Genomic DNA, 72,089 nt, shown 5'->3' with positions numbered 1-72,089 from the left:
GGTACTTAGAGCTTCGCTCTTTACTGTGGAGTACCGCAAGGCTCGGGGTTAGGCCCCTTTCTATGGAACGTGATGTATTTTGGGGTGCTAAGAATAAACCAACCAGAAGCCGTGAAATCAATCGCATACGCCGATGATCTATAGTGATCTTATAGTAGCAGTGGCTAAACATCTAGATAACCTCCGGAGCAAATGCAATGAATGCGTCAATAGTCTGCGGCAATGGTTCTCTTCAAGGAGTTCAGTACTGGCACAAGACAGAAATCCTTCTAATAAGTACTAGTAAAGGGGAGGAAAGAATATCTCTCACCAGGGGCGAGTGTGAGATTCAATCACAGCCACAACTAAAGTATCTGGGAGTAATAATAGACTCAAAGCTTACATTTAAGGAGCACCTGGCATTAAGAGTGATGGCAAATAAAGCCCATGTGCGTTCCAGCCGGCGATTTTTACTCGCAAAGGTAATGAGATCGGTTGTATTATATGCGGTCACAATATAGATCCAGGCGTTTAACATTAAAGCATATGCCAAACAAATAAACACAGTGCACCAGTTGTTAGAACTAAGATGGATCAGTACTTTCCGAACTATATATAGCGAGGCTATTGTAGTAATAGCCAGGATGATGCCCATTGACATCCAGGGTAATGAATTCGCGCGAGTATACAAGCTATCAGAGTATACAAGCTATCAGAGTCGTCTATAGGAGACAAAAGAGCAGAGAGAGTCAAAAGCTTATCAATATGGCAGCAGTGGTGGCAAACCTCACTCAAAAGACGGTACGGTTTTTTTTCTCCTACTTAAACACAAAAAAAATATAATTGTCGCACATCACCGTCGCAGTATACACAGTTAATACTGCTGAACGCATGGCTGAGCTCAGGCCACCAAGGGCTACAGCTTGGCAAACTGTAGACGGCCTACGATCTTAGGTTAGCTGTGAATATCCAATAAGCAGCCCCTGACCAAGAGCGACAGGAGAGGAGGGTTCGGCTTAAAAGACCAGAAACATCCAACGAATCTCCGGTGACGAGGCGAATAGATGCCGCCTCGGTATAAGCATCCACAGCCCCTAAGGGGCCGCCTCGAGGGAATACCTACCCATGAGAGGAAGGCGACAGAGCGACGCGGGACGCCACATCAAAAAAAAACAAAATCCCCAATGTATGCACGTGCACAACTGCATGGAAAAACCACCCCGGGCTCGCGCCCATCAGGATCGAGACCAGTAAGATCCTGATTAAGGCATACTGGAAAAAACTGATAGGACAAAATTGTTTTTCGGGCTGGTGAGAGTGATATTCTACCACTTCAGTAAGCAAGGGTGACACCTTGCTGAAATGGCTGGTAGGCTAATATCACAATCGCCTCCGTCTCGTTAAAACCCTGGCAGGTCTTCAAGTACGTTCAAAGCACGTCACCATTAAATTGGTCGTACAGGTTCAGTTGAGAGAACTCCTGATTAGGGTCCGGCTGGCTCTGAACACAATCTCTCATGAGGACTTGTGTCAACCCTCGCGTGACCTACCATAAGTGTAGACAACCACGGGCCCTTTGTCAGGGCGACTGTACAACGTGCGGCGATAGCGGCTTAAAGCGGAGACCCAATTGAACATGAACACTCAAAAGCAAAATCAAAACAATAAAAACGACAACAGCGAAAGGAAATCACAACAAGAAGAACAAAACAACAGAAACGACGAATACAACAACGCTTTTCGTAGAAGCAGCAGGGTTCGAAAAAATATCTGTTAAAATGACTTTTGACATCACACGGTTTCACAAAGTGCAGATTTCACAAACCGTTACCCAAACATTCTGCAAATATTCTTGATAAAATTTAAAATATTTAATAATATTTTGATACTTTTGAGAGTATTTTGAACATAACTATGTCAATTTAATAATTAGGAATTTTAATGATCGAAAAATATTTAAATATGTAATAAAAACCTTCTTAATTTATAAATTTAAAAACACACTATAGCAGATATGAGGCATTTGGACGTTTTAGTAGTAGAATATTAGTAGGCAACCCGTACCAAGTGCCCAATTAGTAGTAAAATTGGGGGGCAAACCGTGCCAAATGTCAATTTTTTTAAATATTATTTCAGGTTGAGTGGCATTTTGATTATAGTTGGACAATTCGGCATATGAATGTATATAATAAGGATTGTATGATATTTTATCAAGTAAAAATTAGTAAAATTTCATACATAAAAGGTGCACCTTCATACCAGAGAACGTATATCAGAGAGAAGGTTCATGGTGTGCCGATTGTCAAAATGTTCCTCTTGACGGAGGGTTACTCACCAACATTAGTGCATTTCACCACAAACAAATTATAAGCTGATTTCACCAGAATTTTACCCCTGCGGAGAGCAAAATAGCAGAATTGAGCATTTTAAATGTTAAATGAGAAAAATAATGCTAATAAATGACCAATATATGTAAGAGACAGCCAATGAAGGGAAAAGCTAATATAATATATATATATTATATATATGTATTACCATATATGCAAGTGCTTTTTTCTAACTTTTTCTAATATATGTTTTAGTGGGGAAATCCCGCCAAAACGAACCACAGAAGTTAATACATGTGTATTTACAATATATGCAGGTGGTTTTTGATTGGAAAAATACTTGTATATTATATATGTTTTAGTGGAGAAATTGCGCCGACACGCAAGTAGTTAGATTTTTTTCTAATTGTAGTTAATATATGTTTTAGTGGGGAAATTACGCCAAAATGAATGAAAAGGAGGAAGGGTCAACGGAATTTTAGTTTTAAAAGATTTTCGACGCGAGTAGATCAATTCGTTCCGTTTTCCGTTGTGGGTTTACTATTTTTATTAATTATATAAATTGAAAATGTCAGTGAGAAGAAAGTGTCGCGATCGCGAGTGTATTGAAGAATCGGAAAGATTGTTTTCGTTTCCCAAAAAATGAGGAGGACCTCCAAAAGTCGGTGGAAAACCTCAAAATCCCACCACCGCTGGATTTACCCGCCCACAATGCATTCGTTTGCATTAAACACTTCGAGCGAAGTGCAGTGCGCGTGAGAAAATTAAAGGCACATGCTGTGCCCACCCTCAACCTTGGTAAGTTCTTCTTCTTTCAATAATATAAAATTATATAGAGTAGTTTATATAAATATACACTTGTTTAACTTTATTAGGATTAGAAAAACTATATATGTATATTACATCCATACAGTTGTATGTGTATGTAGGCATGTATGTATATTGAGAGTATATATTAACATATGTACATATATAAACATTAGTATATTTGCTGATACTTCTAATATAAGTATATACAGTGATGTGCGATGATGGTAAAACAAAAATATTTATTATTGGTGTTACATTAATATTTAGTGAAGTATCCATGGTTTTTTAAAACTGCTGTATATAGGGTTATATACATAAATGAAAATGGGTGAAATTTGAAACGAGTATGGTATACTTTGCGAGTATAAAATGTTCAGTTACATCCGAACTTAACTCTTCCTTACTTGTTAGTTTTACTGATATATTTTAGTTCGAGTCAGCTAAAATTATATAAAATAAATGCAATAATAATATGTTATAATATTTATATTTTAATGTATTTATATACGTTTATACATAAAACATGAACAGGTGTTGAATATAAATTTTTTATGTAATTAGGTTACGTCGAAGCACCTAGGCATTTGTGGACGGGTCCACTGCCCCGAAGAAGATGCTGCATTAACAGCTGCGTTTCTAGGCAGGCGACGCTGTTTGAGTTCCCTAAAAAGGACGATGTTCGTCAAAGTTGGGCAGAGGCTTGCAACATAGTCGTGTCGCCTTCCGATACCCTATTTATTTGTCGTAACCATTTTGACCCAGAGTACGTCTCTAGATTCAAACTTTTGCCTGGGGCTATTCCATGTTTCAGATTAGAGTCAGAACTAAATCGTAGCTCTTCTAGTAATGACTCTGATTGGGTGTGCCCGCCCGTCACTAACACTTATGAACGTCGTAAAGTAGCTGTAGGAGATAGGGAGGACGACATAACCTTGAGGGAATTCGAAGAATATTCCATTTTAGAAGAAGAAAGATTAGGATTAGGGACACAAAATAACGACGTAGGCTCTGCATTAGACAGCCGCGAACGATTTGCTCGATCCGCACGGTTTTATCAAAGTAATGCGCTCAAACTTAATAAAAAGATCGAAGAGTTAGAGGGAGTTATAAAACAGCTAGAAACAGAGTATAAAGAACTTAAAGATCGTGCAATAGTTGCGGATGGAACTTCCAGCTCTGATGCTGTAACATTCGCTAGGATGATCGTCACAAAATGCACTTTCTGTAGTGACAATGAAAAGACATTGGCACAAAATATTAACTATATGTCCACCAAATCTTACAGTTTCATGCGTGACGATTTAGGTTTCGCTTTACCAAGCAAGAGCTCTCTTTTGAGATGCCGCCCCATTAGGTATGTTGTCCCTGGCGTCGATACCAATGTCATGGGAAATTTAGGCAAAATTGCAAAAAATATGTCCGTTCTAGAACGGAATTGCGTTCTGTTATTTGATGAAATCATCATAAAGTCCGATCTAACTTATAATCGAGTTAGAGATATCATTGATGGGTTTGTAGATTACGGGGAAGGCCATCGCGAAATGAAAATAGGTAGTAAATGTTGTTTTTTTATGGTAAAAGGGTTGAGTTCAAGTTGGAAATATGTGTTTTCTTACTATATTTCCAAACGTGGATTTCAAAGTCAAAATTTATTTGAAATTTTGAATAAAAATATCGCAGCACTGAAGTCGATTGGCCTTAACGTAAAGGCTTTAGTCTGCGATAAGGGGGGACCAAACTCTTCAATTTTCAATTTAATGCAAATTAGTGAAGAAAACCCCTTTTACATGCACGAAGGTTGTAAAGTGTATTGCTTATATGATTATTGCCACCTATTTAAGTCTGTCCGCAATACGTTAATGAAATATGACATTTCAAGTCCCGATGGAATAGTCAGTTTCAATATTATTAAAAAACTATACTCTATCGATCAGAGCAATACACATTTTAAGATTTGTCCAAAACTAACAGAGTCCCACATATATCCCAGCGCCTTTGAAAAAATGTCTGTAAAACGTGCAACTCAAGTTCTGAGTTCGGTCGCGGCTGGCATAGAAATGGCCTATAGCCAAAATCTATTCGGCTCTGACGAATATTTAAAAAAATGTGTCAAGCCTACGTAGTTATTTGTGAAGAGAATGAACGATCTCTTCGATGATTTAGACTGCAAAAATTTTGCATCAAAAAATCCATTAAAATATCCGCTTTTAAGAAATGATTCCGGGAAGGTCCAACGCCTCTATGATCATATACAGTTTTTAAAGTCAATTAAATTTCCTAATAGTAATCGCGTCAAATGTATTGACGGTTTTGTTAAAACTATTAGAGCAATGATAATGTTGTCCAATGAGCTATTTAGGGATCAAAAGGAATTAAAATATATATTCCTTGGGAAATTAAATCAGGATGCGTTGGAAAATTTTTTTTATAGAGTCCGAGCCAGTCTGGGTATGAATACCCATCCCACTGCCCATGAAATTCAATATATAGTAGGACGATTAATATCGATGAAAATTTTAAGGCAGAACTTCGAAAATAAGGGGGCTAATTATGAGGATGATGACGATGTAAATTTAGATTGGAACCTAGGTCCCGAAGATCGTCATCTAGATGTGCAGGAAAGCGATCAGGAATATGAGCAACTCGGTTTGGAAAATTTTGTTGTTCCAGACGAAAATTTCGTTGAAGAGGACGACGAAGCTGACGTCCAAGTCAAGCGGTATTACACAGGCTATGGTATTTACCAGAAAATTTTGTGTAAAATTCATTGCAATAAATGTACTGAGGCAATGACAAAGACACAGAGCGATTTAACGCTCTATTCGGAGGCCCTAATCAGAGCAAAAAACTATAAGGATGACGGCGCTTTAAGGCTGGTCAATCCTAGTGATAGGGTCTTCGAAGTGTGTCGACTGCAAATGATGTGGTACGTCAAGCTCTTCAACGAATATGCTCATTATTCTAATGTTCGTTGTCTGATGTTGTCTGCTATACAACAAAAAACCGAAAAGGTTTTTCCTGAATGGTTTAATAAGTCCGATGGGTGATATGCTCATAAAACCAAATTTTTAGAATATTTAGTGACCGTTCTTCTGTTTAAAAATTTAAAATGGTTGGTGAAAGTCGAAATAAATAGGGAACGACATCGGAAGCGCGATGATAAAATAAAAAAACTTAAATAAGTTGCAAGTCAGGGCCTGTTCATTAACGAACATCCTATTTTCGGGTGAGTAATGAATTAACCAAATGAAAAGAATATTTACGTTTTTTCAATGTTTTGCTATTTATTCTATTTACAGGTTCTTTTTTATTTTCAGCTCCTTTATATTTTCAGCTTTTTTCAGTTTTATTTTATATTTCCAGGTTTTTTTTCATTTTTCCTTTTATTACTGTTGCAACTGAGCCATTGTATAAATCTACAAGTAACAAATCCTAAGATTTTCACTAATACACATGCAAAAATATCCCACTTGGTACGGGTTGCCTCGAAAATTCTACTACTAAAATCACACTTGGTACGGGTTGCCTCGAAAATTCTACTACTAAAATCACACTTGGTACGGGTTGCCAACCAATATTCTGCTACTAAAGTCACACTTTGTACGGGTTGCCAAACAATATTCTATTACTAAAACGTCCAAATGACAGAAATCTGCTATAGTGTGTTGCCGTGTTATGTTCTAAAATTTATAACTTTAAGAATGTTTTTATTCCATATTCAAATATTTTTTGGTTGTTTTAATTCCTAAAGATTAAATTTACATATTATTATTTAAATTAATATTTATTGTACTGAAATATTATTAAATGTTTCCAATTTTATCAAATATATTATTGTGTAACGGTTTGTAAATTCTATGAATTTCGTGCAACTGTGTGATGTCAAAAATCATTTCAACGGACATTTTTTTAAGCATAAGAAGCTTTGAAATAAATTAAGTTTCACTCATAATAAATTAAGTTTCACTCATAATAAATTAAGTTTTCAATTAATTTTTTAAATATTGCAGTTTAGTGTTTTTAGTTATTCAAGGAGACAGCCGGAGTAAGTATAACAACATTAATATATTAGAATTGTTAATATTTGTGTAATGATTTTAAGGATGCTTAGAAGAAAGTCTGTTGCTGGTTGCGATTTGGAGGTACCGCTGTATCCCTTCCCATCAGAAGGGGAAGTGTCCAAGTGAGTTTTATACATAAAAATAAGTAAATATAAGTCTATAATATTATAGTATATAAATAGGTTTAATAAATAGTTATATCAAATAGTGCAAATAAAAAGTGAATAGGGTCGTCCTAAACCGTTATTTTATAAAAAACAAAAAAAGTTTTAAAATCGTGTTAAATTTTATAACATTAATTTTGAAGTATTTGTTTATAGTTAAATAAAATGAGTAGTTTAATGCAAAGTGTGCTATACTGTGTGTTATACTTGTATTTTAGGTAGTTGCAATAATGTTAAATAATAAAACTGACAAAAAATTACGCGGAAAACGTTCACCTTAAGTTTGTATTGGTTATTAGTTCTAAAGATATTAATATTTTGTTTTAGTTTAGTTACGTTAACTTACATGTTTATGTTTTTGTGAGTGAAAATTCTTTGTCGGTTTCGTTAATGTAGGTTTTTTTTTTGTTTAATTTTAAATAGGCGCCGCGAATGGATCAAGCTGTTGGACGTAATGAATCCAACGGCAAAATATTTGTTTGCGTGCCAAAGACATTTCTCCTTAAAGATGAGGAAGGGACGGCTTCTATCCAAATTGGCTGTACCAGATATAAATTTAAGAATATTATCACCTGCAGTGAAAATAGACAGGGCAATAGGTTGTTGTAGACAAGTAGGTAGTATAATTGACCAAAACGAACAAGACATTAAATTAGGTAGTGAAAGATTAAAGCCGATTCATCTTAGCTCTTCCCCAGTTAGAACTGTCTCGACTTCAAACACTAATATGTTTGAAGTTGAGACCTTGGGTAAATCCCTTCAACCCCTATATAATGAAGATCACGCATGTTCTTCCTCTTTAGGTAACTCTCAAATAGCTAAAACATGGGCTCATAGTAGGCAAACGCAAACAGAGCGATATTTGACAGAAGGGACACCTAGGAAAAGAATGTATCGGCAGGAGCTAGACGAAAAATCGCAGGAAATAGAATTTTTACGCAATAAGGTGAGAGCTTTAGAAAGTAAAATAGAAATTCTAGAGTCTAAAAAAAATGTGTCTATAGTTGGGCAGGAAGAAAATAGACAAATAACAGAGCTTTGCGACAAACTTCCTCCACATCTTGCGATATGTGTGAGAAATTGTCTAAAATAATTGTAGAATAATTGTTATTAAAAGTTGTGTAGAATAATTGTTATGAAAAGTAGATTGTTTTAGAAGTGTATATATTATATGGGTGAATATAGGCCTCCTGGGGAACCGAACACCCAAAAAAGATTGTTAACGCGCCTATATTGCAACCTCAGAGGTGGTGAGGAAAAGCAGTAAATATATAATAATCTTTTGTTTCGAAAATATTATTGAAAGTTTTCATTATTATTTCCATTACAAATACATGTTCATAAACAAATTGTTAAACTACATCCTTTTATTTAAAAGTCTGTGTCAAAAAAAGGCATATTCGATCAGCTGATCACGGCTGTTTCACACACATAGGAAAACAGCTGATTGTTTGGCTACTTGTAGGCTTATACAATGAACTGATCCTAGCTTTTTTAAACATTACTTTAGAAGGAATACTCATTTTAGATTGAATTCAATTCAATTTCGTGCATATGCCAATGTGCCAAAAAAAAACTTACATAACTTTGACCAACAGAACCATACACACTTTTACAAACATACATCGCATATGACAAGTGCAAAATCAACCCTTATTCATATACAACGTGGCATGCGTAAATGGAAACAAAGTCAACAAGTCATGTGCATGTATACGGGCAGATGTGTGTACAAAAAATTCGAATATTTACATACGCACATTCTTTGACAAATACAGTCAATCCCGGTTAAGTGCCAAAACCAAAGATGCAGATTTTTTGTGCTTTGTAGTACATAAGCGATTGTGGTACTTAAGAGACTGGTACCAAAAAAATAATTTCTATGTATTTAAAAAAAATTACCGTTTTCCTTAAAAAATTAAGAAAAAAAAACGTGAGATGCAGCAAGACACAGGCAGATAAGAGGGATTGGAGGAGTGATACTTAACCGGGGCTTACTGTATACATAAATCAGAGGAATATTGAATATTTTCTTTAAAAAGTTTCTTGAATTGTAAATCGACAAATATACTATGTTGTCACTTTTATTCTAAAACATTTTAATACTCATATTTGGGGGGTTGTCACTTTTCCCTTCTAGAGGGAATATCAGAAATTTGTTCAATTTATGATTTTTAGCTTTTGCCATCGTCGTGAAAAGACGCTTGTTGGCAAAAGCATGCTCGGGGGGATGTGAGGGTATCTGTTTTTATGAATTAAGCGAGGTTGCTTGTTAAAAGTACGCCTGCGTTCATGAATGAAAATGTTGTTGTTGTGCAATTTACTATAAATTTGGGCTTCGCCTATTTGGCTGACATATTGACTTGTGACGATTGTTGTTTTTGTGAAACAATGTTTTTAGTTTTTGCGGGTGACATATTTACATGTGTACGCATATACATATGTATGTATGTTGGTTTGTGTATGCATTATTTGTTCGGCAATTTTATGTCTACATACTTACATATATGCGTGTACATATAAATCAATGCGCGCACATATGTATATTGTGTTGATATATGATAAAATTATGATTTCAATTTCTGAATCCGCACATTCAAATGCGCTTGTGCAGATATAAATATGACTATATATAAGATTAATATGATAAAAGATGTACATATGTACATATACATACATATATTCTAATAAATTTAATCTGTATTAGGAAAGTATATTATGTAAAAACTAAATAAAATTATTAAATGCCCAAATTGACTATAAATATTATTTTGAAATTACATAATTTAATGAGAGTCTTATCAGTTTTGCAAGCATTCATAAAAATTAGCAAAATGATATTCATATGAATAAATATGATTGCATATAAACGTATAAGAATCAGAGAACTTAGAACAACGAGAAGGTGCAGGTTCGACATCGAACAATTTGTAGGAATTTATCAAGGAGTTCACCACACATGCACGAGAAACAAATAACATTTCTCGCTTTTATAACAGCGGTGAATCAGTAAACATACGCTCTCTTAACATAACCAACCGACGAATATTGAAGAGAATATAATATGTATATATGCAAAACTGGGAATATTGATACGCCATTTGAAATTTGAAATATATTTCCTTTTATTGAACTATTATTTATTATTATTTTTAAATTATTTTATGTTAAATCATTTTTACTTTATTGTGAATTATTAATAATAATTTAAACATATTTTGATATATTTCTTAAAATAATTCATGTACTTGATAGCATTATAGAGTCACAAAAGTACAGAATTGTGTTTTGCCGTCGGCATTTCACATTCATGCTTCGATTTTTCGTTTCAAATGCATGTGTAAAAGTAATTATGTACGTAAATATGTACTTCTTTTTCGTTTTGGCCCATTTTACATATTTATTAAAGCAAGTGTCAATAATTGCGCCAAATCAAAGAAATACACATTTACATATCACATATGTACATACCAGAGAGAACTTGTAACAATTTTCTTCTTGTATGTTCTATGTAAATATGTGTTGAACGTATCTAGCTTTCTTTGTTCTGCATAGGTGAAATTGTCAAATGTCGATAATTGCGCCAAAATCAAATACATTATGTATTCATTTACATATGTTTTAAGCTTATATAAAATTGAGAAGTGTCAATAATTCCGCCAAAATCCATAAAGTTTGTGGTTTTGTGCCGTTCGGTTCGATTTTTTTATTTACTCGTCCGTTGGTTAATTGTAATAAGTGCTATTTAAGAAAAATGCCTAAAATTAGGAAGTGTCGTGTTCGCGGTTGTGAAAGTACCAGCGGTGGGGTACTTCGGCTATTTGGTTTCCCAAATGAAAGGGAGCTGGCTGAAAAGTGGAAGGAGAATTTAAAAATTTCTCCCTCTGACCACTTTCCAACCACCTTCTCATTCATTTGTGAGAAACATTTCGAAAAAGAGGCAATTGGCCAAAAAAAATTAAAGAAGTGTGCGGTACCAACATTGAAGCTGGGTAAGTTCAAATGCTTATACTTACATATAATATTAATTGTGTGTGTTTTGTTGTTTATTTATGGGTGCCCATATAAGTGTGCGCAGAGAACATTAAAGAACAATAAGGTGAAAATTCTTGTATGTTCTCTAGTTTATGTGTGTTTTTTTTCCATGCTTGTGGGGGTTCATGTAATTTTGTGTGCATGTTTCGTGCTTTGCTTGTGGGTGCCCATTTAATTGTGATTAGCACCCATAAGGGATGAAAAAAAATTTAATAAATAAATTTGAAAATTCTCACAAATTTTTATTACTGTATTATTTTATATAGTTATGTGTGTATATAGCAATAATAATATTTTTATGTAATTAATTAATCTTTTTTAGATGAGGCCCCTACCCATTTATTTCAACCGGCACCTGTGTCAAAAAGTTGCTGTGTTCGCAACTGTGCCGGTTGGGAGAGCAGGAAGCTCTTCCGTTTTCCTCAAACGGAAGTTGCTCGAAATAATTGGGCAAGGGCCTGTAATCTACAGTTGCCAATCGCAAAAAATTTATATATATGTTACAAAAAATTGTTCAAGACATGAAAAGTGAAGAACGCATATGCCAATTAGTTTTCGACGAAGTATCAATTAGAAAAGATCTCAGATATAATAAAGTTCGAGATTTAATTGATGGCTTCGTCGATAATGGAGAAGGTCACCGAGAAAGCGTGATCGGCAATAAGTGCTGCTTTTTTATGTTAAAGGCTTAGTCGGAAAATGGAAATATGTACTTTCCTATTATGTGGCAAAAGATAGCGTGAAAAGTACGCAATTGATGAAATTGCTCAAGAGCAATATAAATATCTCGGAGAAAATCGGGCTAAACATCAAGACAATAGTTTGTGATCAAGGTTCTCAAAATCTAAAATTGAGACAACTATTGGGCGCAACGCTAGAACAGCCGTATTGTTTTCATAATGAAAAAAAATTATTTTTTATGTTCGATTATTGGCATTTAATTAAATGCATACGCAATACGGTAGTAAAATATGACATAGAAACACGTGATGGCATAACAACTTTTGAAGTTGTTAGAAAAATCGACCAAGCGAATGGTAATTTTAAAATGTGCCCAAAATTAACTTTTTCGCATGTGTACCCCGGGACTTTTGATAAAATATCTGTCTCAAAAGCTACCCAACTGCTCAGTAATTCGGTCGCGGCAGCAATCGGAATGGCGATTAAAGAAAATATGTTGGGCTCCGATGAGCATATTAATAAATGCGCCAAAGCAACCCAACTGCTTTTTAAAATAAATATAGTTTAAAAAAACTAAAAACACACGCTTTTAAAGAATATCGAACGAAAAAGTTGAAAATAATTTTCAAAATTAACTTAAAAAAATAGTATATAAAAAATACTAGTATAATTGAGGAAAAGGCTTAAGGCGCTTTTTGCCATAATTTTCGTATATCGAACGCCCCACGCTTTTTCCTTAATTATACTAGTATTTTTTATATACTATTTTTTTTTAAGTTTAAAAGCGTGTGTCTTTAGTTTTTTTAAACTATATTTATTTTCAACTTTTTAGTTCGATATTCTTTAAAAGCGTTTTTTACTCTTTACTTTTTAGTTCGATATAACTATATTTATTGTATATTAAGTGATAGTTGTTCGATAGCCATCGCAACACTTATCTTACTTTCAATAAATATTGAAAACAAAGTATTTTGGATTACAATTTTTATTTTCATGTAATGATTCTCTCAACCAACTTTTTTAAACTATTTAATAGCTTTCATCGCGGGCTAACCAAACTAAACCCAACACGACTACAAAGTATGCGCAAAATATTTGCATACTTTTAGGCATATTTTGGCATCTCAAAGGAAACAAATCAATTGAACGGATAGAACAAAAATAATAATATTTTAGATAAAAATTTTTAACGGCAGACCAAAATATGGAATTTAATAATTTTTGTTGTCCGTTCAGTTGATTTATTCCTTTTAAGATGCCAAAATATGCCTAAAAGTATGCAAATATTTTGCGCATACTTTGTAGTCGTGTTGGCTTTAGTTTGATAACAGACAGACACACATCGAAATGAAGCTAATAAAAGAGTGTTAAAAAGTATGCAAACATTTTGCGCATACTTTGTAATCGTGTTGAGTTTAGTTTTTTAGTTACAAACAGACATACAAGTGAAACTAATATAAGGTGTTAAAAATGAATGACCTTTTCGATGAATTGGATTGTAAAACACTACAATCCAAATCCGTTAAGGCGGCCAATACAGAGAAATTGTATTGTTAAAATTAATCGGTTGAAAGATCACATTGATTTTATTAAAGCCATGAAAAAGCCAAATAATCAAATATCATGCTTCGATTCCTGCGTATTAACAATTAATGCAATGATTGCTTTGAGCGGCGATATATTTAATGAACATTTAAATATATCATTTATACTCTTAGGGAAGATGAACCAGGATGCCTTAGAAAACTTTTTTTATAAACTACGGGCAAACTTGGGATGCAATAATCATCCATCCGCACATGAAATGCAATATATTGTTGCAAGGCTACTATCTATGCACATATTGCGCCGAAAATTTTCATAAACTGGCAGCAATTGTGAAGAAGACGACGATATTAACCTTGACTGGAATATTGACCAAGAAGACGACCTGGGAGATAATTTAAAGCCAGCTGAGCAACTTGCCGTGGAACAAATAGATATTCCAGATGAGCACTTTGCGAATACTGAGAAAACAGCTGAGATACAGGTACGTCGGTACTATACTGGATATGCCATATACCAGAAGGTCTTGTGTAGATTGAAGTGCCAAAAATGTGTGAGTGTAATGAAGAAGAGTGATAACTCTCTAGAAGACTCATCGGAAGCCCTAATACGATTTAAAAATTATAAAAGTCCCGATGATCTAAGGCTGGTCAATCCCGAGGATAGACTATTTCAAATAAGCCGCCTTCAAATGAGCTATTACAAAGAGCTCTTCTTGAAGAATTCATGCAGAGTGGGTATAAAAACATTTATAATAACCCAGATTACTGCAAAAACACAGAAAGAATACCAAGAGTGGTATAATGAAGCGGGTGATTGCCTAGGGCACAGGCATCAATTTTTAGAATTGTTGATAACAGTTTTGTTATACAAAACTTCAAAGTGGCTGGCTCAGCAAACGGAAGAGCTTTTTAGAAAAGAAAACAAGGAGCGATATTTTAAAAATAAAGAAAAAGTAAAAAAATGGTAACGTAGACTGCAGGCCAGTTTTGCCATATAAACGATTTTTATGATGGAAAATTGATAAATTATTATTTTTTTGCACAAATCCTACATTGATAAAATGTGAAAGATTATGCAAGAAATGATTTTCATAATTTTCTAATTTCAGTTGTTACAGAATTAATAATTTATGTATGTACATATGTACATCAATATATAATATACCTGTAATAATATATTATCAATTATCAATAAAAACATGTGAGCGCACTGCTCTATATGTAAGTATGTATGTACAAATATTCATGAACGCTGGCGCACTATCAATAAGCTACTTAAGTCGTTTCATTCATAAAAGCAAACGACTTACACATCTCCCCGAGCATGCGTTTGCCCACAAGCGTCTTTTCGCGACGATGGCAAAAGCTAGAAATCATAAATTGAACATCTTTCTGATGTTCCCTCTATAAGGGAAAAGTGACAACAAAGCTTTTGTCGATTTAAAAAATTTCACAATTCTAAAATATTTTTCCGTGGCTCGCAAAAATCTTTGTCAATATGTATGCATGTTCATAGGTATAAAAACATACATACCTACAATGATTTGTGGGCAAAGCTGTTAGAGCGGCAAGGGAAGCGATGACAATCGGCGAGGTTATTTTTCGGCACATCTCGGATTTTCTACCAACAACACAATGTTGTGACGCTTTGTCGTCGCGTCAGTCCTTCGACAGATTGACTCTTTGACATAAAAGCAAAGAACGTGAGCTTCGATCATTGGTTGACCGTGTCAACGGAGATTTCACATGAAGTAATGAGTGTTCATATCTACATACATATGTATGTTGTTTGTAGACAAATTTACAATTCTGTACTTTTATGACTCCATAATGGTGTCAAGCACTTGAATTATTTTAAGAAATATGTCAAAATATGTTTAAATTATTATTAATAACTCACAAGAAAGTAAAAAAGAATTAACATAAAATAATTTAAAAATAATAATAAATAATAGTTCAATAAAAAAGATTATGTTTCAAATAGCATATCAATATTCCCAGTTTGGCATACATATACATATATTTTCTTCAATATTCGCCATTTGGTTATGTTAAGAGAGTGTATGTTTACAGATTCACCGCTGTTATAAAAGCGAGAAATGTTATTTGTTTCTCGTGCATGTGAGGTGAACTCATTGATAAATTCCTACAAATTGTTCGCTGTCGAACCTGCACCTTCTCGTTGTTTTAAGTTCTCTGATTGAACCTTCTCTATGATATACGTTCTCTGTTCATACGCACTAACCTATTCACTGAATATGAAAAAATTGTATTAAGTCAACTAGTGATTGCAGACTGATTTCACTGTCGCTTTATAGTTCAAATAGTCACCGACGCAAAATTGTAGAGCGAATCAGCTGATATGACCTATCTTATGAGCGCGCGATGTAAATGAACACTCACCACCGTTTCTATAAACCGTATGGTAGGATACCCGCGAAAATTGGATTTTTTCCCGTAGAAACGAGTGAGCTCATTGCTCTCTTGCACCGCAGGGTTGACAGTCTTGATATTTTGTAGTAATTAAAAAATAACGGGCACATATTTGAAATATTCTTAAAATAACTCAAAATCACTGTCGAATACATTTATTTATAAACCGGTAGACTATTTTTATACTCTCGCAAACATGTTGCTAGCATGAAATTCCATTCCGCAAAAAAAAATGCTCCTAGAACTATGCAGCTAAAAGCATCAACTAACAATGCTATTATTTGAATAAAAAATTTATATATTTAAATAATAAGTATGATTTAAAATACTACAAAACATGTTTCAACGAACATTAAACTAAAAAGTGAAAAATAAATATACATATGTATGTAGTTTAAAAAAAACTAAAAACCAGTTTTTAAAGCCCTTATTTTTCACTTTTTAGTTTAAAGTGATTTAAAAGCGCGGTTTTTAGTTTTTTGAAACTAAGTATATTTATTAAAATTTCGAAGGGAATGCTAAACATATTGGTGACAAGTTTGATTGATTTAGCTTAAGTGATTTGGGACGTAAAAGTATTAAAAACAATATACATACATACATACACACCGTTTTGGCATGCAGTGGGTTAACTTTTTGGTCACATCTGATGATATTTGCTGCCGTTCTGTCATTATCACTTCTTTCAGTTGAGTTTTTGAATGTATTTCATGTTTTCGAATTATATGTTCCAAGTATTTCCATAAATGTTCGATTGCATTAACATCAGCACCTCCACAAAGTGTTTCCAAAAGGTGAGGTACATTATGTATCAGCCAAATTTTGACAATATGTGCAGTATGTTTAGGATCGTTGTCGTTTTGGAAGTAGAAATCTTCCTTTATCTTTCATCGATTATAACAGGGTTTCCGACACCAGCACTGGACATACACCACGATACTAAAACACCACCTCCTCCGTGTTTGACTGTTTTTATGGTATTGCTCGGATTGAGTTCATGGTTAGGCTTTCTCCATACTCTGATACGTCCATCTGAACCAAATATATTAAATTTTGACTCATCCGAAAATATGACTTTGTCCCAAAAAGCTAAATCTTTGTTTTCGTATTGCTTAGTAAATGTGAGTCTCTTCTCTTTATTGACATCACTAACAAAGGGTTTCTTTCTGGGCGTTCTGGTGTTATAACCACTACAGTGGATTGCTCTGCGGAATCTGATGATACTGATATATTTTTAGCTATTTCCAAACTAGTGGCTATTTTTGGAGCACTTTCAAATGGATTTTTTTTTGATTATGCCTTTGATAAAACGTTCATCACGGTCCGAAAGCAATTTTAGTCTGCCAGACCTCTGTAAATTTTCTATTCTTTTCTCACACTTATAACGATTTACTACATTATTTTGTATAGTTGATTTGCTTCTTCCCACAATTTTTCCGATTTCCGATAAAGATTTACCATCTTTGAAGTTAGAAATTACAATTTTTCATTCTTCTAAACTGAATTCTCTTCTCTTCATAAATAATTTAAAATTATTACTTTTTACAATGCCTAAAATTTTTAGTTGTCACTTTGCTTAAACTAAACTGAATAACAGAAAATTTATAATCGAACAGAATAGCACTCCCTACATAAAAGTTTCGTTAACTTCATAAGAAAAGTGAGCGAGTGGCGCCGTATCTAGACTTTTGCGATGCTATTTATCATATTTAAAATGAACTTTTAGTAATTTTATTGTTGCGTCAACGAAAACTATGTGCCAACAATTAATCCAGGTTATTTTCGTAATTTTTTAGTAATATTATCAAAAAGAGTAGAATCAACCAACCGTACCTTTACTTATGTTGCACACTGTATATAAAAATCAAGTTTGTTAAAATACTTTGGAAATTTTTTTTTTTTTTCAAAACGTCTGCCACGTGGTAATAATGGTCTTTTTCGGAAATACAGTAAATACTGGCAATACCTCGCGGTTTGTACTGCTGATTTTGCGCTGACTGATGGCTTTACATGAAACTGCTGAAAACTATGCATTTGAAAATTTGCACTTTCAAACATAACAAGAAACAAGTAAGGAAGGGCTAAGTTCGGATGTAACCGAACATTTTATACTCTCGCAAAGTCAAATGGTATACTCGTTTGAGATTTTTTTGTGGATTGGCTGATATTTTCGGTAGAAGGTCAACTATAAGCACTGGGGTCCACATATTTAGTACTTAGGGGCTTGAACAGTTTTGGTTCGATTAAGACAAATTTTAGTCACAAGGTGGCATACTTTAAACGTATTATTCACGCAAAGTTTTACCCCGATATAATCATTGTTGCTTGATATGCATAGTGGAAAGTAAAAGAAGCAGATGGAATTTAAAATGGTGTTATATGCTGGCGTGTTTAGTGCTTGATTTATCGCGCTTTTAGTAGTTTTTAACCGTACCGTTATATGGGGAGTGGGCGGAGTTGCCACTTGATTTCAACTATTTTCACACCGTCAATAGAAGTGCTAAAATTTGCTTCTAGTGAATTTTGTTATTATAGCATTAGCGGTTTAGAAGATAGGCACATTAAACCTATTAGAGGCGGGACCACGCCTACTTTTTAAAAAAAGTTTTAACTGCAGATGCCCCTCCTTAATGTGATCCTGTGTACCAAATAACAGTCTTGTATCTTATTGCGGAGCTTAGTTATGGCAATTTATTTGTTTTTGATTAATGGCGTTTTGTGGCTCTACCAAGTTTCATAAAGATATCTCAATTTTTACTCAAGTTACAGCTTGCACGGACGGACGGACAGACAGTCACCCGGATTTCAACTCGTCTCTTCATCTTGATCATTTATATATACATAACCCTATATCTAACTCGATTAGTTTTAGGTGATACAAACAACCGTTAGGTGAACAAAACTATTATACTCTGTAGCAACAGGTTGCGAGAGTATAAAAACGTTAACTTCGGTTGCACCGAAGCTATAATATCCTTCACAAATACAATGGGTTCCTTAGAAGAACTTGATTCGCGTTCTGCTTGTATGACAGCAATATGCTATAATGATTCGATCTGAACAATTTCTTCGGAGATTTCATTATTGCTTTACATTTATGTAAGTATATATTTTATAGGGTCTCCGACGTTTCCTTCTGGGTGTTACAAACTTCGTGGCAAACTTAATATACTCCGTTCAGGGTATAAAAATGTGCGAGATAACAAAAATTATCCATTTCTATTAGAGTGGTACAAAAAGAAAATGAATCGTGCAAAAAAGAGAAATTTATCAATCGCGAATAGTTTAAATTTAAACGGTTTATTTTAACTGGTTCATAGGTTATGTGGTAGGTAAGCCGTTAGTTTCCACTGCCTTTTGCGTAATAAATACAACAATTCAAATTCATTTTATTATTATTTTTTTTTTTTGAAATTTACATATTTCTACATTATAGTTCTATTTTTCCAATTTGTATACTCTCGTACAATGTCGCTACAGAGTATAATAGTTTTGTTCATCTAGCGGTTGTTTGTATAACCTAAAACTAATCGAGTTAGATATTATGTATATGTAAATGATTAGGATGAAGAGACATGTTGAAACCCAGTCTGTTTGTGGGCGTGGCACTGCCCACTTTTAGGTGAAACCCCATATCTTGGGATCTGTTTAACCGATTTCAACCAAATTCGGTACATAACATGTTATAGTGCGAAAATAAGCTAAATCGGATTACAACAATATATGTATTTATATAAAGAAATCTCAAACGAGTATAAAATGTTTGGTTATATTCGAACTTAGCCCTTCCTTACTTGTTAGCAATTATTTTTAATATATTTTATATATAGCATTAATGTGTACTATATACTTACATATACCATATACATTACTAACTAAAGTTTCTTTCTTACCATAAGTTTTTAAAAAATTTTAGTAGTTATTTTAGAATAGCTTTTAAATATAAGCATTTAAGTATATACATTTACATATTATATATACAGTGTTCTAATACAGTCTTCGCACAACACCGAATAAAAAGTTTATTTATAAAAATCAGTTAAATCATTTAAAATTTTTTTAATAAACATTCGTTTTTTACACATTAAGACGGTCTGGCATCGATGCCACAAGCTTTTGGGTATATCTTACATCAATTTTTATCCACTCCTCTTGATGCGTTTCTCGAGTAAGTTCCAAATATGCCCAATTGGATTAGGATCAGAACTCTGTGGTGGTGTCTGCAGCCAACGCGGGACATTGTACGCGAAGTACATCCTTGTATTATGATCTGATATGAATCTAGTGTAGAAAGTGAATCGGAACTATGGACATAGTGCCTACAATGCGATATCAGAGATAAAGATATGCCCAACTCATCTCTCACTGGAAATGGGAGCGCAATTGCTAAACGTCAAAACCTCCTGAACTACCAGTATTAATTTTCAATTGAAAATTGAAAAAAATATTTATTACATATTTAACGGATACATGTATAATAACATTTAATCCTAATAAGTGTTGGGTATTTTAATTAAAATTCCCAAAAATTATTGTTTTGTCCTATCTGGTTACAATGGAAAATGGAAAGAGTCCCTCTCACACTGGAAAGAGTTGGGCATCACATTATCCCTGGGTATATGGTTTGGGCACAGTAAAAATCAGAGATAAAGAGATGCCCAACTCGTCTCTCACTGGAAATGAGAGCGCAATTGATAAACGTCAAAACCTACTGAACTCAAGCAACTGTCAAAGTTCAGTAGGTCTGACGTTTAGCAATTGGAAAAAGAGGGACGGCCAGATTAAAATCCTACAGAAAAATATGTAAACAGAGAGATTTGTGCTGCTGTTGAAGATTACTAACAAAAATTGGAAAACAATGAAAATGAAAGAAAACGCGAAATTGAAATGCGATATGTGATGATATCTTTTATGATGTCACACAAAAACACTATTATAGAGAGTTTCATTTAATTAATTTATTATATGAATTTCAATTATATATCTTACAGATTGACCGATATTTTCAGTAAAAAGTCAACTATAGGCATTGGGATCCACATATTCAGTACCTAGGGGCTTGAACAGACAATTTTTGGTTACAAGGTGGCATACTTTAAACGCATTGTTCACGTAAAGGCTTACCCCGACACAAACATTGTTGCTTGATTTGCATAGTGGAAAGTGAAAGAATCAGATGGAATTTAATATAGTGTTATATGAGAAATAGGCGTGGTTGTATTCCGATTCCGCCCATTTTCGCACTTTAACATAAAAATATGAGAAGAATGTACTTCGAGTAGAGAACGTAAATGAATAGAGAAGGAGCAAATGTTAAATGAAATCTTTTTGAGTACTAATTTGTAGTTCCAGATGAGGGAACATCGAAAAATATAACTTCGAAAAAGAAAAATACACCACACAATATGCGAAATGCTATAAATAGACACAACGAATATTCCTATATGAAAAATCGTTGCGCCTAACTATTTAGATTTATGTTTTCAATTTCTATGATATGACAAATTTATAATTATGAAAAGCCTTCTGAATTAAAAAGGATGATTACTGGCAAAAACCCCAGAATTCATAATAAAATAACCTTTGATATGCAATTTTTCCAACTTTTGTATGTGCGTTGCGTGAGTGATTACTTATTGAGCAAAGGATAACAATAAAATGGTGGCTAAGCGGCCGCGTTTCCACTTTTATGGTGGCTGAGGTCGTAAGCGGGAATGGGTTATGAACAATCCGAATACGAACTTATACGTTCGAATCCTAAAACTCATGCAACTGAAATTTTATTTAACTTTTTATTTTATTAATTGGAATCTAAGCATATCATAATTCAATTTCTTTAATATCATATTTTACTTCCTGATATAATTAAAATATATCAGGAAAATATGTTCATATGTTAAGGTTTATTGAATATTGAATATTTCCTTATTATGCGTATTTACACAAATGTGATAATCACACATACATTCTTAAATACATGTACGCTGATGCTTGCTTCTTCTTGCCCCGCACAAGCAATGACTTTTGTCAACACTTTTTGCTTTTTGCGAGTTGAACGATCGCAGGCAAGGAGGGATTGGGGCGCACTGCCACATAATTATTTCATATATGTATATATTTTATTTATCGAATTTATTTTAAAAACGATTATAGGTATGAATTTATGTGTATTTATATATACCTATATATAATTTATATTATATTACGAAAATAATTCATAAATGCATCAGTATTTTTCAATACAAATTAAGCAACATAATAATATATTAAGAGTCCTCAGTTAAAACGCCTCTGTGTATGGTGGCAAGCCAACGAAATAACGGCGAGTTCGCGCAGACATTGTGCGACAAACATACATACATACATATATGAGCTCGCATACATGTTGACACCAAATTGTGTGAATTGTCGCGGAGTTGACAAAATTTGTTTGAATCCACAATTTTACGACAATGTCGGTCGGCTATGTTGTCTGGCTTGTCCTTTTTGCAGTGATTTGCTATTGAAAGTTGACTTATGCTCTTTTGAAATATTGCGATTACCAATTGGGCTGCAAGTTTCATAGCGTCGTATTTAGATAAAATGGGCTAAATCGAAAAACTATGAAACAATGATAATAAGTAAACATATAAAAGTACTATATGCAGTGTGCTTAGAATATATAGAAATAGTTAATGATTTCATATGAATGGCAATTTTATATACATTTTTTAATTTAATGCCCTACATAGTGCATAATATGCAAAAATATAAATATTATTTAAACTCGCTAATAGGTCATGTTGCCAATTCTCCTTTCTGAAGGGAACATCACACAAATTCTTCAATTTCTGATTTTTAGCAAATGTTGTGAGGAAGCAGCTTGTGGGCAACATACAAATGCGAGGGGGATGGTAGAATTTTCAGTGGTGGCTGTCAAATTGTAAAATTGAATTTTTCTCGTTTTACTCAATTTCATTCATTCATTCATTTTATAAACTTAGCGTAGGAATTCTATATGAAAACCAAATGTGGCTTACCAGGCGCACAGAAAAAATAGCGCGGCGCAGAGTTATGAACGAGCGCACTTTGCTTTGAAGCAGACGCACGTTCCTTATGAATGAATTTGTTGTCGTTGTAATATGAAATACTTAGAAAATAAGCCGCGAGTTCGCTTGAATATTATTGGCCGATGATGGTGCGTCTACGTTTTTTTGTCACTTGCGCGAATGTTTGATTTTTGCGAAAGACATATTAAGGGACATACATATGTACATATGTGTACATATATGCAAATATATTTGGACATGCGAATGAACGAAGGCAATTTCAAGAATATTCACATATAGACATATCAACATTGAAGCAAGTAAACAACAATAGCTGTTTGAGTTCACAGATTAGACATGAAAGTTTGAATATTATCTGTGGTGCTGCTTGTATAGCAGACTTGTTTATTGCAACGTGAAATATTTTGCCTAAGTTCAAATCCAATCATATATTTTTATTTTTATAACCCTTTTTTATGAATTGATATTTGAATTCTATTTTAATATTATTTCCCTGATTATTAAATTTTCCTGTCAGAAGTCAATTTCTTTCGTTTTTATTATTTCAATTTTTGTTTATGCGCATATCAAAGAACATCTGTGCATATGTATGTATATACATTTTGCTTATAGAGTGGTGTAGTTCGTTGCGTAAATTGACAGCTGTGGTGACATTTTATTTTCGAACTTGCGCGTTTTCGATGTTCCTTCTTAGCAATTAACATTTTAGTACTGCTAACATTTGCTCCTTCTCTACTCATCAACATTCTCTGTCTACGTTCTCTGATACGACTTGATTTAGTGGAAAGTACTCAAAGCAGAGAATGTTAATGAATAGAGAAGAGGGCAAAATATTTCTCGTTGTAATAAACAAGTCTGCTATATAAGCAGCACCACAGACAACATTCAAACCAAATTGTCTAATCTGTGACAAGGATGACATGATGCGAGACTCTCTCATTTTCGCTGATTTTTCTGTTATTCTCTTTCCCTGATTATTAAAATCAGGGAATTTCGAACAGCTGATGTCAAAAAAGGCGGGATGCCAGAAACAAACCAGCTAAAAATAGCTAATAAAAGCAGTGCGAAACAAAATTTCAAGGAACGACACAAATACATTTGAATAACGTGCAACTAAATTGTATTTGTTAATTTAATTTAAAACGTTCATTATAAAACCATGATCTTTTATTATGACTTGTTTTGTTTCTTTGTTGTAATTTTTTTTTATTTATATGCAATTTTTTTTATGTTATATGATTTTTAAAAAATTTTATAATATAAATATACGTATATAGGGATGTATATGCGTTATAAAGGCCTACTCGGGGACGGAGCACCTAAAAATAATATTGAAATACAAAATACCCAAAAGTTTTTTTTATAATACCCAATCCATTTTCTTTCGACAGTGGCATGGTTGGCAAATGTTATAAAAAATGTGGGTTTTGACAGCTCTCTCTCGATTCAAAGAGTCTCGCATCATTTCATCCTTGTCTGTGAACTCAAACAGCTATTGTTGTTTACTTGCTTCAATGTTTATATGTCTATATGTGACTATTAGTGAAATTGCCATCCTTTATTCGCATGTCCAAATATATTTGCATATATGTACACATATGTACATATGTATGTCCCTCAATATGTCTTTCGCATGTCCAAATATATTTGCATATATGTACACATATGTACATATGTATGTCCCTCAATATGTCTTTCGCAAAAAATCAAACATTCGCGTAAGTGACAAAAAAACGTAGACGCACCATCATCGGCCAATAATATTTAAGCGAACCCGCGGCATATTTTCTAAGTATTTCATATTAAAACGACAACAAATTCATTCATAAGGAACGTGCGTCTGCTTCAAAGCAAAGTGCGTTCGTTCATAACTCTGCGCCGCGCTATTTTTTCTGTGCGCCTGGTAAACCACATTTGGTTTTCAAATAGAATTCCTACGCTAAGTTTATAAAATGAATGAATGAATGAAATTAAGTAAAACGAGAAAAATTCAATTTTACAATTTGACAGCCACCACTGAAAATCCTACCATCCCCCTCGCATTTGTATGTTGCCCACAAGCTGCTTCCTCACAACATTTGCTAAAAATCAGAAATTGAAGAATTTGTGTGATGTTCCCTTCAGAAAGGAGAATTGGCAACATGACCTATTCGAGTTTAAATAATATTTATATTTTTGCATATTATGCACTATGTAGGGCATTAAATTAAAAAATTTATATAAAATTGCCATTCATATGAAATCATTAACTATTTCTATATATTCTAAGCACACTGCATATAGTACTTTTATATGTTTACTTATTATCATTGTTTCATAGTTTTTCGATTTAGCCCATTTTATCTAAATACGACGTTATGAAACTTGCAGCCCAATTGGTAATCGCAATATTTCAAAAGAGCATAAGTCAACTTTCAATAGCAAATCACTGCAAAAAGGACAAGCCAGACAACATAGCCGACCGACATTGTCGTAAATTTGTGGATTCAAACAAATTTTGTCAACTCCGCGACAATTCACACAATTTGGTGTCAACATGTATGCGAGCTCATATATGTATGTATGTATGTTTGTCGCACAATGTCTGCGCGAACTCGCCGTTATTTCGTTGGCTTGCCACCATACACAGAGGCGTTTTAACTGAGGACTCTTAATATATTATTATGTTGCTTAATTTGTATTGAAAAATACTGATGCATTTATGAATTATTTTCGTAATATAATATATATTATATATATATATAAATACACATATATTCATACCTATAATCGTTTTTAAACTAAATTCGATAAATAAAATATATATCTGAAATAATTATGTGGCGGTGCGCCCCAATCCCTCCTTGCCTGCGATCGTTCAACTCGCAAAAAGCAAAAAGCGTAGACAAAAGTCATTGCTTGTGCGGGGCAAGAAGAAGCAAGCATCAGCGTACGTGTATTTAAAAATGTATGTGTGATTATCACATTTGTGTAAATACGCATAATAAGGAAATATTCAATATTCAATAAACCTAAACATATGAACATATTATATTTTCCTGATATATTTTAATTATCTCAGGAAGTAAAATATCCTATTAAAGAAATTGAATTATGATATGCTTAGACTCCAATTAATAAAATAAAAAAATTTAATAAAATTCGTTTTAGGATTCGAACGTATAGGCACATATTCGGATTGTGCTTAACCCCTTCCCGCTTACGACCTCAGCCACCCCAAAAGTGGAAATGTGGCCGCTTAGCCACCGTTTTATTGTTATCCTTTTTTTAATAAGCAAATGCTCACATAACGCACATACATAAGTTGGAAAAATAGCCTATTAAATGTTTATTTTATTATGAATTCTGGGGTTTTTACCGGTAATACAGATTTTTAATTCAGAAGGCTTTTCATAATTATAAATTTGTCATATCATAGAAATTGAAAACATAAATCTAAATAGGTATGCGCAACGATTTTTCATATAGGAATATTCGTTGTGTCTATTTATAGCATTTCGCATATTGTGTGGTGTATTTTTCTTTTTCGAAGTTATACTTTTCGATGTTCCCTCTTGTGGAATTACAAATTAGTACTCAAAAAGTTTTCATTTAACATTTGCTCCTTCTCTACTCAGCAACATTCTCTGCTTTTATGAATGAAACGACTTAGCTTATTGCATGTGCGCCAGCGTTCATGAATGAAAATGTTTTTGTTGTGTGGATTTGTCAATTTGGCTGCCATACTGATTTTTTACGCTGCTCATGCTATTTGAGAGAATTGTTGTTTTTGTATTTTTCCCATTGGCTCACATACTTACATTTGTACGCATATATGTACATACATATATGTCTATATGTGGATTTGCGTATGCATTACTTATTTTGCAATTTCATACGCATATTTGTACATACATACTTACATATAGAGCAGTGCGCGCACATGTATTTATTGATAAGTGATAATATATTATTATATTATATAATATAACATATTGATGTACATATGTACATACATAAATTATTAATTATGTAACAATTGAAATTAGAAAATTATGAAAATAGTAAAATATAATTTTTTGCATATTCTTTCACATTTTATCAATGTAGTATTTGTGTAAAAAAATTATATTTAATCAATTTTTATCATAAAAATCGTTTATATGACAAAAAATAATCATGCCTACAGTGAATCAATTAAGGTTAGGTATAAAAATATTTTCTCCAATAAACCTCTAATTTCTTTATTTAAATTATTAAAAAGTAAATTTTTTTGTTTGGTAATTCAAGTAGCGAATATATTTTAATGCGTTTATTTCAAAATCAGTAACTTTTTTTATTAACACAAAAAATATAATAACAAAAACATCCAATCCATTAATTTCACGTCAAAAAAGTTTTGGTACAAAAACGAAAGTGATTTAAGAAATAATTGATACAGAAAACATATGATATTTTTAATACTTTGTTGGTCCCCCTTTAGCTTTTATTATTTATTTCTTGCTTGCAAACGCCGATGCATGCTTTTTACTAGCACATTAGTGTCAGACTTTGTAATTTTGACCCATTCAGTCTCTATAGCGGCTTTTAACGTGTCCTTGGACGAAATATTGTGTTTTCGAATCCTTTTTTCTAACAAATCCCATATGTGCTCTATGGGATTAATGTCGGGTGATTGTGGTGGTGTTTGGAGTTGCTTGCAGTTATATAAAAGCCATTCGCGGACTAGGCGTGTGTTTTCGGTCGTTATCTTGCTGAAAAAGAAATCGGGTGCTGTCGATACCCAGTTTTTGCACGCTTGGACGCAAATTTTCCTTCAAAATGTTCAGATATATATATTTTCCATTTTATCTGTAATAAACTTCAAATTACCACGCCAGATGCAGCCATACATCCCCAAACCATGATGTTTCCCCCACCATGTTTGACTGTAGGTATCAAGTTATTTTCTTGCATCTCTGCATTGGCACGCCTCCACACTTTTATTTCTCCGTCCGACCCAAAAATTTTGAATTTTGATTCGTCGGTGAATACAACATTCTCCCAAAACGAATCTGCCTTATCAAGATACTCTTTAGCAAATTTTAATCGTTTTTTCTTATTTGCTTTTGATATGAATGGTTTATATCGCGCAGTTCGGCCATAATAACCAGCTTTGTGCAGCGCATTCCTCACAGTTTGAGGATTTAAATTTTTTTTTAAATTCGACGTTTATATTATTCGTAATCTTTACTGCTGAAATACGCGGATTTCGTTTAACTGCAACGATGGCATTATGTTCTTCGTAGGGCGTCAAAGCTTTAGGTCTGCCCGATCTGAGTTTTATATTTAGATCTCCGTTATTTGTATATGATTTTATAATGTTATAAACACTTGAATGACGTTTCCCTACTATGTTGCCAATTTCACTTAAAGTTTTATTTTCCAAATATAATTTTAATATTAATTTCCTTACTTCGAGCGAAATTTGTAAGCCGCGGCCCATTTTTTTTTATTGCAGCTACTACACTAAGCTTTTACACTAAGCTTTAACACTTCTACGTTTTTACATTTGATTATGTGTATTTCTCTCTCCGGCTTACACAAATTATTAAAAAAAAATTAATCAAACGCAAAAAAATCAACAAACATAATACGCTGAATGAGCTGTACCTAAACTTTTTTGAGTATTTTTGGCTGCTTTTTTAAGTCACAGCGTCTAAGTGGTGCCACAAGATAGATTACGCCACAAAATCACTCAGTAACGATCAGCGAATGCTGTTCTAAGAAGGTACATAACGGTTTTTTTTTAACTTTTGTTGAAATAAGTTGTTTGAACGATTTTTGGTACGAATTGTTACTGTACCTAAACTTAATTGATTCACTGTATGTCAAGTGGCATTTGTATATTTTGTTCAAAGTATTTAATTTTTCTTTATGTTGGTAAATATGTACGTATTTTGTCAGAGAACGTTGTTATAAATTCTTATTTCTGTTAAATAACAGCAAATATTACAGAAAATGAACTCCTTGATCTCAATTTTTCAGCTCTGTTTGCCGTCCAATCGAGCATCATACAAAATTCAATTTGCACCTTCTCGTTCTTCTAAGTTCTCTGATTCAACCAGATCAAGAACGACACCAAACTGTCAATTAACTTGGAGTTTTTTCGCACCAGAATCGAAAGTTTTGTTTAATTACCGCACCACTCACCATAACCATAACGACCATAAAATGGCAAAAGCACACGAAAAGTTGCAATTGGAGAACGATTTTGATTATAAAATTGAATAAACGTTATTCTTGCGTATATCTTTCCATGATGAAATTGTAAACATTACACAATGCAATGACAAAAAATACAGATCATGACATATTAAAAATGGTCGAAACAACACTTTGAAATCACATCGTCCCTAATGGAAATCCCGATTATGTATGTATGTGTGTATGTACAAATGGTTGTTTGCATGTTTGAATGTTTGTAACTCTTTTTTTTTTAAATGACACTGTGACAAAAGAATCAACAAATTTCAAGGGACAATATTACAAGTTTTTTCGGTCAATATTTCTGTCAGTTTATATACAATACGACCTTTTTTTCACTTAATTGTTTGAAGTGCTCCAAAAGCGTGTTTTTTTTAACTATATTTATAAATTTACAGTTACACAAGTGACGAGCTGCGTTTGCAAAGTTCGGTTTCCTAAATATATAAAGTTTTAATAAAGGGGCGTTCGCGTCAATTGGAAGTCCGAAACTTATTTCTATTTGAGATCGGTGAATCAATGTGTAAAATTTTGTAAAAAAATTTTTTTTTAATAATTATGCCACCAATTTTAAACGCCATGTGAAAACTGAGCACAGTGACTTTTTTTGGGAGACTTTATCAAAATTTGGCTGGAATTAAAACTTTCAGTTAAAATAAACAAGAAACTCCTATAATGAACAACGTTATGGCCCTAGCCGCTTTACACTTATCCGAAAAATTACTGATATAAGAAGGTAATTGTACCGGCAAATTAGAAATTTTCGTTTCGTCATTGTTTACATTGAAGTAATTCTATATTATTAAAATTAAATTATTAATCAGCATGACAGTGAAACTTCTGCTTCGACACCAAACCTTCCAAATACACTACAAACTACAACTTTTGCAAATACAGCTTCGCTGCTGAGACAACATTTGAACTCAATTGTGCGTCTTTCTTTGATGAAGAATGTGATGAAAATATTGAAGATGAGTTGCAAAAAGCTTTATCGGAAATCGAAAATTACAATCTAAAAGCGGTTATTATCGATATGGATATTATAAAATATTGACACAATAAAAAATACATATGTATGCATTTTCTAATTTGTATCAATTAGCTAAGGCCATTCACGCCGTGCCTGCTACACAAGCGTCTAAAGATCCTTTTCAGCTTTAAAAATTAAATTAAGCGATTTAAGATACAACTTATCCCCTGAGAGCCTAGAAAATGTTGTACATATAATAAATGTTAAATGTTAAAAAAAAACCTTTTTGTTTTATACTATTTTGAATATTTAGTGAATTTTACTCTAATTTATCTTAAATAAATCAAATGAATTAGATAAGAGTGTTAATAATCACATTTGATTTCACTTTAACCGAATAAAATGCAATTTCTGTTTTTATATTTCTAAAATAAATGAGCGACTGGTGGCCCTCACTGTCAAGGGCTTACTAGTATATCGTCAAATAATGATAATGGTAATTCTAATTCTAATTAAGAGCACACAAATTTTACTCACAATTTAATTCTTACTTTATGATCTGAAACTAATACTCATCACAAAATGTATTATTAACCGCCGAGTAAGAAGTTTCAAGCGAGTCCGATCAATTTTTGTCCGTCATATTGGATCCGCCATTTTGAAATTTCAAAATCTAAGGTCAGATTCGCAAGCAAATTCTTCAATATTGAAAAAAGTTTAAAAAGTTGAGTTTGCCAATCAAAATCCACCTTGTTTTTTGAGATTAGAAAAAATTCATGTCGTGATGGGACGAAATGGACTTCGGATTTGTTCTCAACGACCCCGAAAACATATAATACACCAGGTTTGGTTTTGGCGTCCTCTACTCTTTGGCACTACAGGTATAACGTAGTCGGTCAACTATTGTAGATATTTCACCACACCTTTTTCTCTCGAGTTTTCACTTAGAAATAAGTTTTTTTATATCAATAGGCACTTTCTAGTTCCTTTAGCTGACTAACTCGAGGTGTTTACTCTTAAACTACGCAAGGAAATATTTCTGGGGAAAATTCTTAATGTACGTATGTATTTGAGCATAATTTGAAAGTTTAGTCAAGTTAGAAAGAAAACAGTTAGAAAATATTGAAGTTTTTTTAGTTCATTATTACCCCTAAAATATGATAATTAATTATGGAAAAGTATTTTCGGTTCTATTCATTATTGCCATTGATATCATACTTTTCATTCTAAAATAGATATTGTATTTACAATTTTTTGATGCAGTGTATGTCAACTATTAACCAATATTTTCGGTAAAAAGTCGGTCATAGGCACTGGCGTTCAGATATCCGGTACCAAGGTTTTCTGGACGTATATCTTAAAGGTACTGAGTCCATTCATTCAATCCGTTTCGATCGAAAACTTGCCGATTCGATAAAATTTTCGATTAAGTTGAACTCACTTACCGATACGATAAAATATGCCGTGGCTAATATATGGCGCTAATTTAGATATCAATGAATCCGCAAAATCGGGAATATTTGTCGAAATCTATTCGTTGATGAGTAAATTGCGGAAATTAAAAAAAATGGTGCATTTTTAAGTATTTATCTGAAAAAATTGCTAAGGACGCACTTAATTACCTATGTATATTTAAATGTGTAAACACATTAACAAAAATTAATGGGAAGCACAGAGGGGAAGGGATTTTCACAAAAATGCAAAAAGGTACGAAAAATTATCACGAATTTATATTATCGGTTAATATTGGTTTACTTTTAGGCTTAGACCGATTTTAAGTCTGCAATTAAAAAGAAAATGGTAAAAAATTAAAAATTTGTATATACAAACATGAATGTAAAAGTACAGTACATGTGGTCAGTTGAAGTTGTAAGAGCGATTGCAGCAAACCCCTCTACGTAAAATTAGTAATAAGTGAAAAAATCGAGTACGTATAATTTACGTATAGTTAGTAATATGCGGAAAAAATGCACAGTATTTAGTATGAAAGTGTAATGTTCTCGTGTAATTTTTGTATAAAGTCTCGTTTAAAGTGAATAGATATTGCAGCTGAAAAACCGTGTTATTCAAAACAAATGATAGGCGATGATGACATAGAGACTATTCTGAATGACGATGATTTCAGTGACATTGCTGGAGATGGAGAAGAGGAACAGGAGGATTTCGATACCGATAAGCGTTTGGCCGATAAAATCTATTTTCCTGTTGAAGTTGATATAGAAAAAAAATAGTAAATGCGTGGACTATAAAACAGAAAACCACCACAGGATCGGTAAAGCATAAGTTGTCAAGTAAAAGGGTAAAACTTGTCGCATTGCGATACCAATGGAAACATGCTCCGGTCTCTAATACAAAACTTGTGGAGGTTTGTTGTATTTGTCTGCAGCTTTGAAGAGTAATCATTTATCGGCTAGTATTTTGTTTAATACTACTTATTCAGGCGATCGATACAGGGCAACGAGTTAAGTAGATTTAAGTTTCTTCTGAACTCACACATATAAACGGCTAACAATATCAGCTGCAACGGGAAGACGAAGCGTTGATCGAAAATTCTTTCCGTATCGAGTTCGATTTCGATGCGAAATGAATGATTACACCCACTATTTGTATAAGGTTTTAAATCGATAGTTTTACTGGCGTGACTTATATACGGTAAAGTGAAAGAAGCAGAGAAAATTTAAAATTATGATTTGTGGACTAGGCATGGTTATGATCAGGGGCGCCGAGAGAAAAGCCGGGCCCAGGAGTAAAAAAATGTGGGGGACCCTTCCTACAGGAATGTTTCTAATACTTTATATATTTTATTAACTATCTTCCCACTTCCTACTATAATGTTTTATAGAAAATACTACTTCATATTATATTTATTCTTTCATCACATCTGTATTAAATTTGCTTTCTTGTTGATTTTGGGTGGAACAAATTTCTTTTGTACGATTTTGAAAATCAATAATGTTTAAATCAGTTCATACATACACTTTAAGTTAAAAAATATTTTTTTTCAGATTACACTGGAATATATGAATATAGGGATAGCAAGACTTGGCAGTTAATAGGAGAACAGAAACATCTAAACACTCAGACGTTACCAATTGAAACAGAAACGGCATTCAATAAGGGTTTAAAATTTTGCATCGTAAACTTGTCTGAGGTGGACAATTTATCAGATACATCAACGAAATACTTACAAAAAAAAAAAAAGTTGCAATTGCGTTGAGTCCACCGTCTTTCATATCATGGCCAATAGAAATGAGAACGATTCGTTAATGTCGTTTATGCGGCGAATCTTCTCTTCATTCCACAGATAACAATGTCAAGTATGACGTAGAAAATGTTTCTTTTGAATTCAATTTCTTTTTACTGCAATTTTCATCCACTTCTTCATATAGGCCGTGTGCGTGTTTTTGTTTTCTTGCTGATGGTAAAATCCTCGCCATTTTTTAAATTATCTGCAACATTTTTGTATTTATTATAAATTGCATTCCACTGGTCGCGCAGAAATTGCAAATCTACAAGAAGGTTTTCTATATTTCCCAGTTTCTTTCATTGATTTACTGATTTCAATCCATATGGAAGCCATCAAAATGTAGTAAAATTTGCTAATAAATTTCAAAATTCCATCAACGTCTTGTCGAGTTTCTGCCATAAGGTTGAGTTTTTTTTTTAACTTCTTTCAAAGCATTTAATTATCCGGGCAGATTTTTCGCAAAAAGACTTGGCATATTCAGTGTGTGGACACCACAGGGCGAAAGAACTGCATACTTATTTTTACGTTAGATGTGCTTAAGTGCTCCTTCATATTTACCGCTCATATTATCATCTTCCAAACGAATGCTATAATTTTCCAATGTTTTGCAAATTAAAGCGGCAATAGCTTTCCCAGTTTTTTCGTGACATTCCACAGTGGTTCCATCCATAGACCTAAAATGAAAAAATCAATCTCAGAATTTGTCGAATCTTCTTATTTGCAAACCGGGTTTCGCTGAAAATTTAACGATACTTTCTAAAAAAATCGAATTAAAAGCATTAACACCTGTTCATTTTTAAAGCTCATCCGAGCTTTGGTGAAATGTTTCGAGTAAAGAGCGCACTTCAAATTAGTACTTTTAATGGATTTTGAGGTTAAAAGTAATTATTTTATCTTATGAAATTAATAAAGATTAACCTGATTTGTGTTTTTTGTGAAATTTGTGTTTTATGTCACGTAGTTTGTGCATCTTTTTGTTCTTTATTGCGCGTCTTCAATTTGTTTACTTAAAGTTTTAATTGCATTCCTTTCGATTCCTTCTTAGGTTTGTTTTATATTGTCTTTATCAGAGTCTTAAGATAATAAGAGTGTTAAAGTTAGGAGCGGATATTAGCGCTTCTGGAGAAAGGTTTTAAATATATTTTAGAAAGTGGTGAAGAATTAGAGATCGGTTAACTATTATTGTTAAAAAAGTTGATGTATCCCAAATGAAAAGGGTAAAAGGACCAATCGACATTCAAGACGCTACTTGGAAAAGTACGAAGAAGACATTAGCATAGTAAATAAGCCAATCCAATATTTCAACATATTTTTTGATGATTCAGTGATAAAATTGATTGTTCTACAGAGCAATATACATACATATATGTACGCCGTCCAATAGTCCGCGTCTTATACTATGTTCGCACCAAATTGAAAACCTCTTGAAAACACAACTTGTGGATTGTGGAACCGAAGTCGTTCGCACCGACATTTTGTGTTTTCGATGAGTTTTCATTGACAGTTCACACATTTATTTGTTTAGATTAGTCACGTACGTTTAGGCCAACGAGAATGGTAAGTTTTAGAACTTTAAGTATTTGCTTACAATTATTATTGTTTGTTTTATAGAATTCCGAGAAGAAAAATTTAATTACGAAATTATTGGCTTTTAGAAGCCAAATACATTTCTTGAGCAACGACGATTATTTAAGAGAATCGATAGAAGTTCTTAGTACCTAGCACATTTGCCTTAAAAAGAAATAGCAGACTTGAACAAAAAACAGTTAATTCTGTTATGTATAATAAAGGCCCTTGGGATGCCGATTAAATCATGTTGGACAAAGGTTTGTATAGGTTTCTACTGAAGCAAAACTTCAATTAAATATCAATAATTCCAGCAACGCAAAAATCAATTTCGGGAAATTCTTCTTTAATATTTTCCATTTTTTTTATTATTAAACTTTGAAAATTATTGCTTCTCCTTTTTGTAGAATCTATCGGCTCGGGTGACGACTCGGTTGGTGACATTATCATCGCTGAGGGCGAAGGAGTGCAAATAGGTTATGGCAGTGGAGATGCAACAACAAATGTTGAACACGCAGCCGTTTCCACCGAAATTTCCATCGGTTCGGAGTTCGTAGGACCTTTTTAAAAATGTATATACTTATGTATATGTAAATATAAATAATATATTCAATAAAAAAACACATGTCTCTTACTTTCCTCCACTAAGCCCTCTGTGAGGTAACTTTTATATGACGATAGTATTGCGCTCATTTTTTTAAATAAAGGCCAATGCGAGGGGGAACCGCCAGTTGAACCGACTGCTATTTTCTCCTTCCTATAAAACATAATAACATATAACGCGTTAATATTTACTCAATTTTATTAACCTAAATCTTTGCGACAGATTGTGCATCTTCATTTTGATTTCTGCCGCCGTGAATGTGACACCTTGCTGCTGCAGCTCCATTTCCTCCAAAATGTGGCTATTTTTTCTTGGCCCTCGAAGCGCACCAACTTTTTCTTCCCATAATTCTATTAGTAGGGCTTCTCCCCTCACACTCCACGAAATCCGTTTTTATAGACTTTGTTCTCCATTTGAATGTAAACAAATTCCCAGAATGTAAACAAATGGTCAAGTGACATTTAGGGCTGGCGAAATATGTCTTCCAATAATATCGATTAAACTAGAGCAGGCACCGATTATAATGCGTTAATGTAAGTTTTCAAGGGGTTTTCAGCGAAAACTGTGTATGGATGAAAACACAAGTTTTCGCGTGAAAACCTCTTTTGTCGATGAAAACACGAATTTCGTGTCGGTGCAAACATAGCATTAGTCCAGCTGCTGAGTTTTAGAATGACATAGTCCCAAGAGCTGGAATTAACCGCAATAAATTATTTGATGTCGCGAAATAAATTTAAGAAAATAAAGAAAATTATCCACTTTTAAACATATCTAAAAGTGATATTACTTATTACTGTAAAAAATTCGTCCACTATTATCGTTGCTCAAAGAAAAAATGCAACAACCTATCTCCAGAGATGTGCAAAAACAATAAAGAAAAGCTTTCGGTTGTCAGGTTAATTGCATATTTCAGGAAGATCATCTTAAAACAGTACAACCCGCTAAGCCCCACAAATGGGGGATGAAAATGTTCACGCGGGCAGACTCGTCACGAATTATTTATGTATGTCTTTGCGCTCTACGTTGGTGATGGACTTTGCCCTTCAGATGGACTCGGCATATCATCGGACATTGTGTTATACCTGGCATCCGCAGTACCAAAAATTAAAAATTACAAATTTTATTTTGATAATTGGTTGACATCTGTAAGCCCTGGCTTTTAGAAATGGGAATATTTTGCTTTTAGAAATGGGAATATTTTGCACCGGGACTGTCCGAAAAAGTTGAATGGGAAAGTCTGAGTCAAATTTGAGAAAGCTTTGCAGGGGATCGTATGATATGAAATATGAAGCTAATCTTGGCATTGCCGCAGTGCGCTGGCTGGATAAAAAGTCAAGTAAATTACTGTTCACATTTGATGATAAAAATGAACCAATGGGGATATGTAAACTTTGGAGTGGGAAAGAAAAAAAAATTGTTGAAGTTCTGAGACCGGGTTTGTTTCCAAATATAAGCAACACATGGGAGGGGTTGATCCTGCCGACATGCTTATGGAGCTGTATAAAGTGAAACATCTCAAACTCGTTAATCAAAACGCCAAGCATGTGCCACAGGTCAAGCATGGATATCGCAACTGAGCTCTAAGGCGTTACGCCGATGATTTCCATTTCCACTTTAAAGAAGGGAGGACGTCCTAGTGTTATGCAAAATGTAGAAACCGACTCAAATCTGGCTTCAACTTTTTCCTCAGAAGCGTCTACTTCGAAACTCCATCATGTTGTTGAGGACGCCCTTAACTCAAAGCGATATGAAGAAAATGGCCATTGGATACTTTAGGGAGAGAAAGGAAGATGCCGTCTTTGTAAAACCGGAACACCTCTTTAAAAATGCGTAAAATGTGGTGTTCATCTATGTTTCAATACACACAAAAACTGTTTTTTATCTTATCGCACTGAAAATACAAAACATATATATGTATGTGATAAATAAAAATAAACCTCTTGTATATATTGTATATATACTTATATAATTTTCTTTGCAGATATTTATATCTCTCAAAAACTGCTATAAACGCATAAAGTTGCTTATAAGCCACTTTCTATATCTCATGACCGGATGAAGATGGAGAGCTAAACCCGGGTAAAGCTTTTTTTGAAACTTAATTGAGGTATTTTAAGCCAGAGTATCAATAAAATTTTTTTTTCAGATAGTTGGTTTAGGTACGCGGCTAAAGGGTTAGGGGCTGGGCTACGCCCAATTAAAATAAAAAAAAAACAGAAACTGAACTCCTCTATACTTCAGCAGACAGTTATCCAGATTTTAACTCGTCTCGTCATCTTGATTATTTTTATACATACTTACATATATGTGTATGGATACACCTCTATACCTATCTCGACTAGTTTTGTTTGTTTCAAGCAACTGTTAGGTGCTCTATTATACTCAGTTGAAACATATTGCGAGAGTATAAAAACAAGTACAAATTGCAATAAGAGAAATACAAAAATATAAAAATTATTCATAATTAATTAATACTTCATATTATATATGTAGGTATGTAAATGCGAAAATATTATACTATAAAAACTTTTACATAACCACACTTATCAATTGGTTACTCACTATGTAAAGTAATGGGTGATTCAAGTTGAAATACTTTTTGTGTCATGTTACTTTTATTCAGTATTGTTTGTCATTTCATCATGGAAAGACTTACGCCTGAACAACGTTTATAAATCGTTCAAATTTATAACGAAAATTCACGTTCTGTAAAAACGCACTTCGCTCAACTTATGGTCAACATAATCGCCCTACTGCGCGTACTATTCGCAACGTCAGCACCCATCTTGAGGCCCAGCATTCATTGTTGGATAATATTCGACCGAATAGACCACGTCCAGCACGCTGTGAAGAAAATATAGCGGCCGTAGCTGAGAGTGTACACAAAGACCGTGGAGAGTCTATTCGGCACCGTTCGCAGCAACTCGGATTGACGTATGGAATGACTTGGCGCATTTTACGTCGAAATCTTAAATTGAAAGTGTACAAAATACAGTTTGTGCAAGAACTGGAGCCACTCGACCTTCCCAAGCGCCATTGCTTCGCTCTATGGGCTGTTTTCAAGATCCGTCGAGCCAAAGAAATTCAAGAGCTGCCATTTCATCCAGAAAAGGCAACGGTTTGGTGTAGTTTGTGGGCGGTGGATTCATCGGTCTATATTTCTTCAAAAATGATGACGGTGAGAAAGTAACCATCAATGACGAACGTTATCGCGCCATGATAACCGACTATTTGATGCCTGCAATTGAAGCTCGTGACCTCGGCACCATTTGGTTTCAACAAGACGTTGAGAGCACACTTCAGTGAGCAAATAATTTCACGTTTTGGGCCGGTCGATTGTCCACCAAGATCGTGTGATATTATACCGTTAGACTTTTTACTGTGGGGATATGTAAAGTCTAAAGTCTATGCGGACAATCCAGCTTCGATTCAGGCGTATAACCAAACATCACGCGTGTCATTTGCCAGCTACCAGTCAAAATGCTAGAACGAGACGTAGCCGCGGCCAACATTTGAAAGAAATAATCTTCAAAGAAAAAATGCCAAAAATGCTATTTCGTATGATAATTAACATTTCCCATTAAATTTGAATTTTTGGTGTTTATTTTCTTTAAAAAAGTAGGGATCCTCGAAATGGATCACCCTATATAATACCCTTAACATATACAAATGTTCCTTAAAAAGCTTGATTCCAATATAATTTCGTAATGATACCTCGTCAAAAAAAAAAAAGTTTTCCATGCAATCACTTGATTCCGATCGTTCGGTTTGTATGGCAGTTATATGCTATAGTAATCTGATCTGAAAAATTTCACGGAGAATACATTGATGCATTTTATCGTTGTTAGCTTTTGGTTAACAGTACTGAGATTTAGCCTTGATAAGTTACAAATGCTGTCACAAATAGGAAATTCTTTGGAGGGAGTATTAAGAGGTAGCTAACAAAGAGGACATAGAAGATTATGTTGCATTGGATAAATGCATTGACTTCAATAGAAATATTTTGAAGTGTAAAAAGTCTTTCGAACAGTCTCATAATATATATGACCGTCTCATTAACTACGTAAATTATCTAAAATGCATGTAATTAAGAATTTCGTTAATTTTGCTTTGCTTTTGGATGGGTATAAATCTATATCATTACATTATTACTAATTTTATACAATCAAAATAACATTTTTTTTTTAATATTAAATGATGTTTCCAAAAATCTTTAATGTCAGCTCGATAAAAGTACATGCTCTCGGTCAATAGTGTTTGCATTTCAATCGATTAACAATATCGCAAACAACATATTCGCCCGAGTCTGAGCCACCGAACTCTCTCGTTCTGATATCGCGACAAATCATCGTCGTCATCAGTTCGTTGTATAATACTTGGGCGCAATCCTTTTCACCCAAATAATTTAATAAATCTATGCAAGCGCGTACAATTCCATAAGGACTAAGCACATTGGAGTGAGTTACGGACAGACGGGTCTGCAGAGGCTTGAAGACAGCATGATGGTCGCCACGCTCAGTAGAACTAAACAAACTGGCGCCCCCACAAACTGCACTTGCAATAGAAGCGACAAAGGTTCCATATCGGTCGGTGGTACAGATTATGTCGAAGTGTTTAGGTTTCATGACAATACTACGCACCAAGTCATGAATCGGGATTAATTCAAATTCAAAATTTGGCTTAATTTCATTATACATTTCCAAGGCAATCTTATTATACATTCCGTCAGAGAGAGGAAATTCCACTGCTTGGTGACCAAAAGTGACCTTCTCATGGCAATGTTCGATGGCATAATGGAACACGAAGTTGAAATAGCGTTTAATATATCGTTGCTGCACAATTTTCAATGTCTCCACCATACCCGGCACCGGTGTGTATTCCAATTTCGAGAAGTTACCGGCGTTATTCTGCATCAATATTGTTATATCCACATCTGGGTATTTACATTTGTATCCCTCGATCGAATTCACATGTATTATACCCACATACAAATCCAGATCGTTGTTGAGCAGCAGTTGTTTGTGTTTCTCGTCGGGATCGTGCTGTAGGTCAACATGTATTGCATGACGATTGCGTTGCACTGACTGCAGATATTCTTTGGGATACTCATTTTCATCCGGTCCCAGTTCAATTCTTTCGAATTTCACTGGAACTTTGGCTACCTCGAATAGATGTTTGATGAAATGTGCGCCTTGCTTGCCGATGTTCGAAGAACCCGTTAGTAGGGTTACAAAATATTCACCGCCATATTTAGAAGGTGGCAATACTCTTACAAATCTCGGGGGAAGATCGCTTTTCTCGTAATCGTGGCCTTGTACTTCGATATTAGCGTTGCATCGATAATGTATTCGTTTTAGTAGATTCACTGGTAATTTTCTAAGAAATAACATAATTACATTAATACAAATATTATAAATGCAGAAAGTTTAAAAACTCAAAAGCACAATAATGTTATGACTTTTTTCACTAAAAAAATAAATGTATTTACTGATGTTTTGTCTTTACATATTTGATTTTTATACTCTCGCAATATGTTTCTACAAAGTACATATAATAGTTTGGTTCACCTAACGTTTGTTTGTTACGTCAGCAACTAATCGAGATAAATATAGCGTTATAACTATATGAATGATCAGGATGACGGGACGAGAAAAATCGTTAACTTCGGTTGCATTGAAGCTGTAATACGCTCCACAAATACAAAACATTCCTCAATTTAATTTTTTCAAAAGTTGCACCATTGACAATAACTCATGCAAAATTTTGTGAAGATATCCCGTCAAATGAAAAATCTTTCAATGATTGCGATGATTCAGTTTGTATGGCAGCTATATGCTATAATAATTCGATCTAAAAAATTTTTTCGCAGATTGCACCATTGCCATAGACAACAACCCAATAACAAAATTTTAAATTCTATATGATTTTTCACTTTACGGTATGGAAATCGAGAGCTAATTACTTTATGGAAATACCATACAATTTTGTAAGCGTCGTGTATTTAAAGGTATGCAATCTCTCTTTGAAAAATTGTGGAAATCGGAACATAACTTCTTAAATCTCCAGATATCGGATCGACTTTTACCGAAAGTTATACTGAAAGAGAGCATATTTTTCTAAAAATAGTATGTCGTAATGACAAATATGGATAATAACGGTTCAATACTATCCTATATACCTATAGAAAGATTTTTCTACTTCCTTTTGACTTTATACCTTGTAAACCGGTCAATATGGATCCTAGCACCACTTACCTAATGGTTGCATTTATAGCGTTTGTTCTGTCAATAAGTAAAATGTATATTAGGTAAACGTATAAGATTGGATCTTTTATAGCGTGACTCCAAAAATGTGTGAGTGATACTTCAATAAAGTTAAGTCGATTTTTTTTTTAAATAATGTGATTAAGTGTTGAATATGTATCGAATTTCGGTTTAGACTTAGATGACCATATTTGCCTTAGCAAAATCCGGGACGGTTTTTCTTAGTTATCGATTTTTTATACTCTCTCAACACGTTTCTACAGAGTATAATAGTTTGTATCACCTAAACTAATCGAGTTAGGTAAAGGGTTATATATACTTATGTGACAACATCATACACCACCGACAGGCTAAACTATGTTGTACCAGAGAACTTAAAACAAGTCTTCTTTTACGTTCTCTGGTTGTACTATGTTACCGACCGTCAAAACGCACAACACTACCGACCGGCAACCCTTTACTACATTTTTGTATTTAAAGCCATAAGCAACCCCATTCTCCTTCATCCTGCAATTCTTTCCTTTTCTCACGGACATCGAGCTGATCAGACGTGCTAGCAGCAGCAAACCTTTAAAACTGATGACCCCGACGATTCAAAGAAAAATTTTAGATGGCGCAACAAGGTGAAAATAATGCGCAAACATCGTCACCCCCTAACGTTCGACAAGCAGTGCAACCGCAAAGCATTTTGCCTAATCATCAATCGAGGTGCATCAGCCCGAATTCCACGTGGACACAGCTATGGTACTACGCATAAGCGCACCCAATATGAACGAAACAACGATCGAGTCGTATTTTTTGTCATTGGAGTTCTGGTTCGCAGCTACCGGTGTGACATACGACACAAGGATATACAACCTTTTCATGGTACAAGTTCCTTCAAGCAAGCTAAAGGAGTTAAGATCAGTCATCGATTCAGCACCTTCGCTTAACCGCTACGAGTACATTAAATCCAAACCAATAGCACATTTTGCTGACAGCCAACAACGTCGCGTGGAACGTGTTCTTTCGGATATGCACTTGGGTGAGTTTAAGCCAAGCTTACTTTTCAAAGATATGCGACGAGTGGCTAGCACCGCGCTCTGTAAAACAGTACTTATCGATCTGTGGGCCTCACGTCTACCACCCCACGCTCAGGCTGCGGTAATCGCATTAAAAGGTGACGTCGCAGATAAAATCGCAATTGCAGACGCCATCGCCGATTCTATGAATTTTCGACAAATTAACGTAGTAGGTAATCAACAACCAGCAATAAGCGGATGGAAGTTATCAAATCGCAACGACCAAGAAGCCGCAGCCAAAGCCGACAGAGACACTAACGTGTGCACCAGGAGTCTACGCACACGAACGAGTTATGTTGGTATCACCATAAGTTCGGCGCCAACGCTCAAACATGTAGGAAACCCTGCTCATACAACAACCTGGAGAAAAGCAAATGACTATCTGCATCGAACACTGCAACGCACACCTGTAACTTACGTCCTGCAGTCACACACCGCCTGAAACTTTTTGACGGGCTCTCCAAACATAATTTTTTGATAGACATCGGAGCAGACGCCTCCATAATTCCTAAAATCGTCCAAAACAATATGAAATCAATGACGGTAAAGTTATACGCAGCGAACGGTACACCGATCACCGTATACGGCGAATTCCTCCTTAAAATCGATTTAGGCCTAAGACGCGAATTCCTTTGGAATTTTCTCATCGCTGACGTTACGTGCGGAATTATAGGAGCCGACTTTATAGGCTACTGGCCGACTTAAAAAGGAAACGATTAGCCGACAACTTAACATCAGTAGCGTCGATAGGAAAACTTGTCAGTAGCGAAGCCTTATCAGTAAAAACATTTGACAGGTCCTGCGAATATACGAGCTTACTTAAAGAGCTTGGTAACATAACACGGTTGGCGCAACTCGGAAGCCCAGCTATGTCCGAAATGGTCCATCACATCGAAACTCGCGGTCCGCCCTTATCAGCACGACCAAGACGTCTTTCTCCAGATAAACTGGCAGCAGCTAAGGCAGAAATCGACAGTCTAATAAAACTGGGCATTTGCCGTCCATCGAGCAGCAGTTGGGCTAGCCCTCTTCACATGGTAAAGAAAGCAGACGGTACATGGCAGCCATGTGGAGATTTCTGAGCACTCTATCAATACCATATCTACAGGATTTCACTAGCAATTTAAGAGGTAAGACGATCCTTTTCAAGTTCTTGTAAATCCAGAAGACGTACCGAAAACGGCTATCATCACACCTTTCGGCCTATTCGAATTTTTGTATATGCCCTTTGGTCTTCGTAATGCAGCGCAGACATTACAAAGGCTTATACACGAAGTCCTACGAGGACTAGATTTTGTATTTCCGTAAATGGACGATATCTGTGTAGCATCATCATCTCTAGACGAACATGTATTACACCTTCGCCGACTTTTTGAACGTCTACAGAAGCACAATTTAAGGATCAATGCTACCAAGTCTGTCTTCGGAAAAACGGAAATCATCTCTTTAGGTCATACTGTCTCAGCAGATGGAATAAGACCACTAAGGCATCGTGTACAAGCTATTATTGATCTCGAAAAACCAACTACCGTCAATGGCCTCAAGCGATTCTTAGCCACAATTAACTTCTACAGACGATTTATTCCACACGCCATCGAAACGCAAATACCGCTGTTAGCCATGTGCCCTGGAAACAAAAAGAACGATCGCTCTCAGCTCAAATGGACTGATATTACGACAGAAGCGTTTGAAAAATGTAAAACCCAGCTTGCGAATGCCTCTCTTTTGGCACATCCCTCAAAAAACGCCGAGATGTCACTATGGGTCGACGACTCGGATACAGCCGCAGGAGCTATTTTGCACCAGGTAACAGGAAGCAACTTTGAAGCGTTAGCATACTTCTCCAAAAAATTCGACAAAACTTAGGTACGTTACAGCACTTATGACAGAGAACTCACAGCGATGTTTATGGCCGTCCGCCATTTTAAATACATGATGGAAGGACGAACCTGTCACATATATAGCGATCATAAGCCACTAATTAATGCATTGCAGTCGAATCCTGAAAAATGTACGAGTCGTGAAGCTCGCCAAAAGCCAATCTAACAGCTGACATGCTTTCAAGAATAGCACAAATTCACGCAACTAACATAGACAACTACAAACTTGCCGAAGTCCAGCAAGTTGATCAAGAGCTCAAACTCCTTCGCCAGAACAACAGTAATTCATCTCTTCAGCGAAAATTATTCACAATACCCGGATGCGACAAACAAATAGTCTGCGACTCGTCAACTGGCAACATTAGACCATTCATTACAAAGGAGTTTAGTTAGGAGGTGTTACGAACAACTCATGGGCTATGCCATCCAGGTACACGTGCTACAGCCAAACTCCTAACCAGCAGATTCGTTTGGCCTGGAATCCAAAAAGACAGTGTAGCTTTCGCAAGAGCATGCGAGCAATGCCAAAGAGCTAAAATAACTCGACACACATTTCCGTCCCTTAAACGCTACGAATCGGGAGACACGCGATTCAATCATATTAACGTCGACGTCGTAGGTCCCTTTCCTTTACAGGTCGGTAACCGCTACTGTCTCACAATCATTGAACGTTTCTCAAGATAGCCAGGGGCGATTCCCATACCCGACATGATGGCGCCAACCATCGCAAACGCTTCAATCGTTAATTGGATTGCAAGATTCGGAGTTCCAGCCGTTATTACATCAGATCGAGGTCGTCAATTCACATCCAACCTATTTACAGAGGTGACAAGCTCGCTCGGCATAACGCATCTGAAGACAACATTGTATCATCCACAGGCAAACGGAATAGTAGAAAGATGGCATCGAACCTTAAAATTATCAATTTTATGCATCAAGTCAGAACGTTGGACTGACTTCCTGCCTACTATACTCCTAGGCTTACGAACCGTCTACAAGCAAGACTTAGGAACATCACCGGCCGAACTAATTTACGGTACGACATTGTGAATTCCTTCAGAATTTTTCATACACGACAGCCGACTTAAAACGCAAACAGAGTTCGTTACCCAACTCAGAGACGTAATGAACACAATCAGACCATCGAAGACAGCATGGCATGGACAGAGGAAAGTATTTGTGCATCCCGACCTTGCGACTTGCCCAAATGTCTTCGTAAGAAGCGATTCAGTTCATCCATCATTTTCGAAACCTTATGAAGGACCGTGCACAGTTTTATCTCGCGCGGAGATTGCAATAAAAGGCAAACCAGAAAGCATTTCCATAGATCGATTAAAACCAGCATACCTCCCGTATGAGGATTTATCGCCACCGATCCGTCAAACCATATCAACTGGGCAAGAACGTCGTAAAGTAATCTTCGTTACACAGGACTTACGATCATAAGCGATCGCCCAGTCTGGAGGGGGATACTGTGGCAACATCATACACTACCGACAGGCTAAACTATTTTGTACTATGTTACCGACCGTCAAAACGCACAACACTACCGACCGGCAACCCTTTACTACATTTTTGTATTTAAAGCCATAAGCAACCCCATTCTCCTTCATTCATGCAATTCTTTCCTTTTCTCACGGACACCGAGCTGATCAGACGTGCTAGCAGCAGCAACCATTAAATATATATATAAACAAGTAAGGAAGGGCTAAGTTCGGATGTAACCGAACATTTTATACTCTCGCAAAGGCAAATGGTATACTCGTTTGAGATTTCTTTGTGGATTGGCTGATATTTTCGGTATAAGGTCAACTATAGGCACTGGGGTTCACATATTTAGTACTTAGGGGCTTGAACAGTTTTGGTTCGATTTAGACAATTTTTGGTCACAAGGTGGCATACTTTAAACGTATTATTCACGATTATACCCCGATATAATCATTGTTGCTTGATATGCATAGTGGAAAGTGAAAGAATCAGATGGAATTGAAAATGGTGTTATATGCGAAATAGGCGTGGTTGTAGTCCGATTTCACCCATTTTCGCACTATAACATAGAAATATGAAAAGAACGTTATGCACCGAATTTGGTTGAAATCGGTTAAGCAGATCCCAAGATATGGGTTTTCACCTAAAAGTGCGCTGTGGCACGCCCACTGTCTAATTTTAAAACGGTTCCTGTAAAGTCATCTCATACCCATCCCATACAATTTAATGTCTCTGGCGTGTTTAGTGCTTGATTTATCGCGCTTTTAGTAGTTTTTAACAGTACCGTTATATGGGGAGTGGGCGGAGTTGCCATCCGATTTCAACTATTTTCACACCGTCAATAGAATAAAAACATTTGCTTCCAGTAAATTTTGTTATTATAGCATTAGCGGTTTAGAAGATATGCACATTAAACCTATTAGAGGCGGGACCACGCCCACTTTAAAAAAAAAATTTTAACTGCAGATGCCCCTCCCTAATGTGATCCTGTGTACCAAATAACAGTTTTGTATCTTATTGCGGAGCTTAGTTATGGCAATTTATTTGTTTTTGATTAATGGCGTTTTGTGGGCGTGGCAGTGGTCCGATTACGCCCATCTGCAATACCAACCGCCTCACGGTACCAAGACAGTAAAACTTTATAGAGTTGGCAAAGTAAAGGAGTCGAAGTCCATTTGACATTCATGTACTTATGTATATGTTTATAACATATTGAACTTCATTTTAATATAAACTTTGTCAGAAATATTAGTAATCGGTCTATATTTTTCGCCAGCTTAAATGTAATAGGAGAATTCTTACAAATGGGAGATATCGATTCATATATAGCGTCTTTCAATTGGGGTGTCGTGATTTTGACAGCTCCTGGCGGTCTTGTTTCTTTACGGATTTGTGTAATATTTTGTCAGTCTGTTCACTAAGGTTTGGTATTTCATCATGTCACGTTGCACTTTGGTACAAGCTTGGAAATTGTTTAAGATTATTACGCAATTTCACGTTCTCCGGTGGTTACCGTTTTATTTTAATCGAAAATTTATCTTCTCAGATTAAGCCCATTTCTGACTTAATGGATTCGTCAACAAATAACATTATCACTATCAGGGTGAGTCAAATCTTGGTGTGGTTCAGGAAACACAATTGTAGGTTATGGTATGGCGACATCCTTGGGCTCAGGAATGAAATCGACGCAGACGATCTCTATTTCCAACAAAACGGTACGCCGCATCATGAATAACTTCTAAACATGAACACGTTGTGTGCAAAGTTTGGCGACTCGTTAAATTCGAGAAATGATTCAGTCAAATGGCCGCCGAATAAAACGAAGCCGTTTTGGACATTTGGCTGACACTTTGTTCAAATCATAAATGGTACAAAATTATCTGCATAACAAAAAAAAAAAACAGAACCCGTTTTGACCAAATTTGGGTGGTTTGGTTCTTGTTGGTAGACCTGTACGTGTTTCGGAGTTTAAAGAAGATAGCTTACTGAAAGAGAGAATGTGAACGATTAATGTTAATTCATTCATTCTTTGGTTAATGAATAGACAAGGCGAAAATGTTAGCTGCGCTAAAATGTAAATTACTATGAGGTTACACCGAAAACGCGTAAGTTCGAAAATAAAATTTCACCACCCTTTCAGGCAACGCAACGAACTACACCACTCTATAAGCAAAATGTACATACTTACATAGATTTACACAGATGCGCATGAACAAAAATTAAAATAATAAAAAAAAAAACTAATTGACTTATGAAAAGAAAATGTAAATAATGAGGGAAAAAATGATGAAAATAGAATTAAAATGTCATTTAATAAAAAAATGTTTATAAAAATAAAAAAGAGAATAATAAGATTTTGATAGGATTTGATCTTAGGCAAAATGTTTGATTTTGCAATAAGGATGCTATATTAGTATCACCACAGCCAATATCATAACAAGAGAGTTTAATGTGTGTACTCAATCAGCTATCGTCGTGTACTTCTTTCAAATGAACAATTTGTATGTGAATATTCTCCAAATTGCCTTTCCTTCATTCGCATGTCCAAATATACATGAAAATATATGTACATATGTATGTCCCTCAATATACCTTTTGTAAAAAATCAAACAATCGCGCAAGTGACAAAAAAACGTAGACGTGCCATCATCGATCAATAATATTCAAGCAAACTCGCGCCATATTTTTAAGTATTTCATATTACAACGACAACAAATTCATTCATAAGGAATGTGCGATTGCTAAATAACAAAGTGCGTTCGTTCATAACTCTGCGACGCGCTATTTTTTCTGTGCGTCTGGTAAACCACATTTGGTTTTCATATGGATTTCCTAGGCAAATACGCGAAAATTAAGTTATAAATGAATGAATGTAATTGAATTTGAATAGTTTCAGTAAAAAGAGAAAAATTCAATTTTACAATTTGACAGCCACTACTGAAAATTCTACCTATCACCTCGCATTTGCATGTTGTCCACAAGCTGCTTCCTCACGACGATGCTAAAAATCAGAAATTGAAGAATTTGTCTGATGTTCCCTTTAAAAAGGAGAACATGACCTATTAGCGAGTTAAAATAATATTTTAATTTATTTCATAATATGCACTATATATGGCATTAAAATATACAATTTATATAAAATTGCCACTCATATGAAATCTGTAACTACTTCTATATATTATAAGTACACTCCATATATTACTTTAATATGTTTACTTATTATCATTATTTCATAGTTTGTCGATTTAGCCCATTTTATCTAAAAACGACGCTATGAAAATGCAGCCCAATCGGTAATCGCAAAAGGACAAACGTGACAACATAGCTGACTTCATTTACTTCTCTGCTCTGGTCTCTATTCTTTAACATTCTCTGCTCTTATTAATCTCATGTTATTAATTGAGGTACTGTAAAATTATTGCATAATTTTAGGCGTTAGCTAAAACACCAAAAGAATAACATTTATTCGCATTCTCTGCTACTGCTCTAATTATTGAATAAAAAACTTGGTCTTTTTATATTATATTTATAGGTATCTATCCCCTTCTGTGGTTAGAACTAGTTTCAACGTCTAATGCAGGATGAGGGGCAGTTATGTATTTTGACTTTTTAATTTTCATAATTACATCCTGAACATACACTAGGTAGAAAAAGTCTCCGCTCACTGGGTACAAAATCTTTTGAACTAAAATCAAAGTGTGACCAATTAAGAGATTTTAAATTTTCTTTGTGTTATTAAATCATATCTTTTCGCTTAAAAAAATTTACTTTTTTTTGAAATTATTCAGATTCCCAGAAAGATATAGGCTTGGTTATATGTTCCTTTGCGAATGCAATGCGCTCCATACGGTTTTCCAAGGAAATGAATGGCTTTTTGTGTGCCACTCGTCCATGAAATTCAACCCTTTTGCATATTGTTTTTTTAAATCGGGGTTAAACGCGGATTAACCTTTACAAGAGATACAACTTTGTGTGTTTTCCGATCAGTCGGACGTCCAGATCGAGGCTTTTTGAAAGTCTGGATGACGTATCGCACTGATGACTTCGTTCTGTTGACAACCCGTCCAATTTACGAAAGCTTTTACCGTCCTCCCTTAATTTTAATATTATTTTGCACTCATCAACACTTATTTCTTTGCCTTTTGCCATTCATTTCGACTAAAGCTGACTAATTCGAAAAATTTACTCACAAATTGCAGATTTTTCCTTCGATTATCTATATATGTATTATTGACAACAACGCACAAAAAATTATCAGGTCTTAAACGCGTAGAAACTACAATAAACTAATGTAATAAGTAGTGAGCGAATACTTTTTCTGCTTATTCTCCATTAGTAGAATTCAAAAATGCCGTTAACTTTGCAAACGCACATAGGAATTCCATGAAATTTGGCGACTGTAATGCTATGAGCATGCGCATCTGATTTTCTGAAAAGAACTTCAAAAACGCATATATTTTATTAATATTTTTTATTGAAACACATTCCACGGATTGGTGAGCGGAGACTTTTTCCACCTAGTGTACCCTGTTACCCTGTAAGTTTGTCACGAAGTTTGTAACACTCAGAGGGTAACATCGGATACCATATAAAGTATATATTTATATATACATATATAAATGATGTATTATATACACAAAGATATCGATCTGAAATTCTGCATACGTCCTCTTCTACAAAAAAAACCTTCTCTGAGCCGCAAATATTAGTCCACTATAGGATATCGCTGCCAAACAAACTGATCGATCAAACTCAAGTTCTTGTATGGAACACATTTTTAGTTTACAAGGTACCTTCACGAAATTTAAACGATATTTTTTCCCAAAGTAGCACTACAATCTCTGAAGAAGTTGTTCAGATCGGATAAAACCATTTCATCAATTCAACCAAGTATAATCGTTACCGTTGCCATTCCCGTTACCATTATCCTTCCAATTACTTAATACCATTGACATAACTCTGTAGTTCCTCCTACTAGACTTTAGTTCTCCTAGGTAAAGATAATACTAAACTTTATTACTGATATTGATGTTATATCTCTACATACATACACACATATTTACATATGCATATACGATACAGTCAGAGGAATCAAAAACCCAAGTATCTTCTTGGCCGTTTCACAATTATAAAGACATCAAACACATACATATGTACATTTGTATTATTCTTGATTTTGAAAATTAAACCAATATGTCTGGGAACCCATAAACCGTATGATGAGACTCTCTGTAGCTAACTTACGCGGGTTGCTCATAAAAGTGATATTAAACAGGCTTTACTTTATTTCAATTTGTACTTTTACGCTTCAATTTGGGCCACATGCTGGCGGTGAAGTTGACAGCGGCACTAAACTTTTTATTAACCTCACACACTCTCGAAGAAAGCTTTTATGGGTGATGAGGAATTCTGTTAGTTGCATTTCATTCTTGCGAAAATTATTTACACCAAACAAATTCTTAACTGGATTAGTAAACCATCTTGATAGCAAATTGCTCTTACGGAGAGATCATATTAAAAGCGAAAATTAAATGCACCCACTAATTAAAGTAAGTTCTACCGTCCAAAAAGGTGGGCAAAATAACTGAAAGCGAAAAAGAACACAGAAGAATGCATTCACAACAGAATCGTTTTCCCTTCAGCGTAGAGCGGAAAGTGGGTCAGTTCTTGCAATGTGGGATACGTGCAATTCCAACAAGTGGATTATGACAGAAATTCCCTTTTATTGAGACGCGAATGAATGACAGCTAGTTGTTTGCCGAACGGAATCACATTTCAACGCATTACTCAAGATATTTTATGGCAAGTTCTTTAAACTTAATCGGGCACTAAGCGAGGAACTGTATTTCTTTTAAGTGAGGTCCAATAGGAAAAACAAGTAAGCAAAGGTTAAGTTCGGGTGTAATCGAACTAAGTTTAATTAAAATATTTCAATTTTTACTCAAGTTATTGCTTGTACGGATAGGCGGACGGACACACAGACTCGTCTCGTCATGCTGATCTTTAATATATGTATATATAAACCTATATCTATCTCGATTAGTTTAAGGTGATACAAACAACTGTTAGGTGAACAAACTATTATACTCTGTAGCAACATGTTGCAAGAGTATAAAAACACAGTTTATTATAATTTATACCCCGCGTTTATACTTATGGAACTACACCTATATTTTTTATACTTCCCAACATCTTGATTCTTAATATAATAATTTTGTTTACCTAACGGTTGTTTGTATCACCTGAAACTAATCAAGATAGATTTTATTTTTGTTTTTTTTATATTAGGAGGGAGCATCGAAAGCCGAAGTGCGGAACTTTAATCCGCTAAACCTAACCTACTCCCATCTCATATCTCTCCCACGGAACCACCGGATTAAGTATTACTTCATGGAAGAGAAAAGAACATTTAAGTCTCCTCTACGGCTGACTGACTCCTAATCTGTTGCAAGTATCTCAGTTTTGTCGCTTCTTCGCTGACAGCTTTCCATTTATAAGAAGACTGACATATGTGTTGTCCGAGTTTCAACTGTTACACTACGGCCGAGAGTAGATTTTAACTTTTCCCTAATATTTTAAAAGCGGGGGCACTGAAAAAATACGTGTTCAGAGTCTTCTATGCACTCTGTACACGTCGGACAATATGGACTAACATCATTATTTATTTGGAATAGATACTTTCTAAAGAATCCATGCCCACTCAGTATTTGGGTTAGGTGGAAATTCAGGTTCCCATGTCGTCCACGAATGAATGTCCGGAACCAGTCTATGAGTCCATCGTCCTTTAGATGAGGTTTGCCAGCGTTGCTGCCACATCGTTAGGCACTTGACGCTCTCCTCTTTTTTTACGCCTAAAGACGGCACCGACAGCTGGTACAGTCGCCCGAATTCTTCCCCCTGGATCTAAATAGGCGGCATGCTGGCTAGTACTTCAGCAGCATCACTTGTTATCGTTCGGAAAGCACTTATTGCTGAAACCTATGTACTGCGTTTATTTGTCTAGCATATGATTTGTAGCCATGACTAGTATCCATATTGGTGCTGCATAAAATATTACTGAACTCATGGCTTTTGATATTAAAAACCGCCGGCTGGAACGCACGCTCTAGAGGCTCTATTGGCCATCATTCTCGATAGAGCATTATAAATTTTGTTTGCTTTACCGGAAGTATACACCAGGTGTTCTTTAAATTTTGATATGGAGTCTAGTATTACTCCCTGGTGCTTCAGCTGCGGCTGTGAAGTAATCCCGCACCCCCCTATGGTGAGTAATAACCTTTCTGCCACCTTCCATGTGCTTATGAGCAAGACTTCCGTTTTCTGCTCAGCCAGCTCTAAACTCATGGTAGAAAACCATTGGCGCAGACCATTTATGCAATCGTTGCATTTGAGCCTGAGGTGTTTAGCCACTGCTACCACTATGAGATCATCCGCATACGCTATTGTTTTCGCGTTTGTTGGTTGATGTATTCTTAGTACACCGTCGTACACTAAATTCCATAGTATAATAGAAGACCTAAGACCGAGCCTTGCGGTACTCCACTCGAGATGGTGTAGCTCTGAGTGCCCTCATCAGAGTCGAATAACAATTGGCGATTTTTAAAATAGCTCATTATAATATTTACGAGATATTGGGGAGCGCGTATTTCGTATAGAGCTTTCATTATATTTGCCCACTTTGCGGAGTTGAACGCATTCTTCACGTCCAGGGTTATTAGCGCGCAATACTTTTTTGTGCCACCTTTCCATCTTTTGCCACTTACTGCACCTTTCGCAGTATCAACGATCTCTTTTAGTGCGTCAATAGTGGACCTCTTTTTTATAAAGCCGTATTGTCTTTCTGATAATCCGCCGGCTTTTTAGATTGCTAACGCGGTTTCTTACAATGCTTTCGTACACTTTATCAATCGTGTCGAGCATGCACAATGGTCGATAAGATGAAAGTTCGTCCGGTAGTCCGTTTAGGTTTTGGGAGTAGAACCAAATGCTGCACCTTCCACGGGTCGGGAAACACGCCTTCCAATATACATGCATTGTACATTTTAGCGAACAAACTGGGTCTCAGAGTCATGGCGTTTTTTAGGGCTCTATTCGGTATACCATCTATTCCAGGCGCCTTTAATTTTTTTCGCGATAGCCAATATTTCTTCTTCTGGGGGCTCTGTAACATCGTTTCGCATAGCATAGGGAATGGTCTCATGTGTTGGAAATAATGCACCGAAGACTTTCCTCATAAATGATGCGTTCTTAGGTGGCTGCGACATATTTTTAAATTTTGACATACATATTTTGTACGCGGTTCCCCAGGGGTCTATCTTTGCTTCTTCACAAAGCTTTTGAAACAGCCTCTTTTGCTACGCGTGATTGCTGACTTCAGGAGCTTTTTTTTGCGTTTAAACTCTTTTCTGAGGCGATTTTCATTCTCGCCTCCCTGGTTACGCTGTAAGCGACGTCTAGCTGAGTGACAGAGCTTCCTCAGCGTGGCGATTTCTTCGTTCCACCTGTATACTGGTTTTCGTTTGTTAGTGTATCTCGTCCTGCGCATAGTTGCGTCGCGGCTGCAACTAGTTCCATTTGCACAGCGGATACCAAGTGGGCGGCGTCGTCGCCTGGTGCCTTTGCTGCATTCCAGACGCTCTCGAAAACGTCAGGATCTCTTGGGAACAAATTTTCAGCAATTATGGCCATGAGGTCACTATTTGTGTAAATGTTTGACACCTCCCACTTAATGTGCCTGCTAAGCGCGTCGTTAGCACACATTAGGTCTTTTACGTAACCTTTATTGCCCTTTTGATAGGTATTTTGCGTGCCACTTTTATTATTGTAAGGTTCGTTTGGCTCAAGAATTCTAGTATTAAACGTCCACGATGATTCGTGTGTCTGCTACCCCAAGCAGTAGACCATGCATTAAAATCTCCCGCTATTATTATCGGAGATTGGCTTCTAGTCTCTAGAGACAGCTCAAGGCGAAAGTCCTCGAATTCATTTACTGACGCGCTTGGACGAGCATAGCAGCTTACAACATATATTCCCTGTATATTTGCCAATGTGAAGCCTTTTTGGGCTCCTCTCGAGCACGATGTGAAAGCTTGTCCTTTGCATGACCATATTGCTGCCTTGCCACTTATATCTTTAACCCAAGTGCTTTCCGAACGCTGAGTATATTGCTCGCTTAGCATGGCGACATCTATGTTTTCCTCTAGCTCCGTCTGTTTTAGGAGGTCTTGTGCTGCAGCGCAATGGTTAAGATTTAATTGTAATATCTTCATTTTTCCATGTCAGCTCTCTTGTTTGCTTGGTTTTTTAATTCTATTAGCAGATCTCCTTTGAGGGTTTTTCTGATGTACCTTACGTTTGAGCCCAATTCCTCAAGGCCACTTCAAATTTAATTTTCCTTAGGATATCCGCATACGACGCTCCGTCTTTCTTTTTTAGAATAATAGCGTCTGGTTTCGATCTGATTATCTGTCACTGCTAAAAACTAGGGGTATATAGTAAATATTCCAAGAGCTCTAAGAAACACATCCACTTCACTCAGACACTAAAAACAAAGATCAGGTAATCAAGAGAGATATGGAGTTATATATGTATGTACATATATAAATGATCAGAATTACGATGCAAGTTGAAATACGGGTGACTGTCTGAACGTCCGTCTGTCTGTGCAAGCGATTACTTGAAATATCTTGATGAAACTTGCTACATACTTATGTTCCTTGGCACCTAAGGCCGGTCGGTATTGCAGATGGATCGGACCACTGCCACGCTATCAAAGGAAACCTAAAAAAGTGCCATAACTAAGCACTAAATTAAAATACATAACTATAATTTGGTACAGGGGTTCGCAGTAACGAGGGACACCTGCTGTCTAAAAAATTTTAAAACTGCTAAAGCAAAATTAACCAGATTTTCTGAAAGGAAGTTTTTTTTAGCACCTCTTCATGTACTGTCAAATGTGTAAAATCAGATTATAACTACGCCTACTCCGCATATAACGGTTATGCGGAAATCTGATAAAAGTGCGATAACTCACCGAATAAATGCGCCGCTAGCTTTAAATTTCAAAACCAAAATAGTAGGGAACGGCTTTATAGGAGCTGGTGTAAAAATTGGACAATGAGCGTGACCGCCCTCAAATCCTATATCTCCGGAACTACTTGACCAATTTCAACCAAATTTGATGGGTGAAATCGGATGACAAATTTTCCTACTTCCCATATAACAAACTTTTAAATTCACCTTAGTTTCTTACTTTATAGTATTTAAATCAAAAATCAGTGAAGTTATCAGAATGTCAAAAACGGGCAAAATCGGGAAAATATTTCCCTTAGCCTCCATATACAATAAATATTTTCGAACTTCCAGTTGACTTTTACCGCATCTATCGATCAAAACGTAAGAATTTTAAAATAGTGTATGGTATCTTCATGCCTGTGATTTTAAATAAAGGATGCAATACTTCCTACTTTTAATTAAAGTTAAAAATTAAGATACCGTAATGAAGCTTGGTACACGAATTCGTAGATGGACGTAATTGGACCACTGCCACACTAACAAAAACATCATTAAACGAAAACATATAAAGTACCATAACAAAGCACTAAATAACTGAAATTTGGTACAGAGGATCGCAGTAGTAGGGGCACCTTTGGGCTGAAAATTAAAAAAAATTGGCGTGGCCCCGCCCTCTAAATGGTTTAATGTACATATCTCCTATACCATTTAAGCTATTATAACCGAATTCGCGCAGTATAAGTCCCCTACCGACACTGTAAAAATGGATGAAATCGGATGATAACCCCGCCCACTCCCCATATAACGGTTCTGTTAAAAACTACTAATAGCGCGGCATATCAATAAATAGATGCGTCAGAAACATAAAATTTTACACCCGAGATCATAGGAGAGGGAGCCACTGTCAAAATTTGACGAACCCATGTCTCGAGATCTGAAACAAATTCGGTAGATATCATTATACTGACATTCCTATGTCGCAGTGCGAAAGTGCGAAATCGGACTACAACCACTTCTACTTTTCATATAAAATAATTTGAAACTCTATTCTTTTACTTTCCAGTATACAAATTAAGCACCAATAAATGTATCGCAATAAAACTTTGCACGAATGCTGCCTTTAATGTGTGCCAGCTTATGAGCAAAAATTATTCAAATCGGATCAAAACTGTTTAAGCCAGGTACTTAATATATAAACCCCAGTTCCCACAAACTCTGTACTGTATATATCGGTCAGTGAAATTTCCCCGGATTTGAGCCTTGCAAGTTGCAATGTTCGGTTACATCCGAGATAGCCTTTCCTTACTTGTTTTAATTTTTATATTTTTTAAATTATTTTGTCGTTATTAAGAACTCCAGTTGATTCCGAAGTATGACGAGTGCCGCATTAGTTGGTTAGTCATCCGAGACCATCCGATATATTATATGTACATACCTTCTTACATACAGATGTATCTACATACATATACATGCGCCTAGACATAACTTGCGGCAATTAATGCATACGGAGCACCTTGGTAGCAGAAGGGAATGCATCAGCAAGTGCACAGAAAATAATACAACTGACCTATTAGAATAAATTTCAAAGGCGGAAACACGCTAACGCTTGCCGAAGTGCGTGGCCGACAATTATGACTTCTTTGTATTGAAATTGGTAGATATGTATATATGTATATTTTTTTTATATACAGGAAACACCTGTATATCACAATCAAATGAGATCAAGCAATTGCTAACCTTTACAAAGTCCTTGATAATTGCATACATAAGTATGTATGCACTACATATCTACTTAATATGAATATGACAGCAAATGCATGTGTCATCATTACAACGAGACTTCAAGGGGGTAACCTCCAAAAATTCTTTTATTGCAGTAAAATTGTAAACAAATTGAAATTTTTGCACCATTTATCAGCATAACACAAAGCAAAGCTAGCAAAATATGGTATTAGACCAAGTTATGGAAGCTAGTTTGTAACTAAAAGCCCCAGAAGCAAATGTTACCTTTAACTGTCATTATAAATGTGATCATTCAATTTATTTTATGATATGTAATACAAATAATAAAGTTTGTTCGAGCATATATTGTAACTATTATCTAATGAATGAGCCTTGATTTTTCGATTTTTCATGATACAGCACCAACATAACAGTCTTCGAATGTCATACTTAAATGTAGTATTAGCTTTAAGAAAGAGATTTTAACTGTGCCACAAAAATATGCCAGTTTTTGCGCGAATTAACCCTTCGCCCCCTCCTGCGCTAGGGGAATCTATAGACTAACATAACACTTATTTGTCGGAGATCATCCTCTAATCTCAAATAATAATAAATAACAGGTCTGTCGATATAAAAGTCCAAAGTTAAACATTTTGATTTCCATAACGAATTTTGTGAAAATTGTTCCAAAACGAATGGAAAATTTATTAGCATTTAGTATTTTCAAGGCAACGAAACAACGCATTTGCGTTGAACAATTATATTCGGCAAAAAAATGGCTCGGATGCGCTTGCACCAAAGTCATATTTTTATTAATGAGCTGTTTTAATCGAATATCATTTTTTCAATCCCAATCAATTATGGTTCAGGATCAATAAGTACAATACAATCAAATCTGCAGAAAATCCAAATACTTGTATATGAAAAAATCTAAAAACCGACGTGAATATTACGCTTTAATTATTACTTCACCAGTAGATTATGCCTGGATCTGAAATTCTGGAACTAAAAGTATTAGGTTGTGCAAACGAAAAAACTTTAATATCTATGTATGTATGTAGATATGTATATCTTCTTCACTTTTCTACTACCTTTTTAAAACTTTATTATAGCGAGTACCTAAGCTTGTATTATTATTGAACCATCTTTTTTGTTTAAGTTCAAACCACAAAGTATCGTGAATCTCAAAAAATATGGTGGACATTGGTATTCTTTCCCAAACGCTTAAAAAAGTATTTCCTTTCATATTACGCCACTGAATTATATTTAAATTATAATTTCTTTCTACTAAAATAAAATAATTAAAATTAAATTGCAGATTTGCCTTTATTTTAGGAACAAAAGAAAGAAAGTTGAAAAGAATGAACAAAAATTCCAAAAAGGCTTGAATTTAATGGAAGTGTTTAACTGGTCTTGTAAATTAAAATGAGTGGTAAGTCTCCTCATACATAAAATTATAATTTATGAAAAAGTTTATTAATCATCAATCACAAAATCTACATTTTACTACAATATTTACAGTAAACATACATACTTGTATGCATATGTATTATATATGTACAAATGTATATATTGTATATTACGAATTCGAAAGACAAGATTGTTCGATCATTATCTGAAGCTTGTGGTTATGCTACGCTTATAATTCATAAGAATTTTAATGAATATATTCATGGTGAAAAATCAAAATTTCCTAAAGATAAGAGGAGAAATTATTTGTGAGATTTTATAAAGGCAAGCTTGTACTATACTATACCATACAGATATAGCTGTATGCAGAAGTACCCATTTGAAAATTGTGACCAGTAAATAATTCGTTCGTTTTAATCTAACTGGCACTTCTTATTGTTTGTATAACTTTATTATCACAATTTAACATTAAAATTGCCGAACAAAAATAAATTTGTTCTGCTCGGATTTCTGACCGCGGGGACGGAAGAGCGTTGTACTTAAAGTTTGGTTGCTACTTATCGGTCCCTAAACGTCTATTCGAAACAATCAGAACAAAACTTCCCTGGACTGAAAAGTTCTGTGTGTTGTTGCTATTTTTTCATTTTTTCATTTTATTCGTTGGTAAACATGTAAGCATCATCTATTTCAATGAAAAGTTTTATATATGTACATATATTTGAATTAATATTTAATAAAATTATAAAGTTCGGGTGAAACTGAACATTTAATACTATTACAACTTGCAAGGGTCAAAGCAGGAAAAAACCTCCAGGTGTTAGGAAAACTTTATATTAAAAAATGTTGCAAAACAATTCAACATTTATTATTCGACGAAATGGATTATAATCAAATTTGGTATTTTACTTAGTTATATTATATGTAACTGACTCTGATATGACTCACTTAGTTTCATTGCAATATTTTCATTTGCGTCAAAGAAAATTATATTAAAATTTTTTTTAAATGAGATATATGGGATATAGGGTCAATTGAAGAAGTTGAATTTAATATAATGAGTTGATGTGAAAATGTCAACCGAGGATCGCAATTCATTATATTAGGGATATAAGGCCAGAACAATTTCATTCATATTCTCACACAAGGAAATATATAAAAAAATATATTCCCTTGATTTTATTAAAGGAAATTATTATATATGCTATATTGGGGACAAAGAAAGCGATGATTGATATATATTTTTCATGTATTATATTATTATATATATTTTCAAGCAATATTATAAATATATCATACACACATTGAAGGACATGTAAGGCATAAGGTCTGTTAGAATAAAAAAAATCAATATACATACATATGTAGTATTTGAGAAATGGGATAATTCGCAAACTAAATTCACATAATTTCGACATTAAACTATGGTATATCCAATATTGCACGTTCTGTTAATTTTGCTAAAATATCTTACATATTGACTGATATATATTGCATAAGGCTATCCGGGAGTTCGAAAGTAGTTTTATATTAGGTATATGAGAGATAGGGGTAGTATTGACCCGATTTTATCTATTTTTGGCTATATTTATTTATTATTATTATTAAACTTACGCTCGATTTCACGTATTCCCATCTTTCTAAGTTTTTTAGCCAGGACATCACGATCCACTGTTTCAACAGCTTTTTTTAAATCCAAAAAAACGATAGAATACTTTCTTTCCCATTTAGCTCTTCCTTCAAATCAGATATCACTTTATTTAGTGCCGTTTCACATGAGTGCGTTCTTTTGAACCCCGATTGTTCTTTTATTATTAATTTGTTCTCTTCTAAGTATTTCAGAAGCATATTCTTGATAGCGGTTTCCATTATTTTTTCATTGCATGGAAGTGTATTTATGGGCCTAAACTCTCCATTTTTATGGGAGTTTTCAACTTTCTTCACTGTTGTTATCGTCGATATCTTTCATTTTTGAGGAACCTTGCCTGCTTCCATACTTTCATTTATTATCTTTGCATAAAAATATGCCGTACATTCAATAGAATCCTTTAATACGCCATCGGATAGAAATTTTAAATTTCAATTTCAATTTTATTTTTAGACAATCGCACAAATTGAACAGTATCATCAGATGATAATTTAGTAAATTTGTAGGATTTCATTTAAAGGTTGGTTGGTCTCACCAAGAAAAAGCACTACTAGCTCCAAATTTTTTTCGGAAGTTGGTAGATCTGTCGTGAGAACACATGCAAAGTTACAAGTGATTCTGTGAATTAGTTCTTTGTTTAAAAGCCATTTGAAGTTGACGTGTCGGAGTATTTTTTTAATATGGAAAAAATTTAATTTTAGATTCTTTGTTTTGAAAGGTTTAAAAGCAAAGCAAATTTATGAACTATGGTTAGAAGTGTATAAGGAGTTCCCACCTTCAAAACGCACCGTTGAATTTTGGGCTGGTGAATTTTAATGTGGTCGTACTAGGCTTGAATAGGATCCAGGCGAAGGACGACCATAAATCGCAACCCTGGTGTGGGCAAGTTCATAATATTGTTAGCAAAGAACCAAGTTTAACTACGCGTGAAATTGCTAATGCCATAGGCATCTCAGATAAACTAGTTCTTCATATTTTACATGGAGAAGTACATATGAAAAAGCTGTTTGGAAAGTCAGTGCCGCACACGTTCACAATTCAACAAAAACTGGATCGAAAGCCAGTTTCTCAGCATAACTTAGAGCATTTTAAGAGGAATAAAACCGATTTCTTGCGTCGTTTTATAACTATGGATGAGACTTGCATTTACCACCATGATCCTAAATTGAAACAAGAACGTTTACAGTGGACTGAAGATAGTTGTTCAGCTCCAAAGCAGATGAAGTCACAATGATCAGCAAAGAAGGTTGTGGCATCAATTTTTTGGGATGCCAAAGGAATTTGGTTGATTGATTATCTGCAGAAAGGTAAAACAATCAAATCTGAATATTATTGCAACCCACCTGTATATTGATGTTCAAAATAAAATTGCGAATACTACTATTTATTTCAATATTGCTTTTAATGAAAAATAATTTTAATTCATTTGCAAATTTGTGTATTGTCTTCTTATGTTCACTAGTATACCTATAATGTTTTGAATTTCTCCACATTTTCTTATTATAATTTTTACACAGTAGAATTTTGTTGAACATGGAATGTAATTTAATTTTTTCTATTTAATTAACTTTTTATACAATAACTTCTTTGTACTGATTTATACATATCCCAACTTTCGGTTTGAATTGCTTCAGTAAATGTCATACTTGAGTTTATTCAGTTGGGCAAGTTCACGGTCATACCATTTGTTCATAAGTTTCAATGTTACTACTTTTTCCAATGTTAATTTTGACATACATTTTAAAATTTAGTTATTGACAGTTCTGAGTAATTGTCTTAGTCGTACTCATTTTAAAATGTTTTTTAGTTTTTATTTTAATTTTTATAGTTTCATGATCAGATATTTTGCACTCATATGTTTGCAAATTCTCATATTTTTGAAAATAACGTTGGAAAAAATGGAAATCTCCAACTTGGAAGATATTAACACAGGTTTCGAATTTACTTTTTACAATGTCATTCAGATGACTAGTATAAGAAGTCAGTACCACCTGTGCTAGGTGAATGACATAGGTCCCGTATTTTCAATTTTCCTGCACATTCCTTCAATTGTAACGGGTGATCCAAGTAGAGGTACTTTTTTTAATAGCCTTTTTTTGACAGATCACGTGTGAGTCATTTCAAGCTGTCATGTTATTTTTAAAGACTTACGCCTGAACAATGTTTACAAATCCTTCAACTTTATTACGAAAATTTATGTTCTGAGCGTACTATTCGCAACACCATCACCCATTCGACCCAATAGACAACGTCCAGCACGCAGTGAAGAAAATATAGCGGCCGTTGCTGAGAGTGTACACGAAGACCGTGGAGAGTCGATTCGGCGCCGTTTGCAGTAATTCGGACTGACATAAGGAAAGACTTGGCGCATTTTACGCTGTGATTAGTTATATGGGATCTAGGACAAGTTTTCACCCGATTTTATTTATTTTAGGTACAAAAAACACCATTATAAGAACAATACATCCGCTTAATTTTAAGATAGCTCACATATTGGCCGATGTATGCGATATGAAGTAAACCGTAATTTCGAAAATATTTATTATATATATTTAATATTACCACAAGAATAACCTAGAACTGTAAATTCTGAGTGGTACACAATCATTTGTTTGTCAGTCGTCTTTCAAGAACGCCAATGCCAATGCGAGCTTTCAAACATCGATAATTGCATTTTAGAGCACTCAAAACATCGATTATATGAGTCATCTGCCGCATAGTCCTGACTTGGCACCGAATGACTTCTTTTTTTTCCGTACGTAAAAAATAAACTTAGAGGTCAACGTTTTTCGACACCTGAAGAGGCGGTTGATGCGCTCCAGAACGCAAGTTTTGGAGACACCTCAATCAGAATGGCAAAAGTGCTTCGATAATTGGTTCAAACGCGTGCAAAAGTGTATAGATTTTAATGGAGAATATTTTTAAAAACAATAAAGCGATTTTCAATTATAAACAATTGTTGTTTTTCTCTAACCCCGTTTTAAATCAAATCAATACTTCCCGTAACCACCATATACTAAATATTAAGATTTTCGATTTTCCAGTTGATATGTGAGTTATCTTAATTAAATTCATAGAGTGTCTCATTCTAATAACAGTGTGTCCTTGTGCCTAAAATGTATAAAGATATTCTAAGCCACGAAGCTTAAATAGTGCTCTACAATAACATGTTACATGCATATATGTATTATTTGTTTAACAGATTCCACTTACATATACACAATAGTAGGTCAACAACTTACATATCCAGAGTCATAAATATGCAAATATTAACTTTTTTCCCTTATTTTTGGTATAAAGTAATTCGTTCTGCAATTAAACGGTAATAACTCCATACTACTCATTGCATATACGAGTATAAACATCAAATAAACAAGTATCATTTAGAGAATGATCAAAGCTAAATCTGCAACTCACTCCACCAGCTTGCAAATCAATAGAACTGCCATAGCCAAAACAACTGCCACTACACAAACATATTTACTCGAATTCCAATTGAAAATCGCCTTCACAAGTTAGCGTCTGATGGCGTTTATTTGCTTAGATACTCGCTAGGCGAACATAGTTGTCATGATCAATTTGCTCCAATTTCATGCCTCGAAAATTCGCGCACATTCAACAACTTGCAACCTAATTTCGCTTTGTAGTTGCCACAAACCAATTGTTTGCATACGTTTTTCTTTGTGTTTTGTTTTGGATTGTTAGAAAAAATTACAGAAAATCAACGTTTCATAATTCCGTCGATGACATGACAAAATGCTGTTAAACGTAGAGCCTGCCACAAGCAAATGCAAAAATACAAATCAAATAGAAACCAAGCACAAGCACATCTATGGGAACAACAACAACATCGATGGTACACAACCAAGGCGCTTATTGACCTTGCGCGTTTGCGGCACCCACCGTACAATAGCAAGAATGTTTTACCCAGAAACGTGCTGTTGCTTGACGACATGGAGGAAACACGGACATACACGGTCGCGAGGACACACATACCAGCATAAAAAGTAATGATACCTCAACGGACACCCAAGCGCCTGGGTACGTGTGTAACGGGACTCGTAGTTTAATTGTCAGGGATGTGGGGACATTGCCCAAAGCCGAATTTGCGAAATATAGCCATGACCAAAAGCGGCGTTGGGCAATGTCGGCGTGTGTTAGTTGAAGCGGGGAGTAGAGGAGCACGTGTTGATGGGCTGGCGTTCAAGTCGTTCAAGGCTCCCGAAGTACAAATGTTATTCTTATTTCTTTAACCGTTTAGGCTATTGTTGTTTTAATTGAGTGTGAGTGAAAAATGGTTGTTGTTGCCAATGCTTGTTGAGACTAGTTATGACATGCTTCGGTATGCACATAAATACATACAAATGTGCCTGTGTATGCTATATGGCATGAGATTGTGATATTAAACTTTGCAGCGGCACGCTCTCAGTACGGTTTTCGTTAGTTTGTGGTTATTTTCTACTGGGCGTGCTTCGGTGGTTCCTCTATGCTAATTTATTGGCTTGACGAGAGGTTAGCCATCCGAGTTATGCGCCATTGGACTACTACGGATTTTTGCTGCTTATACATATAATCCGAAGTACGAGAATAATGCTGTTGTGTCATTAAGCCGTTTTTCAAAAGTAAGTTAATCATGGAATACCAAGTTTTATTTGATTACACTAATGGGCGAATTAGGTACATTTAAGAAATATTTGACTGAACTACACACTACTTCATACCTATAACAACTAAGGAAGTTCTAAGTTCGGGTGTAACCGAACATTTTATACTCTCGCAACTCGCAAGGATCAAAGCCCGGGAAATTATTTCAGGTGTTGCAAAATTTTATATTAAGGAAGTATTTACCGGCTTGAACAGTTTTTGTTCGATTTAGACAATTTTTGGTCAGAAGGTGCATACTTTAAACGCATTATTCACGCATAGTTTTACCCCGATACAATCATTGTTGCTTGATTTGCATAGTGGAAAGTGAAAGAATCAGATGGAATTTAAAATGGTGATACATGGGAAATAGGCGTGGTTGCAATTCGATTTCGCCTATTTTCGCACTATGACATAGAAATATGAAAAGAACGTCATGCACCGAATTTGGTTGAAATCGGTTAAGCAGATCTCAAGATATGGGTTTTCACCTAAAAGTGGGCTGTGCCACGCCCACTGTCTAATTTTGAACGCGGTTCCTATAAAGTCATCTTATACCATCCCAGAGATAAAATTTAATGTCTCTGGCGTGTTTAGTGCTTGATTTATCGCGCTTTTAGTAGTTTTTAACAGTACCGTTATATAGGGAGTGGGCGGAGTTGCCACCCGATTTCACCCATTTTAACTCTGTAGGTAGAGGTTTTAAAAACATTTGTTCTCAGAGAATTTTGTTATTCTAGCCTTTAGGAGATATGCTCATTAAACCTATTCGGGGCGGGATCATGCCCACTTAAAAAAAAAAACTTAAACTACAGATGCCCCTCCCGAATGTGATCCTGTATAAAAAATAATATATCTCGTTGTGGAGCTTAGTTATGTGTACCAAGTTTAATAAAGATATCTCAATTTATACTCAAGTTACAGCTTGCATAGACGGACGGACGGAGTGACAGTCACTCGGATTCCAACTCCTCTCTTCATTCTGATCATTTATATAAACGTATATAACCCCATATCTAACTCGATCAGTTTTAGGTGAACAAAATTATTATTCTCTGTAGAAACAGGTTGCGTTAACTGCGGCTGCACCGAAGTTATAATACCTTACACATTTCCATTTTTTATAGCATAAAATATAAAAATATATTATTCTCATTTTGTTGGATTTGTTTGTATGGCAGCTACATATGTACAATATGTTATAGCCATCCAATATCGGCGATTCCGACAAATGAGCAGCTTCTTTGCGAGAAAAGGATGTGTGCAACATTTTGGATCAATGTCTCAAAAACTAAGAGACTAATTGGCAGACGGACAAGGCTAAATCGACTCAGTTCATCGCGCAGATCATTTATGTATATATTTTATAGGGTCTCCGATGTTTCCTTTTGGGTGTTACAAAGATCGTGGCAAACTTCATACATATACCCTGCTCAGAGAATAAAAACGCTAAACCGTGTTGTGCAGATCCTTAAGATATGGCAAGAGTCTTTGGTTTCTTTTTGCCGTCTATAGACGATTTTTGAACCAATTTCTTCCTCTTATCAGATGTTATCGTAATTAACAGTGATGGATGCAAAGATAGACTGATAAGGGAGACCTTTACTGAACGGCTTAAGTCAAAGATCCATCCCAAATTTGATCATATCTTAAAACGGTTATATGGTTATTTTGATCACAAGTATATTCATTTTTGTAGCGAAATGTATTTTTTCGCGCCCTTCTTTACTTCCCCTATGTTATCAAACATATTTTATAATTACGGACTTCCAAAAATGGAACTGAGTTTTCAAAGCTTTCGAATACCCACATTTTTAAATTGAAACATGTTTCCCTGTGGTAGAATGTTCATCGACACCTTTTAAATTTTAGTTAAAAATCCTGCAGTAGCAAACTGGTTCTAACAAGAACCCAAAGTATGCCGCGCACGAGAGTATGCCGAGCACGAGAGGCACGATCCCGTCGTCTTTCCTTGTACTGCGTTCGCCTACAAAAACCGGTTTGGGTGACAAAAAGAGAAACATGTTTTTATTTAAAACGATAGTACGATAGCTTTAGGTGAATGTCCTGTTTTTGAAATATAATTGTAATTCGGAGTGGTTTCCTACGCAAGAGGGTCAATAATGCAATTATGCTTTATCTTTAATCATTTCAAGCCACTGCTCGTAAATAACGGTCACTGGCGTTTTCATTGTTGGCAAGCGAAACTTGGCGACACATTAGAATTTTTACAGCAAGCAAATGAGCCAAAATACAACGGCAAAAGTATATACACATGTAAGTACACATGTGCTTCTGTAAGTACTTACGTAAGTTAATCGCATGAACTCCACTTGAGTATGGAAGACCGCGTTCACCGCTGATGAGTCTACTTGCCCAATGAAGTTATTAACAATGCATAATCATGTCCGTTTACTCTAAAATGGGCGTACGTGACAAATTCGCAAAATGCCGCCGCCTAGTAGCAAAGGAAAAACACTTGAGAAAATTCTCTCATACCCCAACGCCAACACACTCCGCCTATGATTGCCTTGACTGCACACCGCCAATGCTGAGTATGAATCGACTTGGCTGAGGAGCCAACTTTGGACGGTCTTCCACAAGAGCTTGTCGGATGATTATCTGCATTTGGCAGCTGTTGGGGCAGAATTCTGACATTGCTAGCAGCCGCCGACAGCCTCGTCCATCATAATGAGGCGCAAAGAACAAGCGACTTCATACGAAGGGCGAACGGGAGGCGCCATTCGTTAAATTTCCCATATGCCGCTATTCCTATACATATGTATAAATGTGTGTAAAACGAGAAACATAACATCAAATACCAGCGTCTTGGTTCCCTATTTTTAGCGTAGATCTTTTGTCGTCGATTCAGATAGCGGTTAGCAGAAAATAGGAGAATAATTTTCTTAGGAATTCGCAAGGCTCTTGTAGTTCCGCGCTGTGGCAATGACTTTGTAGTTTCGAAATATAAACAAACATAGAACAGTTAGCCGCAATCAACCGTTTGATTAGTATCGGCTGTTGCTCCATCAACAATTTTTCCAGATTTCAACTGCCAATCCATTGATAGGTGTTTGGAATTTGTGTTAAGTTCTGATCTAAATATTTATTGAAATGTGTAAGCAAAGTTCATAAGTCTAATCTGCACATTTTTTCTAACGTCTCAGTGTCACTGGAATGCGGCACACCCGCATATTGGCAACCAACACGAATGATTTGTACTTATTTTTCTAGCAAAAGTTCAAACAAAGAACTGCAGTCACAAACTTCCTTACAAGAAATTAAATTTGTAAACAGTAAATTTGTTGAGCTTGTCAGCGATAGATCAATTACTACAGAGTGGATAGCTTAACAAGGAACAAAATTGTATTGTCTATATTTCAATTGCTAACAATATGGGCGGCGTAATCACTGGTTGTAAATCAACAACAAAGGCACCTGTAGGACGCAGTGAGCGCTCTGGCCTAACTTAACTTAGCAATCAGACACTTCATAAATTACGCAAAGAAGTCAATAGACAGACAAAAAACAGTAAGCCGTTATTTTTTTTTCATGTTAGTGATTTATTTTTTCTGCAGGGAGGGAGCACGATTATGAAACATGTTGCTAAAGTGGTTCGACTTTGATCAATACGTAGAAAGGGAGATCCAAAGATGACTTATGACACATCCATGTATTTGAAAATGTGTATACCATACTAGTATACGCATATGAATTTTCAGCGGGCATGTACCAATTGTAATTCCTCTTGAGGCATTAAAACGTTTACAAGAAAACAGTAACAAAGTTTGAAAACTGTCTTCAAATTACTTCACCACTTTTCGAAGTTTAGGTCTATTGGTAAAAGCTGGTCCTTTCATTGAATTTTATTCATCCACTCGCTACACTCTTGCAAGATGTTGTTACATAGCATAATAATTTTGTTCACCTAACGGTTGTTTGTATTACCTTAAACTAATCGAGATAGATAGGGATCATATAAATGATCAGGGTGACGAGATAAGTTGAATTCCGAGGACTGTTTGTCTGTCCGTCCGATACAAGGCTGTATTTTAGTACAACAAATTGCATTAGAAAGGTGCATCGATGGCTGAAAAAAGTTTTCAAAAGTTGGCGCAGCCCCGCCCCTTTAAAAGTTGAATGTACATATATCCTAAATCATTCAAGCTATAATAACCGAATTCGGTCAAATAATTCTTTTTGGCATTCCTGCCTACCCTGTGAAAAGTGAATTCAGATTAGAACACCGCCCACCACCCATATAACGGTTTTGTTAAAAGCTACTAAAAGTGCGATAAATCTATAACTAATTGTGCCAGAGATATAAAATTTTACAGCCACGATAATATGAGGATATATAGGAGCCAGTGTCAAATTTTATTATTTAATTAAATTAATATTTTATTTAATATAGTTCTGATATTTCTACATTACAGTGCGAAAATGGACAAAACCACGCTTACTTTTTATATAACACAATTTCGAATTCAATCAGATGCTTTAACTTTCCAGTATACAAATCAAGAACCAATAGTGCCTGCACCAATAGTGCCCTTGAGGTGTATCACTTTATGACCAAAAATTGCCCACATTTGAGCCAAACTGTTCAAGCTCCAGATACCGAATATGTGGACCCCAGTTCTTATTGCGAACTTTTTTTGAAAATATCGGCCAATTTGTTTAATCAATAAATGTTATAGAGATTTGGAAATAATCGTTTTCTGATAATAGTATGTCTGGTCGTCAAAAATCGGTTTAATCGGATCCATATTCAGGGTATAAAAATTGAAGGGAAAGGTTTGCCAATATTTCCGTTGAAGTTATTATAACCGTTTGTGAAGAATTCCTTAATGAATCGAAACACTTTCGGCGAACCAGGCGAATTGGCTGGAATTGATATTAGCCGCCTCAACAAATTTCTGACAGACTTAAAGCTCTTCGTCGATTGAAGAGGATATTTTTAAACAAAATGTGGGAACCGACATTTTTAGCTCTCATGCGGCAATCTTCGCGAACTTCTTCTAGTCTAACTTAACAACTCACAAACATATCAATAATATTATTATATTAAATAAAAGTAAATAATTTAAATACAGTTTTGAGTGTGGAATATAACATAAGCTGGTTACTTGAAACAATTAAAATGTAGTGACATCGAGGTGCATATAAAATTTTATTTAAGCAAGCATTGCGTATAAATCTAAAATTCATTATTCATTATTAGCGAATTTTGGACCAATTGCGCTAATTAGACTCTAATGTCTAACCAGTTTCATTAAGCTACTATTTTGTATAACAACTTATACATATACCATATTTATATTATACATTTACTTATTTTATTTTCGATTAGAAAATACTTTTTTTTGAGTTGGTCTTTTTAATAGCTGTTACTTTATTTACATTCTGTTAGGTTTGCCAGATTAACTGCGGATCAATGTTTGTAAATCGGGCTAATTTATTACCAAAACTAGAAAAAACTTTAACTTCGGGTTTACCGAAGCTATAATACCCTTCACAAATTCATGGCTCTTTACAAGCACTTGATTCCGATCGTTTAGTTTGTATGGCAGTTGGTTGGCTATAGTGATCCAATCAATTTCTCCGGAGATTACATTTTTGCTTTAGAAAATAATCCATGCCAAATTTCGTGAAGATACCTCGTCAAATGAAAAAGTTTTCCATACAATATATAGTGGTCCGATATCGGCTGTTCCGACCAATGAGCAGCTTCTTAGTGAGGTGCAAAATTTCACATCGATAGCTTAAAAACTGAGGGACAAGTTTGCACATATACAGACAGACAGACAGTCGGACATGGCTAAATCAACTCAGATCATCATGCTGATCATTTATGTATATATTTTATAGGGTCTCCGACGTCTCTTCGTGAAAACCACATGTCTTACAGAAACACATAATTTTATCATATTTTTCCTTTACATCGTAAAATCGATAATACCGTAAATCAATATATTCAGGATACGGAGTTCAGCAGCAATTGCGGACTGATTTTATAAATTTTAGGTACCAAATTCAATTATAGTTATAACATTCCTAGACCGATTTTTGGTCCTATATCAAGAACACTAGTTCCACTATACAACAGAGATACTAGTGCGAGGGGAAGCTTAGCAAACACCTGTCAGCTTGGAAGCGCCATACTGGAACAAGTTTTCACGGTGAGTTATGCATTTGTTGTTAAGTAAGATGCGATTTGTTTATGTTTTCTCTGGCTAGCAGTTGCATTTTATGTATATAAGT

General features: G+C 35.0%; 1 protein-coding gene and 1 long non-coding RNA gene across 5 annotated transcripts; one reads left to right on the top strand and one right to left on the bottom strand.

Annotated features, from left to right (window-relative positions):
- The first annotated feature begins 32,507 nt into the window (after positions 1 to 32,507).
- Positions 32,508 to 38,075, top strand: LOC118683912 (uncharacterized). Its single transcript, XR_004979738.2, has 3 exons — positions 32,508 to 35,085; positions 35,140 to 35,354; positions 35,502 to 38,075. It is a non-coding gene; the product is annotated as an uncharacterized lncRNA (long non-coding RNA).
- A 1,710-nt stretch (positions 38,076 to 39,785) lies between these two features.
- LOC106616685 (uncharacterized) lies at positions 39,786 to 64,944 on the bottom strand. Of its 4 annotated transcripts, none has more exons than XM_014233489.3 (2): positions 64,599 to 64,645; positions 39,786 to 41,074 (listed from the first exon to the last, which is right to left on the bottom strand). In XM_014233489.3, exons 1-2 carry the CDS (start codon positions 64,628 to 64,630, stop codon positions 39,946 to 39,948), a joined length of 1,161 nt encoding a protein of 386 aa, XP_014088964.2. In that variant the 5' UTR covers positions 64,631 to 64,645; the 3' UTR covers positions 39,786 to 39,945. The 4 variants fall into 4 exon arrangements, 2 of the variants coding, with proteins under 2 accessions (XP_014088964.2, XP_069964191.1); XM_070108090.1 differs by lacking the exon at positions 64,599 to 64,645 and adding an exon at positions 41,187 to 41,263; XR_011395917.1 differs by lacking the exon at positions 64,599 to 64,645 and adding an exon at positions 64,666 to 64,944 and having other exon boundaries at positions 40,984 to 41,074.
- Between the last annotated feature and the right edge of the window lie 7,145 nt (positions 64,945 to 72,089).

This window comes from Bactrocera oleae, chromosome 4 (genome assembly GCF_042242935.1).
Source record: "Bactrocera oleae isolate idBacOlea1 chromosome 4, idBacOlea1, whole genome shotgun sequence".
In the NCBI taxonomy this organism is placed as follows: Eukaryota; Metazoa; Arthropoda; class Insecta; order Diptera; family Tephritidae; genus Bactrocera; species Bactrocera oleae.
Note: the sequence above shows the minus strand (reverse complement) of the source record. Positions and strands in the feature narration are given on the sequence as shown.

Coding starts and splice junctions, on each gene's coding strand:
- LOC106616685 (XM_070108090.1), bottom strand. CDS start 41,248: ATGTACTTTGTAGAAACATATTGCGAGAGTATAAAAATCAAATATGTA. Junction 41,075..41,186: donor TATGTAAAGACAAAACATCA/GTAAATACATTT, acceptor GTTATTTCTTAG/AAAATTACCAGTGAATCTAC.